Below are 72089 nucleotides of genomic sequence, written 5' to 3' on the forward strand. Positions count from 1 at the left end.
TTGCCCTAAACGGGACTTTAATTCAAATAACACGAATAACATGCCCGCGCAGGGGCTAAACAACTAACAACAACAACAAATAAAACAAACCCACGCAGGGGTTATCAGAACAACAAACCCACGCAGGGGTAGAATAAGGGAAGATATACCCACGCAGGGGTAGAGTACAGAACAGATGTCCACACAGGGACATGAGTAGAGAGATAACAATCAAAGGATTCAATGATCCTTCTTACTCTTACCCTTGAGTAAGTCAAACACCTTCTTGAACATGCCACTGTTGCGTCGGCGATCACCTCGCATCTCGTGTTGCAACTCACGTCGCATACTGTTAATCCCATGCAGGATTTCTTGAACCTGCGGCGGCGACATCATAGGCGCCGGTGGCGGTGGCTGGTACTGCTGCGGCTGCGGCGGCTGTGGCTGCTGGTAACCCGGAGTGTAACCAAAAGTAGACTGCCCAGCAGTCCAAGAGTCTCCAAATGGACCACTAGGTGGGAGTGAGCTGTAGTTCACAGCTTGCCAATAAGGGTCTCCTGTGTAATCATAACCCTGGGGGAAAATCTGCTCGAATGGGTTAAACTGAGCTGCACTAGCATAAGCCGGAATCGGCTCTCCATAGTTCTGCGGCGGCAGAGGCGGGATCGGTACTGAAGTGACCTCCGATACGGGATGCTGAGACTCCCCCGTCTCGGACTCCTCGGGAAGAGGCGTGTAGCGGCTGCTACCCACATGTGGAGGGGTGCCTATGCGAATCCCTCCACGCGTAGACATACGCGCATTCCTCCTTGGCCTCTGAGGCGGAGGAGGTAAAACTGGTGGCGGCGGTGGCGACGGAGTGATCACGTCGCGCCATAGGGCCTCAGATAGGTCCTGCTGTAGAGGCGGCTGCTGCTGAAGCTGCTGCTGCTGAGAGTGGTGCTGCGAGTGCACCGGCGATCCATGGTGAGACTGGAGCATCGGAGAGTTGTGGCGGCTGGGGGTGTAATACCAATCGTACTGCTTAAATCTCTCCTGAAAGCTGTCAACGCCATTGTAGGGTGATCCCCTAAATGGTGACCCATCCGATATCTCGATGGGATGGTTGGGCGTACCTGACGGTGGCAGTGAAGGGTCCGTATCCTCGTCCACTTCCATCTCGTGATCACCAGGAAAGTGGTCCTCTGGTCCTAGTGGGTTATGACCCACTGGCTCGTCCAAATATGCATCAGGGTTATACACACCCTGGTAAACTGGTGCTGGGTATTGGTGAGGCGACTGATGGAGCGGTATGTAAGATCCATGAGAACCATGGGGCCCATTCTCCGAGTGGGGCCCAAATGATTGGGGTAGTGATGGTGACGTGCTCATAGACACCGAGTGTCTAGCCGGCTCGGCGAATGATCCCCAGAGATCATTGGCTGCAGTGCGGTGCGAAGCTGACGGAGCTCGCCTGTGGGAAGGCCCTGCCTCATGGTCGTGAGATGTAGCGAATCCTCCTCGACCTCTCATCCGTGGCGGCATTATGATCCTGTCAAAATTCAAACAAGTTGCACAACAGAATATATAAGACAAAGATAATAATAAAAATAAAATAAAATAAACGAAATGTTGAACATTTCCTAAGTTCTTTGTCTAGACTCGAAAATCGAGGATTGTGCAATTGTGTAACTGAGATTAAACACAAAAGGCTAGTGTTTAATTCACTCAGCGTTGGCTCTGATACCAACCTGTCACACCCCGATTTCCACGTGTCACCGGTGGGCCCGGTGTGGGGTACAGTGACGTAGTTGGCATCGTCATAGACAACCAACACAATATAATAATGCACAGCGGAAGCAGAATAGATACATTTCAACTTTTAAATAAATTGCAATAATAAATATCACAGTAGTTGAAACGGATCCACAGGCGGATCAAATACAAATAAGATAAAATATTGTTCAACAGATATTTGTCGTCCGAGCTTGCGAGACTATAGTGGACGCTCTTAGGAAACAACCAGCCTATTTTCGTATAGTACCTGCACTTAACCTTTTGGGAAAAATACGTCAGTTTACACTGGTAAATACAAATCGACTGACTCATTTTGAAAATGATTGAAAATTGATTTAAATGCACAAGGCATAAATATTTTTATTAACTTGGGATAATTATATAATATAAACTTGTGAACGATTTACATGCACTCGTATCTTTGGTGGCCCGGGATCTGCTGTCCGGGCTAAGAATTAAATGACACACCACATTAAAGAGTTATACACGCCGAGTGTACGCCTACACCCCGTGCTCTGGTCGTGGCCATCTCGTAAGATAATGCCAAGGATATCCGCGACACGGTCAATAACCCCCCAAAGCCTAAAGTAAGACAAGACTGTTTAAACGAGTCGCACAAGCTATTCAAGACTGTACACCCATAAGGCGCAGGACTTGTGCGCCCGATCAAGCGGTATTTTAAATACCGTACCCCAAGCCCGTATAGGGAAAATAAGTCAAAATGTATTTACCTGAGCAAGTATGTAACACAAACGGTAAGTGTGGTAGCTTTTACTGGGCCTCCTAATCTGGAACAAAGGTTTATAATTAACCTATTAGATTCCTAACGGGTCTTTTATTTAAGCCTAAGCTTTGACCGGTTAGTTTTAAGAATGATACGGTTTACGCACGATTAAGCGAAAGACCGGATAGAATGTGATTTAGACCCGACAAGTTTGAATACTTGTATAACATGGGTATACTAAATACATTCTAGATTTTGAAATAAAAATGATATCGTTTGACCCGTTTCGGTCAATTTACGCAAACTAGTTACGTAAACCGAACCGAACGCGAAAAGGGCGATACGGGTAGACAAATGATTCAAATGCAAGTTCCCTGATATAATATGCTTTAATTATGATATAATATCAGTAAGTTATGTTCTATATTGCCCGGAATAATTTTAAACTCAATTTATGCCTTAGAAGGGCATTTTGGTCTTTTTAAAAGATTATAAAAGAGTCAAATTAGAAATCTGAGTTTCGGGTCTGGTTCATACAGTAAATATACCTCATTTAACATATTATAACAGTAGGGTATGACCCATATATCAAATTTATCATTTAAAATCAAACTATGCACCGTAGGGGTATTTTAGTAAATTCACAAGGGCTAAAAATGCCAAAACTGGAAATCTGAGATCATATACTTATACTTACTGTTATTATATGAAAATATGCTAATTACATCAGTAGGTATAAGTCTTACATGTTTAAAACAAGTATAACGCTTACTATGCGCTTAAAACGCTAAATATGCGATTTAGAGCCGTTTCCGGGTTTATATATGAAAGCTGAGATTTTTATATTTCCAGAAGGCTCAAAATAATTTATTTAGCATTTAAAATCAGTAGAAAAAGGTTTCGGGTCAAAAGGATGTGTAAAACTCATTTTATGGCTTAAACGGTCAAAACCGACATAACCCGAAATAACTAGGCGATCTAGGATCCGTTCAGCCAAAAATTAATTAAAAATCATCAAAATTCCCAGAATATTATAATACATCAGTTGGTAAAAAGTTTTATACCAAAACGTGGCCAGAAATAGGTCATATGCGAAAAGGGCCGTTTATGTAAATTAAGAACATAGTTTTACGCTAATGGCCATAACTCAAAATCTGGACCACCAACTGATCCGAAATTTTCGGTGCAAGTTTATATATTAGAAATAAAGATTTCTACTCTTTCACTTTTCCAAAAATCACGTTTTATATCAAAAACGGCAAAATAGTCAACTTTATGCATAAATCGGAAACATGCATTCGAATCGGCTAAGCATAGACTTAATCAACAAAAATTCCAGAAAGTTTTACCAAAATAAAAATGGTCAAAAATACTCTCCAATACAGATCTCAAACATGCATGTACGAATCCGAATCGATAGTCTACGAATTAGTCGTTTTATAGGACTTTCGGCTCCGATTCGTATTTATACTATAGATTGTCGAGTTGATCGTGGTAAAATACATTCTTATATTCATAATAAAGCTATCTATGAAGATCAAACAGATTGCATGTCATTTATTTTACCATTTAAGCTATCTTTCTCAAAAATCACTTCTGTTGACTTTTTAGAATCACGTTTGACTCGACAATTAGCATGCATGTAGTGGAATTCAGATAATACCCTTTAGAGGGTTTGTTTCCCACATAAATACCAACATATATCAGGTTTCAATTAGAGAAATGACTGATTGAAACTTGTTTAATCAGAAAGTCAAAGCTTATGAACAAACAGTTTGACTTTTAGCAATAATCAAAGCAAGAACGGATTGGAGATCGAATTAGAAGCTTACCAAGGTCCTATTGATGTTAAGCTAACACTAGAAATCGGCCTTGATGTCCAGAAATGCTTCAGAGATGCTTGAGAGCTTTTGCAAGTTTGGAAGTTCTTGTTCACAACACAAGTGTTTAGTAAAATGAGCTTTGGATCAGATTTAAAGCTGAATTGTTGATGTTTGCAAGGGGTTACTGTGGCCTAGGCATGCATGCAATGTTATTGGAGCTTTTGGGAGGTGAAAACAGCTGTTACCCACTTAATTTCGGACCCAAATCGCTGCTGTTCGCGGATTCTGCACCTGGGTTTATTGGCAGCTCCAAAGTTTGCCCATTTGTTGCAGTTTTGGTCCCTGTACTTTGGTTGCGATGATTTGGCCATGAATCTTGACTCGTAAATCCCCGAATCTGGTTTTTAAGAACCCTTGGACATTTACCAACATGGTAATGTCCTCGTTTAACTTTGCGCTCGCCCGAAAAGCCATAAAATTCAACGTTGACGCTTTTAACCCCTCAAGTACGGTTTTGGCCATAACTTTCTCATATGATAACGAAACTTCATGAAATTTTTACCACATATTCTAGTGAGTATATTTTAGCTTTACAAAGCTTCGGGTCTGCCAAAAGATCACTCAAAGGTATAAATTCAACATGTTGACACTTTTAGCCCCTATAGTTACGGTTTTGGCCATAACTTTCTCATACGTTGACGAAACTTCATGAAATTTTAACCACACATTCTAGTGAGTATATTTTAGCTTTACGAAGCTTCGGGTCTGCCAAAAGTTCACTCAGAGGTATAAATTAAACATGTTGACACTTTTGGCCCCTATAGTTTGCAATACTTCACTTTTGTGCAATTTCCGCGTCGTATGATCCATGAACCATCCGTTTAAGGTTATAAACATTATGTAGGGTTATCATAGAGCCTATTTATCCATTGTTGACACTTTGGACCCTTACGTTCCATAGTTTTCACTGTTTGTCACTTTTAGTCCCTCTAAGGTATGTTTTCACATACCGGAACCTTATGACACGTGTCAAGACATTATTGGACGAAATTTTTCGAGGTGTTACATTCGCACATCTCGATAAAAGATTTGAGTCCTTGCTCGTAGTGAGGTGATTGACGTGGAGAATCAATCCAACTTTTTCGCTAGCTAGGCATTATGCAACAGAAAAATAATTTAATTTAGGGTTTACAAGAAAAGGGTAAGCTGCTAAACCCACTTTGTGAACACTTTATCTCATATATATGAATGTGTATTACATGATTGTTTGTTTAAGAAAAATTCAGCAGCATTTTCCCTTAGCTCCCAAGTATATATGTTAGAATATATATATACCCGAGGAGCAAAGAGAAAATGATAACCGAATCCTTCTTAAACAAACAATCATGTAACACATATTCACATCCTAAATGAGATAAAGTTTTCAAAAAGTAGTCTCAAATTAAACAAGGACAACCCGAAATTTCCCGAAATTAATTTCTTAATCAATTCCGGGCATGTATTTCTAAGCTCATAATGTTTAAAATGATGAATTCAATATCGGGCGCATTTTTTTAAGATTGTTATGTTCGAAATTATTGTCTAAATTTCGGGTGTATATTTTATGAGCTTGTTATGTTTTATATGATCATTTAAATATCGGTCAGGTATTTTCTTAGCTCGTTATGTTTTAAATTATGATTTCAATTTCGAGCGATTATTTCCTATGTCCGCTATGTTTTAAATGATGATTTTAATTTTGGATGGGTATTATATAATCTAATATAATAACTTTTGAGCAATGGCATTTCAATTTCAAACCTTAACATAAATATATATATTTGTCAAACTTAAACATAAATTTTTTTCGAACCTAAATATAAACATACAAATTATCAAACTTAAAGATAATTTTTTTGAAACCTAAACAGAAACATAGAAATTATTAAACTTAAACATATTTTTTCAAATCTAAACATAAAGATACAAATTATCAAACTAACATATACACATTTACATACATACATACAGACTAACATACACACATACCAGCATAAATACATACACACATACTTTATATATACTTATATACACACATTTACATACTTTATACACATATACAAATTTACAAACGCACATTTACATACTTACATACATACATACATACACACATACATTCGGTTCCTAATGAAATCCGTAGCAGAATACATATCAAATTTGAGGAAATAAATAAAATAATAGCTGACTAGTAAAATCTGTAGCAAAATCCGTAGCAAAACCCTTAACAAAACCATAAAAATGAATATTTTAAAATTAACTTAAAATATTTGAATATAATTAAACTAAAATTCATAGCAAAAGTTGTAGCAAAAATTTGAAAAAGAAGTTCAAAAACATGTATTGGCAACGGATTTTTCTCCGGAAAAATAGGTCGAAACCTTTGTTACGAAGTAGCCACAGGTTAGCTACGAACAAGTTTTGCTACAAGTTAGCTACGATACTTAGTTGCAAACGAGATCCGTTGAAAATTTGAGGAAATTAAGAAGGCGTTAAAAAAAATACTTGGCATAAATCATAGCAAACAAAATAAGTATTTTAAAATAATTAAAGATTATATAATAAAATCGGTAAAAAAATCTTACCAAAAATAGAGAAGCAATCATTTTAAAAACTAATTTAATAAAAATTTTAACAAAACCAAGAAAATTAATATTAAAAATCACTTAATAAATTCCATATTAGATTGTGTAGCAAAAACAAAAAAAAATATATATATTTAAAAACTTCGTAGTTAAATTAGAAAGCGAATATTATAAAAATAACTAAACATAAAATTTAATAAATGCCATAACAAAATTATGAAAAAACACCCTCGCAAAATCGATAAAATTAAATTTTTAAAAAATTTAATAAACCCGTAATAATATTGAGAATAAATATGTAAAAAATAATTAATTTAGTAAACTCTGTTGATTATTCAAATACATCATAGTCAAGAAAGTCAATTTTGCTCTTTTAAGATCAATTATTGGTCAACTAAAGTCAAACTTGATTACTTATGATGATAGTTCGTAAATGTTGGTGAAGTAAAGTCGATATTGATCAAAGTTAAACTTCACTTATTATCAATCATGTACAAAGTTTATTAATTTAGCATATTAGAACTTTCTATGACGAGTTTATTAAAGTTAACATATTAGATCTTTAAATGACTTAAGAGTAAGCATGTCCTGTTAAGAGCTATTATGACTCTTAAGACCTGACAAAAACTACTAAGACATGTTGATACATCATAACTCATTTTCTTTGTCTTTATATCCCAAATGTCAAAATATATTATTATTAGTCATTCAAAGTCACAATATATTGACATTTTTGTTTAATCGAAGTCAAATTTTGCCATTCATCTTAATCATATACATATTACATTAAATATATCACAACAGAACTTAATATGGCTTAATAAGGCATATTATGTTCTATTTCGAAATGTGACAACTATCAAGATCCAATATGACTTGATAAGACATGTTAAACTCATTTAAACTAATTACAGTATATCATTTCAAAAAAAGGTCAATATTGAATTAATGATAGTCAAAAAAGATCCAATAAATCAATTTACATGATAGTTCAAGTATGAGGCCTAATGAGATTTTGATAAATAAACGGTTAATGGCCCAATGAAAATGAATTAAAATTTGCATAAGTTTGTTGAACACAATTAAATGAAGTAGTGTCAGTTTATGTGATCAATATTCAAGGCCCAATCACAGTTTGTATGTGTTAAGTGGTTATGGCCCAAGTACACAGTTTGATTTGTTGAAGTCTTATTGTGTGGCCCAGTCAATTAGATCACACGGTTTGATTCAAGTTGAAGAAGTCACTTGAAAGGGTCAAGGTAGTCTGAAAGAGAATTCTGTGTCACACGGTTTGAATTTGATCCTAGTTCACAAGAGGTGGTTCAGTCCCAGGTCGTGTGGTTTTGTCAGGTTGTTTGAATTTGATCTGGGTCATAGCACTTCGTACGGTTTGACAACTCAAATCTCAGTTCGCATCAAGTTCAGTCCGCACAGTGTGTCAACCTTCAGTCTGCATAGTCTGTCAACCTTCTGTCCACACAAGAATATTCACCAGTTCGAGTATTATTTTGATTCAGTTGTTTGATAAGTGTTTAAACTGATAAGTGTTTGTTTGATTGTTGATTCAAGGTAGTTCGAGATATTCAAGGTAAGTCAAGAAGTTCACATCATGGCTGAAGAATTCTACAACACGTTTTTCAACGCGTTCACATCCGAATCGTCTGAGGTTGCAAATGTTACACCAAAAACTATCACGAAGGCGATCAACGAGAACATCAAGCATGATAACTTTTATGGAACGCAATCAAAACCACCAACTCTTGAAAGCATTGTGGATTATACTTGGTGGAAAGAAAGATTCATTAACTGGGCAAAAGCATATGCACATGAGAGCTGGTTCTGCTTAGAGTTCGGATACGAAAGGCCAAAAGATGACAAAAACGAAGATCTACCGTTCAAGAAATTTTCCAGAGAAGAAAAATCTGAGTTTGCAGCTGAACAGAGAATGGTTGCTTTGATCCAGACAGCAATCAGAAATGATATATTTGCTTTGCTTACTCATGATGGATCCTCAAAATCAGTTTGGGAAGCTTTATGAGTTAAAGCTGAGGGGGGAAAACAGATTAGAAAAAATAAAATTGCGTTACTTAAAAAAGAATTTGATCTGTTTGACAATATAAAAGGAGAGACAGTGAGACAAATGATAGAGAGATTCTGTCACCTCAAAATCGAACTTGAACGTTTTAAATTTGACAAAACAAGAGAGGAACTTATTGATAAAGTCATTGAAGCGTTACCACGAGCAGATCAGTGGCAAACGTTTGTTTTTATCTTAAAAAATGATGCTTCATATGATGAAATTTCTCTTGATTCTTTGTTTGAAAAGATTGAAAGTCATGATCTGGAGTTACAAAAGCAAAGCAAGATGACTGGTTCTTCACATCAACAGAATGTGGGCTTGTACTACAAAGGCAGTGTACCTTCTGATAAAGGCGTTGGGTCACCAAAAACAACATTTAGTGGTGAGAAGATGATAGAACCACAAACAACGCCGACAAGTCATCATTCTGGATATCATTCATCTGCAAAGTCAAGTTCTGATGAAACTGAAGAGATTCTGTGCAACATTGCTCTTAAATTGAAGAATTCTCCTGCAATGAGCATGAATGCAGCAAAGCAGCAAATGAGTTTCCTTGCATCTGTTCTGGATTCATATGAAGGTCTTGTAGCTAGCAAAATTGGAAACTCAGAGTTAACTAAAGAAGACTACGACCAGATTGATCCGGAAGAGATGGAGCTCATAGACATTCTTTGGTGTTTAGCTAGTTGCATTCGCAGAGCTCAGAGGTATATGGAGATTACCGGAAAACAATCGCTTGGAGGTGCGTCAACAAAGCTTGGATTCGACAAATCCAAAGTGACCTACTTCAGATACAAGCAAAAAGATCATTTCAAAAGAGAATGCAGAAACTCTGAAGTTGCTGAAGGAAATGAACGTCCTTTCAACGATGACTATTATCGAAAGGCGATTTACCATCAAAGCAGAGAAGAGCCAAAGTTAATTGAAGATAAACCGAAAGAAAAGTCAAGAGCTTATGCTGTAATTTACGATGATGAAGGCTATGATTGGTCTGATATTTGTCCAGAAGAAGATCGTTTAGAAATGTTCGTAAAACAGCTCATGGGAGAGCTATGACAGAGGAAAGAAAGTTTGTTTTTGTTGCTGAGATTCAAGATGAAAACAAAGACAAAGACACTGCTGAAATCAGTAAAGAAAAAGTTGAGATCAAAGAGAGAACTCGAGAAGAGATCTTGAGTGAAAAGACTTACAAAGAAAGAAATGTGGTCTACAACAGAATGGACGACATGCAGGAAGAGTATGAAAATGCTGTCAGCAGTCGAAGATGGGATAAGAAGAGAGAATGTTACTACAACAGAGAAGGAGAACCGGTTGTTCCAATGAAAGACATAATTTTTGATGATGTTCTTCTCGTAGTCCCAATGAGAGCCGAATATTATCGAAATGTGATGAAAGATGACACATATGCTAAAAGGCTTGAAAAGGAGATCAGATATGCTATGCTATCATGTCTGAGAAAAAGGGATGAAGAGAGAATGAAGAAGAATGTTGAAGAGATGGTGAACAATCCGAAGAAGGTTGCTGAAGAGGTTGAAACAGAAGCTGTTAAAGTTGAAGTTGTGAAAGAAGCTGTTACTGAAGAACGGCAGATTCAAAAAGAGGTAAAGAAAGAAGAAAAAGAAGAAAAGAATGAGAATTTGGATGCTGGTAATGATGGTGAGGAAGTCAGTATTGAAGAGAAGCAAGATGATGCTAATCAGATGCAGATAAAAGCTGCTGAAAACAGTGAAGTGCCAATCACTGAGGTACATTCTGATTTTGAAGTCTTAAAACCAATTGAACAGTGCAAGAAATGCATGGAACCATGCAGAGCTTGTACTGAAAAAGATGAGCAATTCAAAACAAGAGATCTTGAATTCACAAAAATTGAAAACATTTTCAAAGAAAAATGTAAAGAGATGTTAGAAAAAGAAAAGGTTTTTAACGAAAATGATGAAAAACTTTCAGGAAAATGCACAAAGTTAGAAAAAGAAAATGAAGTTTTGAAAGAAGATGTTTTGAAAATGAAAAATGAGTGGTCTCAAAAAGAAATTGCTTGTCAAGAAATGAAAAAGGAATATGACTCTATGAAATTAGCATATCATATTACAAAAGAGTCATATGAGAAAGTGAAAGATGAAATGAAATATGCTCAATCAAGAATGAATTATCTTTCTGAAACAACTAAAGAGCTTAAACGAATGTATTCTATAAAACAAGATGTTGTTAATTCCTATATTGAGGATGTTGCTAAGTTAAAGCAACAGATTGCTGATTTAGAACAGGATAACAACAAGTTAAAAAGTTACCACGTGTCGTCATATGTGCTTGAACGAATTTTCAATATAAAACCGGGTGATGGTGAGTCTGAGCAGAACAGAAAGGGCATTGGCTCAGAGTTTCATCAAGTTCCACCACCGGAAAAGTCTGCGTTTTATGATGAGGAAAAGGTCAAAAAAGCTTTCAACATGGTAGACCAATTGCCAGACAACATTGACATAACCTATTCCAAATCTGATGATTCTCATGATTCAGAGGTGGTAGGTAAAGTCGTTGAAAGTGTGTTGAAAGAAGAGTCGGTTGATACAGGTAAATCTGAATCACAGGATGAAGATGAAGGAAATCTTCATGATGGATATCTGAAAAACACAAAATCCGAGAAAAATTTGAATGATGATTCAAAGGGATTGGTTTATACCATGATTGGATCAGACAAATTGTTCTTAGATGTTGTATTCCCGATTCAGAATGTGATTTCAGAAAAGGTTGATAAAGTTTTCAAAATGGTTGAAATTGAGAAGTCTGAGATTTCAAAGTTTGTTGGTAAGAGTCATAAAGGTTCGTATAACAAACCTGGTTTCAAAAAGAAAAACATGAAGGCTGGGTTGGGTTATAAGAAGAAACAACATCGGAACAAAAATGGGACGCCAAATTATCAGGTTAAAATGAGTTTTGTTCAGGGAAACAGTTTAGCAGAAGAAAAGGAACTCAAAATGAGACAGTCCAATGATGAGTTCTTTGCTAAAAAGAAAAAGCAACAACCACAAGTCAAAGATGTGTCTATGAGAATATGTTTCAAATGTGATCTAAAAGGACATCTTGCACGAAAGTGTCCAAATCTAAAACCTGTGGATGTTGACAACAAGAAGACTGATTCTGAGAAACAAAAATCTGAGAATGTGAGACAAAGGTCAACCAGATTTGATTCAAAACAAACTTGGAAGTACAACACAAACAAGTTTGCTTCGAATCAAAATTGGAAATCAAACTCAAACAGGTTTGATTCAAGACAGACCTGGAATTCTTACACACCCAGATTCAGAACAACACAAAGTTGGAAAACTTCAGTTGATATGAAAAAACCCCAAGAGTTTTGGAAACCAAAAAATGTTGTTCAAAACCAAAGTGTTCAAAAAGATTCACATTTTTACAAACGTGGTACACCGAAAGGTAAAACATGGAGTATTAAAAAACATGTTGATTCGGTAAAAGATGAGAAAGCTGAAGTTAAAATTGAGAAAGCTTTTGTGAAAAATGACAATGAATTTCCAGCATTGAATGAAAATTATTGTGTTGAAATGCCTAAGGTCCAACAGACCTGGGCTAAATTGTTCAAGTAATTCAATTAGTTGAATGTGCAGGTGCTCAAGAATACTGAAGATTGTGAGATTGAAAGTTGGAGCACCTGGCACATGAAGAGGAAGCAGAGGCTGCTGGACCCTGTGTTGGTTGAAACAGGGAGTTTATATGTTTTTCTGTACATAAATAAACAATATTTTTAAAACCCTAAAAATTTGAAAAATTAAAAACCAAAAATATGTTTGTTTTTAATTTTTGTCAAAAATAGAAAATTTCAAAAATATGTGTTGATTGAATACGCCGAAACCCTCACGGCTGAACAAATATGATTACTTTCACCAGATTGAAAAACGGTTTTCAAACTGTAAAAATCAATGTGTTGTAAATCATGGGGGTACTTTATGATAGTTTTTCTGTAATTCGGTACACGAGAAGCAGAACATGGATGGCGAGACAAAGCTATCAGCATCGTGTTGTCAAATTTCCTTTAATGGTTTTGCATTTAGGGGGAGAAAAATTGTCAGAAAATACAAAAACATTAGAAAATTTGAAAAGCCAAAAACATGATAAAATTCAAAAATTTGAGTTTTGCGTAAAAAGAGGAAATGATAGTACATCAGTAGACAGTTACGGTATGCTAAAGAAATGTAATGATTAAATAGCGTTAAACAGTCTCACTGATGATATGTCGATAGGTTTTTATACACTTAGTAAACTTTTTCGAGATATAAACCTAAATTCAAACACTTGCTTATTTCGTGGGGAACACTACTTGGATATATAGGTAACCCCTGAAATCTTGTTTGAAAGGTCCCTTATTCTGAAATACTAGGTCTTTATACTCAGTGATATCTGGGGTATTATTCCGGGACTTCTGCTGAATGGAAGTTCTGACCTAGTCTCCGAATAATACTTTCCGCAAATGCTTGAAACATAGCATCGCCCTCAGCAAGCTGATAAAACAATAAAATTGATAGTCGCTGCTGTTGTAAAAAAGATCCTCTAAAGGGGACACACTGAAAAGTCGAAGCCGTCATCTCTCTGCGTATACGGAAGTATCGACCTGAGTTCTCACGGCCCTCGCATTTAACCCCTTACAGATATCATCTGTGGTATACTCACCTGTAAGACTGAATATTGGGATCTGGATACGAGAGTATATTCAAGAGGTGGGACACATGAATGAGTTTAAGTTCTTAAAACATCTAATTCGTATCCTGAATCAGTTGAAATTTGTATGAAAATTTAAGTGGATCAGTATATCGACAATCTAAGTGAATTGTTTAATTCTTAATGCGTAACTAAGCTCAACGGTACTTGTGACTTGTCAAAAACTAATATGATCCTCTGACGCATACTCAAACAAAAATATTGTCTGTAAATATGTTTGTATATATTTCTTTACTGCTTTATATTTTCAGAAAATACAAAAAGATTTTGATTTCTGCTTTATTTTCGATAAACCGATGTCTGAGTTGCTGAGTTTCAAAATCTAAATAAGCTGATTATGTTTCTGAAAATAAAACAAGTTCATTAATTTGATACTTGAATTAAAATCAAAAATTTCAAAAACAGTTTGTGATATCTCCAAGGTCATTAGTGTGACAACCCTCACTAAACCAGGTATCCGTACGACTTAATTAACTATTAATTGTTGCCTAATTACTGTGCTTAACTGAGATTTCTGATAAACTGCTACTTGATTTTTGATACATGTACATACCTGCATCATACTTTGATTTTTCCGTCACTACATTATTTATTTACTGAACATTAGTGACAAACATGATGCACAAAAGCACAGTAGCATTTGAACGGATAACCTATTTGACATGCTGATATAGCCAGCATCAGGCAGACACTGCCTCTAAAGGCCTGAATGAGCCAGAAATATTTTACTACACCCATAGTGTGTGTAGGAATACAAGGGTTGTATAATTGCGTCTCTAGGAATAAGATTTAGAGATTGGATGTGCCTAAAACGTACCTTAAGCACAAAACATAGCACTTTAATCAACACACTAGCTTCTAGCTAATTAATAAAGTGCCAAAATATGAGGAATTATTCCTGACACTTTGCAGAGTAAATTGTGTCGCTAAAAATATTATTTACGACGCTTAAAGGATTACTTAAGCACTTTAACGGATTACTATCCAACCGAACAACCGGACTATACCCGGAACATAAAAATATTGCCAAAAATATTATTAGTCTTTTTCTGAGCCAGTTAATGTCCCTGATTACCCTAACACCCGTTTTATAACGCATTAAACAACTAACGGGGTTAGTCCCTAAAAGTAACCGACTTAAAGTAACTAAACTCTAACTGTTCGATCAAGACCCAACCGGATACCCCCCCCCCTAATGGGATCGGCCAACTAGAAAGGACAAGGGGAGTACAACTTTTTATTATTTTATTTGAGTTCGTGGATATCTAGAGCTTGAAACCGTTGGACGATGGAGCTAAATTTCTCTATAAATACCACACACTCACACACACAAGACTCACACACAAACCAACATCACTCTCTCTCCCTCTTGCCCCCTCCCTCTCGGCCGAACATACCCACCACCATCCACCATACTTTCGGTTCTTGTCTTGTCATTCCGAGCATATACTAGTGTCGGGGATCACGTATAAGGAAGCCGGAAGCAAACGGAAGTTGGAGGACCACGTGCATTTGCTTTTATCCACGCCTTTTCCGACTAGATTCTTCCCTAGCCCCGAGCTAGAGGTATAACATTTAAAACTTGTTCTTGAACGTATCTAAAGTGGTTAAAAGGATTTTTAACGGTTAAAAGTCGGTAACCCACCTTTTGAATCTATAAAGACTACTAAAACTCGAATATTGTTGGTTAAAAGCTTATAACGCGTGTAAAAGTCGTAGTATTTGAATATGTTGGTTGTAGAGACCCGATCTACGATGTGGTGGCTCTTATCATCGTTTAACCCGACTTTGTTAAGATCCCGAATCTTGACATACACTTGTTTCTTTTGTACAAGGGTTAAAAGGTGAAACTCCACCACACGGGAAACATGAACTTGTGTAAAAGTGTTTTGACATGAAAAATAGTATTTAAAACGAGCCGATCTACGTATGTACAAGTGGTACATTCGTAGAACCGGGTGTCGAGAAAATCATGTTTTATATAAGTTGGATAACATGCTAACAAAGATGATTTTTATAACCTACAAGTGTATAAACACTTGTGAAACGAAAGATCCGACAAAATAACAATTTTTATAAAAGTTGTCGGGAAGTTGTAAAGGATGATTTGTTCTAAAAACGGGGTTTTTACAGGACTAAACTATTTTATACATAGATCCACTAAATATAACGAGATCTACACAATAGTTTTAGAAAAACTACAAGTTCATGTAATAATGCGATTTTACATACCAGTCTACAAGTTTGAAGTGTTGAAACTTGTTTAATGTGTTGGAAATTGATTGGTTGATTTAAAGAAATTGTTGAAGTGATTTTGTAAAAGAAAATGATACGCTTGAAAGCGTGGCCACCTCCAGTTACAGAGGAAACTCTGGCGAAATTTTCTAAAAATCTAACACTTAGAATTATTTACAAGTGTTAGAATTATTTTTGAAATGTTTTCAAAATATATTTCGCCATGACTTTATTTATTAAATAATCGGAGGTGGGATTTTCACAAAAAAACTAAACGTGACAAATATTTATTCGATAAATATATTTTTCACAACACTGTTTATGATTATTTTGTGAAAATGTATAAATATTATTTTTAGAGTAAAAATAATATTTACTAACTTTATCGAACCCAAAATAATACCAACGCCTTTACGACAAACATATAAGTTACAATGGTAATTACTATTACCACTTAATCACCAAAACGTAACTTACGCTTTATCCGGAAATATTCATAAACGCGTATGTTGTCAACGTATTATTTTGGAAAGTATTATACGAAGAGAAAATATATTATTTTTGAGAAAAATAATTATATTTTGGAATGAGAAATAAAATATATTAAGTGAGACTTAATGTTATAAACGCACATGTATTAAATCCCCCATCCTTGGGAAGGAGATTTTCTACCAAGTATATACACGGAACGGTTGTCTAACTGTTTCCCGAAAATTAAACTATAAAGCTAAGGCACGGCCATCCGTCTAATAGAATTAGCACATGTAGGTCGTTGCGCAGCAGTTGGATATTTGGATTACTTGGTATTGAGAAACACTCACTGTGAGTTCATGTCCCCCTTTTCTCTTAACTGTTGTCAGTTTTATAAACTGCGGGGGTGAAATACATGTTACTATGATTTTGAATACTTGATACATGGTATGGTTAGCGTAAGGAGGTTTACTACTTAGATCATGTGAGTGGGTAGGCACAACTTGAGGCCATTAATCCTCGTAGTAGGACCGAGGGACAGGAGCGGTAGATCTATCTGGGTGTAGCGAGCCCAGCCCCAGGTCCAGCATAACGGACCTCGGGGTGACTTAGTGCCCGACGCATAAATCCGCTAGGTTTGAGTCATCCCTACTTGCACTTCACACATATCAATGGCCTTGCAAACCATTGGTGATCTCTTTTTCCTTATTTGCTACATACCAGGTTTTTGATAAAGATAAAGGTTTGTTTACTCACTTTCGCATGAACTCGCTCAACATTATTGTTGATTTTTCAACTTACATGTATTTCAGGAAATTAACGATCTGGCGCGGTATGGCTTGTTTTCCGCTGCATTAGGCCCGAGGTCATCCAGGGTTCGAGGCTTGTGACTCTTTCCTGGACAAGTCACAGTCCTTGAATCATGTTTATGTTAAGTTTGCATTTGTAATGTTTAGACAAGTTGTGGTTGTTGGGTGTTTAACCCATTAAGACAATGTTTTACTATTTTATTTTTAATGGATGATCTTGCATATTTTTAATTCATATAGCTTGTTATGATTAAGCTATGGTATTAAGAAGTCACACCAAATTAACCACGCTTCCGCAAAGCCAGGGTGTGACAGCTTGGTATCAGAGCTCTGATCATAGCGAACTAGGATTCCTTCTCGAGTCTAGACTATGATCACTAGGGCTCTCACGAAAACATTTTTACTGCATACCACTTAAGTCCAGATCCAAAACCTTTTTATAAACAAATGTTGAGCATATTTTATTTATTATTTTTAGGCTCAGTCTGGGAGGCTGAGGCTCGGTCTGGGAGACTGAGGCTCGGTCTGGGAGGCCGAGGCTCGATCTAATGGATCGAGGTAGTTGTCTAGTGGGACTAGGGAGTCAGTCTGGGAGGCTGGGAGAATTTGCTAGTGGGACTAGGGAGTCAGTCTGGGAGGCTAGAAGAATTTGCTAGTGGGACTAGGGAGTCAGTCTGGGAGGCTGGGAGAATTTGCTAGTGGGACTAGGGAGTCAGTCTGGGAGGCTGGGAGAATTTGCTAGTGGGACTAGGGAGTCAGTCTGGGAGGCTGGGAGAATTTGCTAGTGGGACTAGGGAGTCAGTCTGGGAGGCTGGGAAAAGTTGGCTAGTGGGACTAGGAAGGACAGTCTGGGAGGCTGGGAGGCTAGTGGGACTAGGAGAATTATGTGACTATTATTTGGTAACTTATGTGATTACCTGATTTACTGATTATTTGTGCATACTTGTGATTGTGTTACAGACACATGGATACATCAGGCACCGGAGACTCAGATACCACTGGACCTCTACCCATAGTGTCGGATGACATTGTGTCATCGGAGCGTGAGGTGCATACCTCAGACTACACGAGCACGGATGATGATGACTTCCAGCCGTTCGCTCTACCCGACGATGCTGATGAGCATACTGATGACTCCTTGCCCTTCGCTTTACCCGAGGGTGCCTATGAGCCTATTGATGGCGATCCTGCTGAGTATCTTCCCCTTGTTGTGATTCCAGCTCCGATTCCTCTTGCTTCATACCCAGCACACGAGCTATTACCAGACGCCGAGGCTGACGGCGACATTGATCTTTACGAGGACGAGCCTTTTGAGGACGAGGTTCCTGATGCAGCCCCTTTACCCGCTGGCGGTCTCTTGATGATTGCTGATGCCCCAGCTGGAGACTCGCCCGTCCACTCACCAGTCCCAGACTCTTTTGAGTCTGTGGCTTCTGCTCCGTCTCACGAGGTGAGCATTCAGCATTTTGTTCATGACTCGGACCCTGATCAGGCATCTTCTGCCGCCCCCATTCCGAGCCTTGTATTTGAGCACGACGATATTGAGGATTTCGATCCCGTTTTTCCTCCAGGATTTGATCCTGACCGCGACATTGAGTATATTCCTATGGACCAGCATATGGAGGACCCTGTTGATCCCGTCGATCCTATCGATCCCTTTGATCCAGAGTTTGATTTTGACATGGCTTTTGACGACCCGGAGCCTGCCGTGGCCCCAGAGCAGGCAGCTGCTTTCGATCCTGTGCATGAGCATGACTTGGTACATGCTGACGTACCTGTTGAGCCCGTTTTGGCTGACCCGCCAGTTGGCGATCTTCCTATTGATGATGTCCCTTTGTTAGTTGCTGATCATGCTGTTGATCCTTTTGTTGACCCACCTTTGATTGCTGACGTCCCTGTTGACCATCATATTGATCATGTTGATCCTGTCATTGCTCCTTTTGATCCTGTACCCATTGAGCCTGAGCACGCTCTATTTGCAGAGCATATGGATCCACCTGATGAGGAGGCTCAGCACGGTTGGATACCGGCTGACGAGGATGTTCCACCACTTCCACCACACCACACTGAGGCACGTCATACTGATTTTTCGTTTCAGATCCCACCGTTTGTACCTCCAGCAGGGCCTGGAGAGGGCTCTTCAGCCCACCCCTTTGGGCACATCCCGATGCCTATGCCTTTCATGCCTCAGATGACACCTGTTCCATCTTCTGTTCATGTAGCACCATTCGATCCCACCAGCATGCCACTGCTTTGGTCATCTTCCTCACCGATGCCACCCACTGATCCATATCATCCATTCCATATGGGACATACCATTGAGGACGTCTTGATGTCCTTTGTCCACCAGCATGATTCCCATACACAGCGACTCCAGGAGCTCGAGAGAGCTCAGCTATCTTTTGGTCCATATCTTGGTCAGACATCTTCATCTTTTCAGCCTTTTCGATCATTACCTCCTGACTATGCTGCCTGACTTACGACCTTGGAGCAGCAGATTGCATCTGTTATTCGCACTCAGCAGGCGATGGAGGAGGATTGGCTTCATTTACGCCGCTTACTCTACGCTCACTTTCCCCCTCCTCCACCCCCATCCGCATAGAGCTCATTGGTGCCATAGTGGTAGACGATGGTGAGACGACCGCGATTGTGACTGCACAGCCTTTTGGAGACCATCTGACGATACTGATTTTTGTTGATATTTGTGACACTGATGTGATATTGTTTTTGACAGGGGTGATGTAGCCCCTATTTGATTTGTGATTGTATGATACAGTGACGTACTGATACCCTTACCACATTATGGTCTCGATATATATATAACAATCGCCGTATTCTCACCATATCTGATTCACTTGATTGCTTATTTATGTTTTGTGACATGGGATGTTGGGACATGGGATGTTGTATGTATGATATTTGCAACATGGGATGTTGGGACATGGGATGTTGTATGTATGATATTTGCAACATGGGATGTTGGGACATGGGATGTTGTATGTATGATATTTGCAACATGGGATGTTGGGACATGGAATGTTGGGACATGGGATGTTGTGTGTGATATATAGATAACATGAGGTGTTATATGCTTTTACTATTACTATATAGCTTTATTATGGCCTGACCAACGTACACATCTTTAGAAGATGGCGCCACGACGACAACCTCAGCCGATGCCTACTACTCAGGACGAATTACAGCAAGTTATTGCTGCCGCCATTGCTCAATATGCTGCCTCGCAAGGAGGACCAAGCGGAAGTAGCTCGAACATCAACGGCAACCAAAATCCTCCTCATGGTAACCCTAAGTCATTAAGACATACCATGGCCTAAATGGATTCCTTTAGCAGATGCTAATGCCGTTCCTATGATGTAATGTATGTGCAGGGTGCACCTACAAACAATTCTTGGACTGTAAGCCCATAAACTTCGACGGCACAGGTGGTGCTGTTGCTTTCGTCCGCTGGGCAGAGAAGACCGAGTCCGTACTTCGCATGAGCAAGTGCGCTGTGGATCAGCAAGTCACTTACATCTCAGGGCTATTTGTGGATGGAGCCCTATCCTGGTGGAATCTACAGGTCCAGACCCTTGGCGAAGCTGCAGCTTACGCACTGACCTGGACAGAGTTGAAAGAGCTTATGCGCAAGAAGTACTGTTCTCGTGCTGAAATCCAGAGGTTAGAAACAGAATTCTGGCACCTAAAGATGGAAGGTTCCAAGATAGCTGAGTATGTCCAGAGGTTCCACGATTTGTCGCACGTGGTACCCTACATGGTTACACCGGAGTTCAAGAGGATTGAACGCTTCATCTGGGGATTGGCTCCTCAGATAATCAGCATGGTGACTTCTTCCAAACCTGCAACCATCACAGAAGCCATTGATCTGAGTGTGGCTCTCACCGAAGAGGCGATTCGGTTGAACAAGTTTGATGGGGTTGAGCCCAAGAAGAAAGAGACTCATGTGGAGTCATCTGGTGGTAATAAGCGAAAGTTTTCGAGTTTCAAGCAGAGCACCGGGATGGTGGTTAAAAAGGGAGAATCGAGTGCGCCAGCTCAGGATTCAGCTGGTGGTAGAAAGAAAGGGAAGGGATACATGGGTGCACATCCCAAGTGCAACTCATGCCAAAAACATCACTCTGGTCGTTGCAGTCTGAGAGTTTGTGAATCATGTGGGAAGACTGGTCATACAAAAGATTTTTGTTGGGCAAATGCTGGCCGGGGAGGCCAAGGAGGATATGGGAATAGGAACAACCGTGGTGGTGCTGGGAACCGCCCACAAGGAAACCTGGGAAGTGATGGAAACCGTGCCAACAATGCTAACCAAGCAGGCGCCCTGAATCGGAACCAGGGAAACCATCAAGCTGGAAACAATGGTGGGAACGGGCAGAGGCCCGGATGTTTTAATTGTGGAGATCAAGGGCATTTCAAGAGGAATTGCCCAGAATTAAACCAGGCACGCGGAAGAGTGTTTAACATGGAAGCCAGGGAAGCGCGCCAGGATCCCAACGTTGTCACTGGTACGTTCCCTGTAAACCAACGCTATGCATCCGTTTTGTTTGATACTGGTGCCGATTATAGCTTCGTATCGCTAGAATTTAGAAACATGCTTGGTTTAGCCGCCAGTAAGCTAGATATTCCTTACTCGATCGAATTAGCGAATGGGAAGTTAGTAGAGACTAACGAGGTGATTCGAGGTTGCGTAATCGAGCTGGGAGAGCGTGAGTTTGCTCTCGATCTACTGCCAGTCCAGTTGGGAAGCTTCGACGTGGTAGTAGGGATGGATTGGTTATCGAGTAACAAAGCAGAGATAGTTTGTCACGAGAAGATTATTCGTATCCCGACCGATGATGGTGAGACCATTGTTGTTCACGGGGAGAAGCGTGAGACGCCGCTAAGGATGATTAGCTGCCTGAAAGCGAGAAAGTGTTTGCAGAAAGGATGTGTTGCTTTTCTGGCACACATTGTAGATAAGAAGGCTGCTGAGCCAAAGATCGAAGACATCCCTGTCGTGAGGGAATACCCAGAAGTCTTTCCAGAAGAATTGCCTGGCTTGCCACCTCAAAGGCAAGTGGAGTTTCGCATTGACTTAGTTCCAGGCGCCGCGCCTATGGCTAAGGCACCTTACAGACTTGCTCCGTCTGAGATGCAAGAACTGTCGACACAACTTCAAGAGTTGTTAGACAAGGGTTTTATCCGACCAAGCTTCTCGCCTTGGGGAGCTCCAGTTTTGTTTGTGAAGAAGAAGGACGGTAGTTTCCGTATGTGCATTGACTACAGAGAGTTGAACAAGCTGACAATCAAGAATAGGTATCCCCTACCAAGAATCGATGATCTGTTCGACCAGCTTCAAGGTTCGAGCTTCTATTCAAAGATCGATCTTCGATCTGGATACCATCAGCTACGGATACAGGAGGAGAGTATCCCGAAGACAGCCTTCAGAACTCGATATGGACACTACGAGTTTCTGGTTATGCCGTTTGGTTTGACAAACGCACCTGTAGTGTTCATGGATTTGATGAACCGAGTTTGTAAGCCGTACCTGGATAAGTTTGTGATTGTATTCATCGACGACATCTTGATTTATTCAAAGACGAAGGCCGAGCACGAGCAGCATCTTAGAGCCATTATGGAGCTACTAAAGAAGGAACAATTGTACGCCAAGTTCTCTAAGTGTGAGTTTTGGCTACGTGAGGTGCAATTCCTTGGGCACGTGGTGAATGGAAATGGAATCCATGTGGACCCAACCAAAATCGAGGCGATCAAAGACTGGGAAACGCCAAAAACGCCAACCGAGATTCGGCAATTCTTGGGTTTGGCTGGCTATTATCGAAGGTTCATCGAGAACTTTTCTAAGATCGCTCAACCGTTGACACTCCTCACGCAGAAGGATAAGAAGTTTGATTGGGGAATCAAACAGGATGAGGCGTTTCAGATATTGAAGGATAAGCTTTGTAACGCGCCGATCTTAGCTCTACCGGAAGGTACCGACGATTTTGTGGTATACTGCGACGCATCGCGTCAAGGATTGGGTTGCGTGTTGATGCAACGTCAAAAGGTTATCGCCTACGCATCACGCCAACTGAAGGTGCATGAAAAGAACTATACCACTCATGATTTGGAGCTAGGCGCAGTGGTTTTTGCTTTGAAGATCTGGAGACACTACCTTTACGGTACAAAGTGTACGATTTTCACAGATCACAAGAGCCTCCAACATATATTCAACCAGAAGGAGTTGAACATGAGACAAAGACGATGGGTCGAGTTGTTGAACGATTACGACTGCGAGATCAAGTATCATCCAGGGAAGGCGAATGTGGTCGCTGATGCCCTAAGTCGTAAAGAGAGAATCAAGCCCATAAGGGTTAGGGCTATGGAAATGATAATTCAAACCGACCTTTCCTCACGCATTCGTGCAGCACAGAAGGAAGCTCTCAAGGAGGGAAACCTTGAGGCAGAGTATCTCCGTGGGATGGAGAAGTTATTGGTGCCAAACAGGGAAGGAACATTGTGTTTTGGGAAAAGGATTTGGGTTCCTCTGTTTGGTGGTTTAAGAAAGGTTATCTTTGAAGAAGCTCACAAGTCACGGTACTCTATCCACCCTGGAGCGGATAAAATGTACCAGGATCTTAAGGATTATTACTGGTGGCCCAGGATGAAAGGCGATGTTGCTATTTACGTGAGCAAATGTTTAACTTGCGCCAAAGTTAAGGCGGAATACCAGAAGCCTTCGGGACTTCTGCAGCAACCAAAAATTCCCCAGTGGAAGTGGGAAGAAATCTCCATGGATTTTGTTACGAAGTTGCCGAGGACGCCAAGAGGCCATGACACTATCTGGGTGATAGTGGATCGCTTAACAAAGTCAGCACACTTCTTGCCTATCCGCGAGAAGGACAACCCAAGCAAATTGGCTGAAATCTACATGAGAGAGATTGTTACACGCCATGGAGTACCTCTCTCGATTATTTCTGATAGAGATGGGAGGTTCGTATCGAGGATATGGCAATCCTTCCAGGAAGCTTTTGGCTCAAAGCTGAATATGAGCACAGCTTTTCACCCGCAGGCCGACGGTCAAAGTGAGCGGACGATTCAGACGTTGGAGGACATGCTGAGAGCATGTGTGATGGATTTAGGCGGTAGCTGGGATAAGCATTTACCCCTGGTTGAATTTTCTTACAACAACAGCTACCACACCAGTATTGGTGCCGCGCCATTCGAAGCTTTATATGGGCGCAAGTGCAGGTCGCCGCTCTGTTGGTCTGACGTAGGTGATAGACAATTGGTAGGTCCCGATGTAGTTCAGGAAACTACAGATAAGATCGCGCAAATCCGAGATCGCATTAGCGCGGCTCGTGACCGTCAGAAGACCTACGCAGATCTGAAAAGGAAACCTCAGGAGTTTGAGGTTGGGGATATGGTTTTGTTGAAGGTATCACCCTGGAAGGGTGTGGCACGATTTGGGAAACGTGGGAAGTTGAATCCGCGCTACATTGGTCCTTTCAAGGTTTTGGAAAGAATTGGGATCGTAGCATACAAGTTGGATCTACCTGCCGAACTGAATAATGTTCACGATACATTTCATGTATCCAATCTGAAGAGAAGTCCAACTCAAGTTAACGTTGCCATTCCTATCGACGAAATTCATATTGATGACACGCTCCACTTCGTAGAAGAACCTGTCGAGGTCACGGATTGGAAAGTTAACAAGACCCGCCGGAGCAGTGTCAAGCTCGTCAAGGTTCGCTGGAATGCTAGACATGGTCCTGAGTTCACCTGGGAGCGTGAAGACCGAATGAAAGAGAAATACCCCCACTTATTTCCTGAGAACCCTGCTTCTACAAGCAGAATTTAAAATTTCGGGACGAAATTTATTTAACGGGGGGAGAATGTGACAACCCTCACTAAACCAGGTATCCGTACGACTTAATTAACTATTAATTGTTGCCTAATTACTGTGCTTAACTGAGATTTCTGATAAACTGCTACTTGATTTTTGATACATGTACATACCTGCATCATACTTTGATTTTTCCGTCACTACATTATTTATTTACTGAACATTAGTGACAAACATGATGCACAAAAGCACAGTAGCATTTGAACGAATAACCTATTTGACATGCTGATATAGCCAGCATCAGGCAGACACTGCCTCTAAAGGCCTGAATGAGCCAGAAATATTTTACTACACCCATAGTGTGTGTAGGAATACAAGGGTTGTATAATTGCGTCTCTAGGAATAAGATTTAGAGATTGGATGTGCCTAAAACGTACCTTAAGCACAAAACATAGCACTTTTATCAACACACTAGCTTCTAGCTAATTAATAAAGTGCCAAAATATGAGGAATTATTCCTGACACTTTGCAGAATAAATTGTGTCGCTAAAAATATTATTTACGACGCTTAAAGGATTACTTAAGCACTTTAACGGATTACTATCCAACCGAACAACCGGACTATACCCGGAACATAAAAATATTGCCAAAAATATTATTAGTCTTTTTCTGAGCCAGTTAGGGTCCCTGATTACCCTAACACCCGTTTTATAACGCATTAAACAACTAACGGGGTTAGTCCCTAAAAGTAACCGACTTAAAGTAACTAAACTCTAACTGTTCGATCAAGACCCAACCGGATACATCCCCCCCCCCTAATGGGATCGGCCAACTAGAAAGGACAAGGGGAGTACAACTTTTTATTATTTTATTTGAGTTCGTGGATATCTAGAGCTTGAAACCGTTGGACGATGGAGCTAAATTTCTCTATAAATACCACACACACACACACACACAAGACTCACACACAAACCAACATCACTCTCTCTCCCTCTTGCCCCCTCCCTCTCGGCCGAACATACCCACCACCATCCACCATACTTTCGGTTCGTGTCTTGTCATTCCGAGCATATACTAGTGTCGGGGATCACGTATAAGGAAGCCGGAAGCAAACGGAAGTTGGAGGACCACATGCATTTGCTTTTATCCACGCCTTTTCCGACTAGATTCTTCCCTAGCCCCGAGCTAGAGGTATAACATTTAAAACTTGTTCTTGAACGTATCTAAAGTGGTTAAAAGGATTTTTAACGGTTAAAAGTCGGTAACCCACCTTTTGAATCTATAAAGACTACTAAAACTCGAATATTGTTGGTTAAAAGCTTATAACGCGTGTAAAAGTCGTAGTATTTGAATATGTTGGTTGTAGAGACCCGATCTACGATGTGGTGGCTCTTATCATCGTTTAACCCGACTTTGTTAAGATCCCGAATCTTGACATACACTTGTTTCTTGTGTACAAGGGTTAAAAGGTGAAACTCCACCACACGGGAAACATGAACTTGTGTAAAAGTGTTTTGACATGAAAAATAGTATTTAAAACGAGCCGATCTACGTATGTACAAGTGGTACATTCGTAGAACCGGGTGTCGAGAAAATCATGTTTTATATAAGTTGGATAACATGCTAACAAAGATGATTTTTATAACCTACAAGTGTATAAACACTTGTGAAACGAAAGATCCGACAAAATAACAATTTTTATAAAAGTTGTCGGGAAGTTGTAAAGGATGATTTGTTCTAAAAACGGGGTTTTTACAGGACTAAACTATTTTATACATAGATCCACTAAATATAACGAGATCTACACAATAGTTTTAGAAAAACTACAAGTTCATATAATAATGCGATTTTACATACCAGTCTACAAGTTTGAAGTGTTGAAACTTGTTTAATGTGTTGGAAATTGATTGGTTGATTTAAAGAAATTGTTGAAGTGATTTTGTAAAAGAAAATGATACGCTTGAAAGCGTGGCCACCTCCAGTTACAGAGGAAACTCTGGCGAAATTTTCTAAAAATCTAACACTTAGAATTATTTACAAGTGTTAGAATTATTTTTGAAATGTTTTCAAAATATATTTCGCCATGACTTTATTTATTAAATAATCGGAGGTGGGATTTTCACAAAAAAAAAACTAAACGTGACAAATATTTATTCGATAAATATATTTTTCACAACACTGTTTATGATTATTTTGTGAAAATGTATAAATATTATTTTTAGAGTAAAAATAATATTTACTAACTTTATCGAACCCAAAATAATACCAACGCCTTTACGACAAACATATAAGTTACAATGGTACAATTACCACTTAATCACCAAAACGTAACTTACGCTTTATCCGGAAATATTCATAAACGCGTATGTTGTCAACGTATTATTTTGGAAAGTATTATACGAAGAGAAAATATATTATTTTTGAGAAAAATAATTATATTTTGGAATGAGAAATAAAATATATTAAGTGAGACTTAATGTTATAAACGCACATGTATTAAATCCCCCATCCTTGGGAAGGAGATTTTCTACCAAGTATATACACGGAACGGTTGTCTAACTGTTTCCCGAAAATTAAACTATAAAGCTAAGGCACGGCCATCCGTCTAATAGAATTAGCACATGTAGGTCGTTGCGCAGCAGTTGGATATTTGGATTACTTGGTATTGAGACGCACTCACTGTGAGTTCATGTCCCCCTTTTCTCTTAACTGTTTTCAGTTTTATAAACTGCGGGGGTGAAATACATGTTACTATGATTTTGAATACTTGATACATGGTATGGTTAGCGTAAGGAGGTTTACTACTTAGATCATGTGAGTGGGTAGGCACAACTTGAGGCCATTAATCCTCGTAGTAGGACCGAGGGACAGGAGCGGTAGATCTATCTGGGTGTAGCGAGCCCAGCCCCAGGTCCAGCATAACGGACCTCGGGGTGACTTAGTGCCCGACGCATAAATCCGCTAGGTTTGAGTCATCCCTACTTGCACTTCACACATATCAATGGCCTTGCAAACCATTGGTGATCTCTTTTTCCTTATTTGCTACATACCAGGTTTTTGATAAAGATAAAGGTTTGTTTACTCACTTTCGCATGAACTCGCTCAACATTATTGTTGATTTTTCAACTTACATGTATTTCAGGAAATTAACGATCTGGCGCGGTATGGCTTGTTTTCCGCTGCATTAGGCCCGAGGTCATCCAGGGTTCGAGGCTTGTGACTCTTTCCTGGACAAGTCACAGTCCTTGAATCATGTTTATGTTAAGTTTGCATTTGTAATGTTTAGACAAGTTGTGGTTGTTGGGTGTTTAACCCATTAAGACAATGTTTTACTATTTTATTTTTAATGGATGATCTTGCATATTTTTAATTCATATAGCTTGTTATGATTAAGCTATGGTATTAAGAAGTCACACCAAATTAACCACGCTTCCGCAAAGCCAGGGTGTGACAGCTTGGTATCAGAGCTCTGATCATAGCGAACTAGGATTCCTTCTCGAGTCTAGACTATGATCACTAGGGCTCTCACGAAAACATTTTTACTGCATACCACTTAAGTCCAGATCCAAAACCTTTTTATAAACAAATGTTGAGCATATTTTATTTATTATTTTTAGGCTCAGTCTGGGAGGCTGAGGCTCGGTCTGGGAGACTGAGGCTCGCTACGAGCTTGACTATGGATTGACTACGGCAATATCTAAGGGGGAGTCTGTTAGTGCAGTAATGTCTATCGCCTCTGTCAATTCCGTTCGTAGCAGAAACAGAAGAACTTTAGTGATTATAGTGTAATATCTTGTTACTAAAAGGTAAGGTGGCATTATTGTAAATAAGGAAAGGTTCCTTATTGCCCCTTGGCCTATAAATAGAGAACTTAGGGTTTTCATTTAGAACTTTTGTAACTTTGGTCACTTTAGAGCTTTGGAGAAGATAGGAGTTAGAGAGAGAATCTAGAGAGAGAAAGTGTTGTCATTGTGATTCAAGGTGCTGTACGTTATCAAATCATATATAGAATCATGTTTATATTACATCACGTGTGTTAGGTCGCGTTCGTGTACGGATTCCGCACGTCATACGTTCGTTTCGCAATCGTTTCGGAGTCAAAACCGGTCCTACAATTGGCTAATCAAAATCAATTTTGGGCACAACAAGAAGGGAAGGATTTGGTGTAGTCCAGAAGACAACCCTCGACACCCGTGGATGACAAGTCTTACTTAGCACCAGATAACATGTAGTTTGCTACCATCGACAACTACTGGCCTACTCGTGACAACCACAAGGGGCGCGGATGAGACCAAAGATCTTGGACTCCTTTCAGCAAAACACCATCTCAAGTCCTAGCAACTTAGGCAGTAGTGTTCAAGGAGCCAAGAGTAATGGGCAATAGGAAGGGCCTCGACCCAACCAAGTATTGTAACTACCACAAAGACATTAGCCATCACACGGACAACTGTTTCAGGCTGAAATTGAAGATCGAGTCCACCCTTAAGTGGGGGAAGCTGAGCCACCTGGTAAAAAACGTTTAAAAGCGCTTCCGCAATCTGGACACCAACCATGAGGAAGGACCAGCACGAAAGTAGGTCCGCGATCTTAACACCCATATGATCTAGGGTAAAAAGGAAGGGAGTTACCACTCAATCAAAAAGTTGAATGTATGATCTGATCCCTCCCTCAAGCATCCACTTGTCATCACGATTGTGGTGTGCTATTACGAGAAACACTCTAGAGTGGAGATGGTATAAATCTAGGTTATACCAGCCACCTCCAAACATGATGTCATTCTGGGTAAGGAAGCTCGCGACAACTTCAACACAATGGCTTCCATTGCACATGGGGCAGTAAGTTTTTCTACCAAAACAGGGGTGCATGGGCAAACCACAAAATGCAAGTATGTGGGCAAACCGAGAATGCAAATTCTAGGCAACGACATGTAGCCAATCACTGTTCATGATCAATGTACCAGGTGATCTCCACTAGCGGTTATCGCAGAGGAGACAAGAGATACAGGTGACAACAACATCTGGCCAATCACACACCATAGATTCATATCCTCCTAAACCTCCACTATGGTTAACACAAAAGAGACAACAAGGCAATCCTAAAAGCGACGTGTGGCCAATTAGATTCCGTGGAAGTACTCTCACCTTGGCGGACACTAATTGTCAGCTCATATGGGACTAAATGGATATTTCTGATAGCGATGTCTTGCCAGTCCTTTTCCAGCCTTCTAGCTATATATTTTTAACATATTAAATAAAAACTATACAAATATTAGGGGTCACGAGCTTACTCGATCTTGATAAGTGAAGTTTAGACTCGGTCTCATTTTATTAAACGAAGTTATTTTTAGTTTTGGGCTCATTCATTTATAGTTAAATTAATAAATTCTTTTAAAAAATCATTTATCAAAATCACCTATAAAATATTACTTCTCTCCAAAACCAAAATTTATGTTCAAAAATCCCCCCAAAGTGATTTTCAGTTCCCCTCAAAACCCAAATAGCGGTTCACCCACGTTCTCCTTTCTCCCCTTTTCACCAACATTTATTCATATTCCCAAATCCTCATGATTTCAGTTGAAAGTCTATCGGCACCTTGCAGAGAAGACAAATTAAGCAAAGCGCTAGAAGAAGGTGATAATGGACGTAGAATCGAGCAGTATCACATTTAATGATATGCAACCTCAAAACCTCTACTTGATCTCGTTGTTTTTCTATCTGCGCCAACTAATATAGTATTTGCTAAACCTATTTTCTAAATTGTTATTCATATTTGATTTTGCAGTAATTTAGATTTCTAATTATTTTTATTCTTTATATATAGTTTGAAGGTGATAAAGTGTTTTGTCTCCAAGGACACAGAAAACGTTGTTGCTATCATTTGGAACAAGCTAAAGCTTGATTGTCGAACAGAAGGATTTATATTGGGTTTAAATCTTGAAATATTCTAACCTTTTTTTAGTTTATTGTAGATTTGGAAAACTTTGAAACTTTTACTTATAAACTATCGATTATCGTAGTGTTCATCGAAAACGGCTGGGTTTAGCCAAAAAAAGAGGAACCGGTTTCAAATAGGTTGATGTAACGTGATTTTTGATTTATACAACATTTAGTTCCTAAACTTATTAATGCGTTATATAGTTTTTAATATTTGACCACATATGCAGGTTGAACTTGGATTTGTGCTCAAAGGTCCATTACATATACAGGTTGAACTTGAATTTTTTTTTTCTTTCATTCGGTTCAAAAAGGTGGTAAACAAGATTAATTTTTCCAAGGAATTAAGCAAGGCATCTTTTGGCAATGGCTTTGTAACTGTTAATGAGGCGAAATTCGGGAAGGAAGATCACATGGGGTTCATACCACAATTCCAACGTGAAGGAAAGAACCGCGGTGGATAGCATCCCAGAAGCTAAATGTCAACCATCAAACAATAGTCGGCCATCGGTATGGAGAGTTAAAGACTCAAATAATGCTACAGCTGATTTTACATAGACTCCCTCTCAGCCGATCACTCATAATTGGTTCGTACAAAAGGAATGAAGTAATGTCGAATCTCAAACAAATGAGATTTATTTATATAGAGTACAGAACCTCGGTTCGTGATCTGCTGATGTCACCCTGATAGTGACATCTAACCATCCTAACAGAAAAGATCAGATGTTTGCAAACAAATGAGCAAAAATATCCTCTGGTCTAGGCTATACTAAACACTGATAAGATAATTACTGTTACATTGAGAAACCTCTGTCTAAGCTATCCACTGTTGCAGTTGTCCAAACATCTGTTTGGCCTTACAGATGTTTATTCTTCTTCATCAGACCTTTGGCTTGATCAGGGCTTTGGTCTTCAACAATCTTTAGCTTCAACAGATGTTGGTACTCCTGAACAACGGTTCCAAGTCTTCATCAGATGTTAGCCATGCTCTTGAACAGATGTTCTGAATAGGTGTTCAAGATTCACTATCTTTGGGAGGAGTCTTTGTACCAGGTTGTTATTTATTGAACTTTGATCAGTTGTTTGGAATGTTTTGGGTTTCCAATATCATCTGTCCTTTTATAGGTCCAACAATACCCCCTAGAACAGATAATGCCAAAACTCATCCTTATTAGATCAACCTTTATTCTCTTCAACTTTTCTTTTTGATTTGGCTTTTGAATAGTTTTGCTAAAATTTTCTAAAGAGTCATCTGGATCCTCTTCGAGTGGAAGACTCAGCAAATCTACAGATTAGCAATTTTTAGGCTAAAAAGTCTATTTATTGTGATCTTTTACACTTATCCAACTGCTCTTTTGATTCATGGATAGTTCTATTTGCCTTCCGTTGTTGAATCTTTTGGGCTAGATGGCTTTTTTAGGTCAAATGTTATTTGAAGAGTTATGGGTCAGAAGTCTATTTCTTCAAATATTGGCCTTTTTGGGACTGAGGGGTGGTTCTTAGTATTTCCAATTTCTTGTAATTTTCCAAGATTGTTGATTCACCCCGTCTTGCTATAGACTTTAATGCTCCAAAGTCTGCATCAGTGATTTGTGGTAGTGATAGTGGAAGTGTGGTGGTTGTTGTGGTAGGTGGTTTTTGTGGTGGTAATGGATGAGTAGAGATATAGTAGATGATTCTGTGGTGGTGGTTGTAATGAATTTTATGGGTGATTTTTTTAACTCCTTTTATACGGTGTAGGAGTTTTTTATGGTGGTGAAAAGAATGGATAAGTGATAGATTTCTTTTAAATACACCTTTAAGGGTACTTTTGGAAACTTGTAAAGTCTGTTGAGATGAGGGTGTAAGTGTTGTTAAGGTGGTGATGAATGTAACCTCTGTTGTCACTATTGAGTGGCAACAGATGTTTGATATTGGATGGGGGCAGTGGTTTGAATAGGAGCAGTGGTTTGGATAGTAGTGGCAGATGTTTGACTTCTAGCAGATGATTGTGGCTTTGCCTGTCTTGCAGGTTGCCTTTTTGTGGAAGCTGTAGCAGATGATGGAGTTGATGAAAGGCCAATGTTCTGTTCATAGTTTTTCCTTTCTATGTCTTTTTGAACAGCAACAAGGGTTTTGTTTTCCCTTCTTTCTTTTCTTTGTTCTTTCTTCAAAATAGCTTTTCTAGCATTTTTAGCCTCAGAAGTGTCAGGCCTCTTTTGGGTTTTCCTAACCTGTTGGAGGAAGCTTTCTCATGCCTTCTTTCTCCCCCTTTTTGGCATCATCTTGATATTTGGGTAGAGTAAGAGTTGTACCAGTGTTTTCAATGATAGAGTCTTTAATGGCTTTAACCTCTGCCTAAGTATCTTTGTACTTGGCATCCACTATTTGGCATATCAACTCTACTTACATGGAATATTTTTCTTCTTCTGCAACTTGCTTTTGAAGGTGTAGGTATGGTTGAACATGTTCCTACATTTCTTTTTGCAAGTTTTGCATTTGATGGTGGAGTTCAAGAGTTTTGAACCAAAATTTTCATCAAGTTTACAAATGTTTCCAATTTGGTGACTCTTTTCGTCAATTCAGAATACTTTAATCCATTACCTAAGTTAATAGGATCATCCATATTCCCACCTGAGGTGGTTAAACTTGGTTTTTGACCAAGTGCCCCTTGTTCTTAGTACTAAGGACTTCCAACTGGTGAAGAGACTATTGTCTCAACAGTTGTTGCTTTAAAGGGGGTCTTAATAATGTAACCACCGTCCAACTGTGAGACTATTGTCTTTACAGTTATAGTAGTTGCCCCATTTGAAATACCAGCTTGTGTCTCTATGGACACAGGATGTGTTGCCTCCTCTGCTTGTGGGATAACAATGATCTCTGAGCTTGCTATAGTCACTTGTTGGACTGAACTCTCTTTGATTCGTTGTTTAGAGGAACTAGGTATATGCAAGTCAGATGTATCAATTGCATCAAACAATATTTGTAAGGGTAAATGGACTGTTGAAGTAGGTAGTGGTAAAGAAAGAGAGGCAACCCTAGGAGTGGGGCGTGAGTAGAGATAATCAAGTGATATATCTACCCATTGATTTGTGTCCCCTGTGCTTACAACACCTTCCTTTGGTGAGGAAGATGGAGGAGTTGGCTAGGTGGAGATGTTTGCATATGTTGCGAGGAACTAACCCACCACCATCACCACTACTAATCCACCACCATTTCAGATCTAGTGATGATGAAAACGTTGAATAAAGGTCGACAGGGGCTGTTGGAGGTCAGATGTTATGAAGAATAATGGGTTGGCAATTGTTACAGGTGGCTCCGGCAAGGTTTGCACGGAATCCGAAACATGGGGTGTGGAAACTGGGTTCGATAGAGAAGACAGGAGTTAGGGTTTCGTAGATGGATTGTGGAAGGTGAACGATGTTGAGTTTTGATTTGGGGACAGTGACGGTGGTGAACAACAGTGGGTTTTAGTTAGGGTTTTGATTTGGGGATGGCGGTGATGGTCTGAGATGGCGACTGTGGTTGAGGTGGTGTTGGTGTCGGTGGTTTATGGTGATTGAAGAAACACTGGTTCAACAGATCGGAATCAGTTGGACCAGGGGGTTTGAATCCGCATAAAAGGTTAGTTCTCTCTCAATTGGTTCAGTGGTGATCGAACTTCTTCTCCGGCTATTCTGCAAAACAGAGCACCGTTAGCCTCGCCAAGGGGAGAAGAGGGTTCTCTCCTTGACCCGACTCCGGTGTGAGAATAAGTATTTGTATGGAGGAGATAAAGGTAATTGAGTAGTGAGGTTGGATCTGAGTTTATACCTGAAGAGTTCTCCTATTTATAACCGAGAGTTTTGGAGGGAAAATCTGTTATTGAAAAGATAACGGAAGATGCTAACACCGTAGCGGTTATCTTTCCTTCCGTTAAGTCTTTTTACTTTTTGTTAAGTTGCTTTGATCCGACGTGAGTGCACACGGATCACGACTTGATCTACGGTTGGGGAATTGCCACGTGGAAAGTGGTTTGAGTGGAGATCATTCTCCAATTACATGCTATCGTGGTGATTTCAGGAATGTTTGTGATGATGACACGTGTCCAGACGGTTACAACCGTCTGGGTGGTGCACGATCGTATTTCTTCTAGAAGGTTACTGCTGTAATCTGGTGTGGCACTTTATAGTGTGCACACGGTTGGATAGATCCCAAGTCTGGGTAAAATAATATCCAAGTCTGGATATTTGGGTGGACGTTTTGGTTTCAGGGTTTTGACCCTTGCTAAATGGAAGATGGCGCAAGGGTTCAGGTTTCCCTTTGGGCGCGCGACTATCGCTCGTTAGTTTCATCCTTCCCTCTGTAAGACCAATGCGCGGCCGCGCAAGGTTTAGAAGGGTTGAAAGACCGGTTGGTGGTATGGTCCCTATCTCTTTGTGGGTTTTTTGGGACCTTACCCCTTCAAGTCCCCCCAGTCTAGTGTTGTACTTATGCAAATAAGTGGAGCACTGGACTTAGGAGAGAGATGGTTTTTGAGCGCGAAAAAATGAGAAATCTTCTATGAGAAGACTCTATTTTATTCTGGGAATTTTGGAAATCTTTTGTCTTTATAGGACGGTACAGCTAGGACTGTAGGTCAAGCTGACACTGTCAGGTATATGCTGCTTTTCGTGCCTTTCACGCGCGTGTGCAGACGCGTGTGTACTTTTTCTGCTCTGTTGAGGGACTGTGATACCGAAAAATTTGCTGTGACGGTTCCCGATGCTTATTTATTGCGATGAGTATATAACGTTTGGGTAACCTCCTAAGGCCATCATTGTTCTGTTGAAACTTTTCCCTTTCCTTTCTTTTCTTGAGAAATCCATCATTCTTCTTTTTATGTCGACCGGAGAAAATCAAGAAAGTCTTGCTGAAGAGATGTCTTCTGAACTTCCACCTTTGAAGTGGCCGAGGGGGTCTTTTGACGGTTTGATGCGAAATCTTAAGTTTCCGGAAAGTTGGGGTGCTTTGTATCCTGAAGAAGGGCAGACGGCGGCAGATGCTCCGTCTGGGTATATCACCCTTTTCTGGGATTTCTTCTGTGATGGCAACTTCCGTTTGCCTGCAACGACGTTTCTTCTTGACATCCTTTCATTTTATAACATTCATCTTTCCCAACTGCATCCTATTGGTATGGTTAGGGTTCGACATTTTGAGTTCGTGTGTCGGACTATGAATATTGAGCCGACCGTTCCTCGATTTAGGGTTTTTTCACCAAATGCACTGTACCCAGGGGTTTTACTCTTTCGTTCAGAGAGCTACTGCAAAGAAGATTTTGCTCAATCCTCCGAAATCCTTCCACGATTGGAAACAGAAATTTTTCTTTATCAAGGCCGGAGTGATTCCGATGAGGATGGTGTTGAGGGGAAAAGAGGATGTTCCTATTGAAACACTCCAGACCCCTTCTGAGGAAACTTGGTATCAGGATCTGAAGGAGATACCTAATAATGCTTTACCGGAGAAAGCCCTTGTCGGAGCTGGAATGAGTTTAAACTGAAGGATGGATCGGGACGACAAGCCTGTATACACCGAGGGGGGCCATGGTATGGTTTAAGTTTTTTTTTTTTTTTTTTTTTTTGAGCCTGTCTGTTTTTTTCTGCAGTTGTTTCACTGTATGTTGTTGCTTATAAGAGAGAAGGGGGAAGGATGGGTACCATCAAGAAAAATCCTGATGAAGAATTTTGGTACGATCGCATTGCAAAGAATTTTTCTTTTCCGCGGGACGCGGATCTGTCTGATCCTCCTGCTGCTGGCGCAGGTAAGATTGTGTTCGTTGTTTGTCTTAACTTTTTACTTCATGCCTTAATTGTTCTTTGCGCTTTGTAGGTGAGTTGTCAAACTTGGGCGTAGGCCATGAGAGGAAAAGGCGCGCTACGGCTAGTAATGTTGCGCCTAAGAAAGGTGATGCCGGAAAGACTCAATCTTTCAAAGTTAGAAATGTTGAGAAGAAAGGTATGCGCCATTCTTCTGACAAGTGTGATTATGTGGTGGTTTCTGATACTTTGGAGGGTCTTACGCCTGCAGTTACTATTCGGCGACCGAAATCAGAGCCGAAAGATTCTGCTGATATTCCTCCATCCAACCCAGATGATCCAATTGACTTAGAATCTAGTCCTGAGCATTTGGTGCAGAGAGGAGCAAGCAAGAGAAAACAAACTGATGCCACCGCGGAGGGTCAGCCTCCCAAGAAGATTCAGAGAAAGAAGATTACCCGAAGGGGTAACCTTGATGCTTTTGTTACGGGATCTGTTCCTGGTAAGCAGTGTCTTCTCTTGTTTCCTCTTTATGGGTTAGATTTTCATGGATTTTTATTTTTGCAGCGGCTCCTGTTGTTCCAACTCCCACAAACGTGCAACCTGTGGTGAATGAAGAATTTCCTCCTACCCCTCCGCATGCTCCTGCAGCTGCTACGGAGGGTGTAGATGACGCGGAAAAGTCTGTTGAAACCGAGAGGTCTGCTGATGCTGGCCTGAATAATACGGATAATCCTTCGATTCCCGAGGTGGTTACTCAAGACCAAAGGGAAGGGGCAACTGAAAAAGTTCCTACTCCTTCGCCTTCAGGTACTATGCCGGAGCATGTTGAGAGGATGACTGTTGAAGAACAAGACTCATCAGCTGGTGCTAGTAAGCAATCTCCTATCCGTCCAGAAGAAACTTTGGGAGATTATTACTATCGGAGTTATTCGGAGAAAGATGCTGGTGACCTTCACGCTCCTGTCTGGAACTTGAAGAAAGGGGATAATTTTGCGGACTGGCATGTGTGCCAAGATTGGCTGCAGGGGATACTTCCGCCTGGGGAGGTCAAGTTTCAAGAAAGCCAATCTTGCGATCAGGCCTATCAGTCTTACGTTGCTGAGACCGCCGCTCATGTTTCTACCACCCATCGTATTGTTCGAGAGTGGTATAATATGCATAAGGAGCAAAAATCTTTTGCGGCAGCTCAGAAGAAATTCTCCAGTGATGAGAGACACTTGGCGCAATTGATGGCGAAACTAAAAGATGATCAAGCCAAGTTTGAAGCTGAGCGGAAGACTGAGGAGTGGTCTGTTGCTGGTTGGAAAAGAAAGGCTGAAGCTGAAGCTGCTCTTCTTTTTGAAGAACGAAAAAACTGGCAGAAGATTTGTGAAAAGGATAATGCAGAGAAGGCAAATCTCCGTATTATTATAAATAACCTCAAAGCTGATGTTGAAAAGCTGAAGAATCAAGATGCGGAGGTTGAGAGATTGAAGAAGGAGAAAGCTGATTTGGAAGCTTTGTTGGCAGAAGCTCGTGCTCATAGGGAACGTAGCGAGCAACGGGAGGTACAAGCTTTAAGTACTCTTGCCATTAGGAATAAGGAACTAGAGGAACTTACTGCTTTGGTTTCTGACCAGGAACAACTGAAAAAAGACCTGGATCTTGCGCGTTCTGAACATGCTGAGTCTTCCCGCCGCTTGACTGTGACCGAAGAGAAATTGGAAAATTCCGAGACGGCGCGGGTTTCAGCAGAGAGCGAGCTTGAGCCTTTAAGGAATGACATGACCTGGTTGAAAGATTGTGGGATTGCCTGTGTAAGCTTCCTACCTTATATATGCACTTGCGCTGATTTTTTTTTTCATTTTGTGTTAACTGCTACTGATTGGTTTCATAGGTTGCTGAATCTGTGTTAAACTCTAAAGAGCTGGATAAGACTGTTGCGGATTTAGTGGTTGCTGCACAGCGGGATGGTTATGCGCAAGGTTATGCAGAATGCTCTCATCATGTAACGAGTGCGCTGAAGGTTACTTGGGATGACAGCAAGTCTGCTACTTTTGGTGTAGATACTGCGGCCGCGCTTGCTTCTATGAAGGCGGAGTTTAATAACTTACAACTCCCAGTTATGGAATTGATAGGTGTAGCGCTGCAGTCGGACGATCCGGTAACGCAGCTTAAAGAAATCTTTCCTGATGAGGAAGAAGTTTAGAGTAGGGTGAAATTTGTTTCTGAACAATTTGTGTTTTTCCCTTTTTCCTGTTTGTGGGATGTATATCCTTGCTTTGTTGCGCTGTTCGCGTAAAGACTCGAAACACTGCCGTGTTTGAATCTTGTCATGGCGTATTTGTACGCTGAAAGTAATATGTTTCTATTCGTTTGAATGCCTTTACAATTTTTTGCATGAATACAATTGCTTTTTACTTAAGTAAGGCGAATGAATGTTGGTATGAAGCTCATGCGTGGAGTTTATGGTCATTTGTGAAGTAATCACTGACCGCGAATGGAGCTTATTCTATACTACCATAATGTTTTCGAGCTTACTAAAAGGAAATTGCATGCATTTTGTAAATACAAATGATAGAAACTTTGTAATTTTTATTCATGGATAACGCGCAGAGGCATTACAAAGTCTTAATAATTAGATGGAACTTAACTTAGTTTTGCCATCTTTGACGTTTTTTCCTGTGAGGAATTGTGCAGAGTCTCTTAGGTCTTGGCCCGTTTGTTGGAGGTTTCTTCTCCTCGGGTGATTTGCTTTATCTCCTTGCGCATATTCTGGAGTAGATGCGTAAACTCCCCATTTTTAAGAGCTTTCTCTATCTCGGTGCGCAAGGAAATGCAATTGTTTGTGGTGTGTCCCGTATCCTTATGATATTCGCAATACTGCGCTAGGTCCTGACCACGTTTACTCTTCATCGGGATTGGCGGTTTAAACTGATAATCCTCGGTACTCAGAACTTCCGCCGGGGTCTTTGTCAGTGGGGTCCACTGCCTCTCCCTGTTTTCATGCTTGTTATCTCTCTGAGCAGAGAGTTTGTTAATTGTTGCCCGAGCGTCTTCAGAGGAGCGGCTTCCAGATGACTCGCGCCATGATTTCTTGAATCTTCGTTCGCCCGTTGCGCTTAAATCTGTGGGCCTGCTGTGTGGTGGTGGCAGTCTGTTTGTCGTAAGGTTTTTCTCTGTTTGTGCGTAAACCTTAGTCGCCGCCATTATCTTTTCCCAACTCTTGGGGAGGCCTTCTGTTCCGGACAGGACTTTGACCATATCATAACATCTGACCGCATACTTAAACTGAGCGCGGATTAGCTGTTCGTGGACACCACCGATCTCCAATACTTCCTTATTATACCTGGTTATAAAATCTTCCAAATTCTCATCATCTCGACGCCATATGTTCATGACATCAGATGTATCCCGCATGGAGCGCCTTTGCTGACTGAAGTGTGTTAAGAATTTTTGGCGCAGGTCTTTCCATGACACGATTTGCCCTGTTGGTAGATTATCAAACCAGATTCGCGCTGGCCCCGTTAATGTTTGAACAAACAAATGACACCAAAGCGGAAGAGTCCAACCGCCGACCAATCCTGCACTGGTGAAGACTCTCAAATGATCGTCGGGATCAGTTAACCCATTGAATTTGCCGACATTAGATGGTAATTTTGCCCTTTCTAACGGAGCCAGAGCTATTTCCAGTATAAACTTCGAGTTTTCCGCTGCTTCTGCAGGGCGGTAAACTAAGTCGTAATTATGTTCTGCCTCAGGGTTGTACACCGCTCGAGGCCTGGATTTGTTAGAGTTTGGGTGCAGCCTGTTGAATACGCTGGTGTTTGCGCTCACACGATACGTTTGGTCAGATTCAATAGTGTGGGCATCCCAAGGGGAGCCCAACCTATCATGAACTGATTGCCTTTGACGAGGCTGTGACTCATGGTGTTGTCTCTGATAGCTGTTCGTTCCATCATTCGTCGATTCTTCTCGTTGAGAAGCATGAGCTCTAGATCCCGGCCTTCGTGATTGTGTTACGGGAGCAGTTTGAGCACACAATTGTGTATACACTGCATTTAATGCTCCTTGTGACCGGACATACCATGATATCGGAGTTTCCCTCGGTGGTAGAATTGATTGGCCGGGATTTATGGGAAATATCCCTGGAGTAACAGGGTTATTTGCTCCATTAGATTGAACCTCATTATCGTCTGAGGCCTCTTCCACCATCCCTTCGACTGGTAGATTGTTTCCGACATTTGGTCGAGGACCGGATCGTCGGTGAGAAGATGAATTTTCTGCCATATGTAAGAACAGAAAAATGAGATGAACTGAACCGAAACGAGATAGGAACTAGAAAAACTGAGAAAACGGTGGGCGCCAATGAAGAAACACTGGTTCAACAGATCGGAATCAGTTGGACCAGGGGGTTTGAATCCGCATAAAAGGTTAGTTCTCTCTCAATTGGTTCAGTGGTGATCGAACTTCTTCTCCGGCTATTCTGCAAAACAGAGCACCGTTAGCCTCGCCAAGGGGAGAAGAGGGTTCTCTCCTTGACCCGACTCCGGTGTGAGAATAAGTATTTGTATGGAGAAGATAAAGGTAATTGAGTAGTGAGGTTGGATCTGAGTTCATACCTGAAGAGTTCTCCTATTTATAACCGAGAGTTTTGGAGGGAAAATCTGTTATTGAAAAGATAACGGAAGATGCTAACACCGTAGCGGTTATCTTTCCTTCCGTTAAGTCTTTTTACTTTTTGTTAAGTTGCTTTGATCCGACGTGAGTGCACACGGATCACGACTTGATCTACGGTTGGGGAATTGCCACGTGGAAAGTGGTTTGAGTGGAGATCATTCTCCAATTACATGCTATCGTGGTGATTTCAGGAATGTTTGTGAGGATGACACGTGTCCAGACGGTTACAACCGTCTGGGTGGTGCACGATCGTATTTCTTCTAGAAGGTTACTGCTGTAATCTGGTGTGGCACTTTATAGTGTGCACACGGTTGGATAGATCCCAAGTCTGGGTAAAATAATATCCAAGTCTGGATATTTGGGTGGACGTTTTGGTTTCAGGGTTTTGACCCTTGCTAAATGGAAGATGGCGCAAGGGTTCAGGTTTCCCTTTGGGCGCGCGACTATCGCTCGTTAGTTTCTTCTTTCCCTCTGTAAGACCAATGCGCGGCCGCGCAAGGTTTAGAAGGGTTGAAAGACCGGTTGGTGGTATGGTCCCTATCTCTTTGTGGGTTTTTTGGGACCTTACCCCTTCAGTGATGGAATGTGGTGATACCAGCAGTGGTGGAAGGTGGTGATGTCGGCGGTGATGCCGATGATGGTGGAAGGTGGTGATGAAGGTGTGAAATCATTTATCAGTTAATAATGTTTGTGTAAACCCCAATATATATAAATGATTTAGTATTAGATTTTTATCTTTTATATAATAATAATAATAATAATAATAATAATAATAATAATAATAATAATAATAATAATAATAATAATAATAATACAAAAGAATTGATCAAAATGGCAACTGAAAAGATTTAAATTGAAAATACCCCTGGTTAAAAATGAAGTTTTTGGATGGAGTTAGTGTATGTGATCAAAATGGCAATAAAAGGGAAAAGTCAGGGACTCAGAGGCGAAAAAAACTATTTGGACTAAAATAGAAAATTTGGACAAACCTCAGGGATTAAAATGGCAATTTACTCAAATTATATCAATTTTGATGGTGGGTCAGTGGAGTATAATTATGTGTCCACTACATAAGAATCTCGTGTATCGAGGTCACTTGATGGTATGTGAGTAAACATAATCAAGATTAGTTCTGATCGCTAAGGGTGGAGGGTATGGTTAATCATTCTAGGGTGTTTGAGTAGGTTCAAAAATAAAAAAAAAAAATTGTGATTGGTTGAAAGGGGTTGGGACCCACCATTAAACCTCCCTCCTTCCTATTCCCGCATCGGTGAATATACACCGAAAACATTCAAAATTTCGGTGACTCAAACAAGTGGGGGTGGTCACCGATCGGTGACTCCCACTCAATTACCCACTTACCGATTACTATACCCTCCACCCTACAGTAATGACAGCTATGGTTCGATCATGGGACGGGTCAAGTTTTAAATCGTGTATTATTTGTTGGAAACTTTTTCTCGTCAAGGGTGAAAAATCACAGCGATAAATTAGATATTTTTTTGTGGCAGAAAAAGAACAGGCGTGTCGCGGAAAAAACGGAAGAGCGAGGAAGCTTAGGGATTCGTTTGGAGACCGAAGGACGGAACAACAGATGGTGGTTGTCTTTGTTGGTGATTGATATTTGTGGGGAGGTATATTAAGTAGAAGTCTGACAGGGTGGTAAAACTACGATAAAAAGGTTCATTCTGTTTTATAACCTAAAGTGAACGGCGATTCGGGTCAATGGGTGTCACGGGGAGTACCGTTGGGATGACAGTAGTGACAGGTGATCAGTTTAGTTTGTTTTGGTTTAGTGGTGATGCGCTTCACGTATTAGCAACTTTCAATCAGAGTAATTTCAAGACCATGTCCTTCCAGTAAGAAAAATCGGTGTAGGTTGTTCTTATTGGAAGAAGTAGGGGTTTGCACAGTTCGGTTCGGTTTTTGGGCAAAACCAAAACCAGAATCGAAATGCCGGTTTACGGTTTTTTTAAAACCATTCGGATTCTGTTTTTTCGGTTTTTACGACGGTTCGGTTCGATTTTTACGGTTTTTGGAACAAAATTATATAAGATTAAAAATAAAAGATATAATTTCAAATATAAAAATATTTCTTATGTTTACATTTAAGTTATTATAGTTAACCTCTTTAATTAATATTGTTTACATAAACCTAAACTTCTAATCTATTTTTATGTTTCTCTAAAGCTTTTATTAAGACATTTTCTTTTATAATAATTTGAATATCATTTCATTTTTATATTAGATATTTTATTTTGTGCAGGTAATAAATAAATCATTTTAATTAAAAAGAAACATGTAATGTTATTATTATAAACACTTAACATTCAAGAATAATCAAGAATAAAATTCATAATTTCTACTAGCATTGGGTTAAACACTTAAACAACTTAAACTTAAACATAAAAATATATGGATTGTAACTTATCGGTTCGGTTCGTTTTTTCTGCTATTGAAAATGGTTATCCGAACAGAATCGAACCGCTGCTGGTGGTTAAGGCGAAATGTTCCTCATATCCTGTTTCATGGTATTTACATATATTTGGACAAACCCAAGTAATTACATACATCAAATTAGTTACAGTTTATTAGTAATTACATTAAACTGGTTACAGTTTATTAGTAGTTAGATATATCAAGAACCATGGCTCATTTACGACTCTGATTTGGAGGAAGCCGACTTGGAGCTTTCATGAGATTCGTCGGTTTCAGAACACTTTTCAGGTTCCAAGCCTTCCGGATCTTGAAAACTGCCCACTCTATCCCGATTTCATGCCCCGCAACATCCACCCTTGCCTATTACCAACCATTAAGAGTCCGATTAGCCTGAAAAGCTGATAACTCAAAATCCTTTTTTTTCAAATAAGATGGCAAGGTAGAATTGAACTCACTATTAGACAGTAACTAAGCCAAATTTGAAAGCAAATATATTCTTGCGTAGTTGCTATCTTTGCTAGCGACTACGTCTCGCTAATAGCAACTTCAGTGTACATTATCTACTTGATCGATATCTTAGACGACTTCTATGTACTAATAAATGTCAGGTTGACCCGAACATTATAGTCAAAGTTTTAGTTCTCTTTAACACACATGTATATATGGATCAAAAACACTTACTTATGAGTAAGATCGGCTGTAACAGTTAATGTTGTTGACATAACGATTAGCCCGGCCACTTCAACCACATCACACACCTTGTCTGTACAGGAAAACTATATTTGTTATCTGAATTCACAAATGGGTATATAAACAATAATTGTGACATTATTGACAACAACCTTCAAGACTCATGAAAGCAGCCCGCTCACTACACTCTCCGACATTTTGGTCAACTTCTTAATCAAAACTCTTCTTAGGGGCCATACTCACTGGCTAAAAACTTAGAGTTAAGGATGAGGCCAAGGCCTTGGAATTCTCAAAATAATTAAATGTTGTGTGCAATTTAACACAAAAGAAGCCATAGAATGGTCACCTCGCTCGCAAGTCGGTGCCTTCCCTTAAGTAACATAAGTCAAAACTGAGATAACACACTTATGCATATTAATTCAAACAATATTTCAAATGTAAGTTTCTACCAAAATAATACCTTTAATTTTATAAAATAAATCAAATAATCAATGTATATTAAAAAATAAAGTGACTATTGCCATGGCATACATCTTCATGTCCTTGATGCCTGCATTTCTTTTGCTTTATTAGTTGTCTTTCTTTTTCATGAGGATTCAAAATCATTGGCCATATATATGGTTCTCACCTCTGATCCAGTTTTTTTCTTCAAAAACAACTTATTCACTTTGGACCCATCATAAGGGCTTTAGATCTTTTGATAAGAAAAAACCAAAAATAAAGTAGAAAACCGTAAGTTTAAAAAATTCATATAAACTATTAATATCTACACGCACAAAGGGCAAGATCACAATTTGGGTAGCGGGCTAAAATAAACTCGGGTTGATATAGGTTGGATTGGGTTAGGTTGTAAACAAAAAACATAAACAAAACCGAGCATTCACATAACCAAGTTGGAACCATTAACACGTATATATGCATATAAAAGAAGTATCTTTTCTTGCCTTGTAAAGACCTTTGTAATCAAGTGTTCCAAGATCTGGTGAAATAATCCCTTCATCCAATCTGCCAACAAGCTGAAATACAACAACCATGGACCCAAATACTATACTACATGTTTATGTCTTTGCCACTTAGTGATAACTGAAATTCATTAGAAAAAAAAAGTCTCAGATAAAGGGGATAGGCTACCTGCTTCTAAAAAACGAATAAAAGCTTACCATTTTGGAGACTGAAGGTCGAGAAACCCTGATGCTTGGCAATGAAAAAGATGTAAATTGTTTCCCTCAGCGTCTCTGATGTCACTTGAACACCAGAACCCTAAAACCTTATGCCATCACCATCCGCTACCACCAATAACACAGTGCTAGCTTGTCGTCGTCGGAACCTTAGTTCCATGTGCCACCTCTATCTTCTCTCTCGTCTCTCCTCCCCCCCCCCCTCTCTCTCTCTCACACACACACTTTTTTTCTCTCAGTTCTTCCCTCTGCAAATGAAAAGAAAAGCAGATAGTAGGTGTTTGGGGATATGTGTAGGAATTCAAAAAAGAACAACGAAATGGTATTGAGCCAGATCTCTGGTAACATTTAGACATTTTAAGGTTTAAAGGTTACCTTCATGGTCGCTAAACATTGATGTGGAAGAAAGCTGGAACGGTGGTCCTTTTTAGGTCGGGTCTGAACAACCACGAAGCGGCTTTCTTCGCCGCTTGCCACGAAACCCTACCCGCCGTCACCACCAAATCCGCTAGATCCGGTACCTCTGCTAGTGGGTGTAGTCGCCATCGCCGCCGCTAGTAGCCGGAACACACAACTTCTCTACGACTCTAGCAAGATGTAAAAATTGTGAGAGAATTGAGAGTGGAATCTGAATTTCAAAGTTCAAAGCATGGAGCCAAATAGATTCAGTGAAATCTGTGACCACCAGCTTTGCAAAGAAGGAAAGGAGTTCTCTCTTCTCTCTCGTTTGAAAACGCTGTACAAAAGTAGGGACTGTATGACAGCTTTCAAAAGGGCATGTGGGGATCATGATACATGTGAAGTGATGGACGGTAGGATGATCTGAATTTTGTCTGAGTTAATAAGGGTATTATTGGAAAGTGAGGTTATAAATGTGTTTGTTGTGTTTAAAAGACCTGTACATTATGCTTTAGAGGTGTTTTAACGGAATTCATATGACCTTAAGAAGTCCTTTGAATATGCTTATTAATATAGTATAGATAACTAGAGAATTTTTAGTACACATAAAATCACAAACAGTAATAGTTTTATTTAAGCAAGATAAGAAAACAATTAACTCATGACACATATTTAGAAAAAAATCACACAAAACGTTTCAAATTAGGATTTGGTCGATACCTTCAAATGAGGGCATCTTTTTGCTCGTAGGACTATATGAGAAAACAATTTTTCGAATAATCGATGGAGGAGAGGACTATAACTAACTTGTTCATTGTTGTTCAAATCATCACTTGTCATATGAAGAAACAATGAAGTAGGAGATGATTATAGTTCGCAGTGGCGAAGCTTGACCAAAAGTTTCGAGGGGGCGTAAAGTGATGGGATCCAATTTTTTTTTCTCATCGTTATGTTTTGGGTCAGGTCGGGTTGGCTATTCGATTCAAGTCGGGTCAAATAATAATAGGTCCAAATAAAACAAAGTATATATTTACCAAACTACCCATCATTTATATACAAAGTTTATAAATATTTAGGATATACAATTTAGGAAAAATAACCCGATCCTATATAATTTTAAAATTTTCGGACGAAAAATCGAAACTTATACACTTCTAACCGAAACATTGGGGTGGGCGGGTGCACCCCCGGGCACCTACAATACTGGGGGTGCACCTACAATACTTCGCCACTGATAGTTCGAACAATCCACGTATGATGTGCTTGTTCGAAAAATCAACATCTCCATGACTTCATATGATGATTTCTAGTATTCTACAATCATAGTGATTTTTGGCTTTCTACAGTGTTTTATTGCTCAATCCTCCAAGAAACGTTACATTTTCTTTCTGCAAGCTTGCCCTTTATGTTGACTTTCTTTTATTGGTTTTAAGTCTTCTAACTTAATTTTGATTAGCAAGTCGGCCTAGACAAACCACAACCAGGGAATGAAGCTCACGCTCATTAATTTTTTGAACAACCAACTAAATCACCGGATAAGCATCTTGGAATGCCCTCAATCGAGCAAATGTATCCCCTCCTCCATAATGGTCTGAGTTGGATGCATACTCGAGCCACCAAGCCACCAGTTCCGGGGAAAACCTGCCTGCCTAAAGGCCCACTTCGGTATAACCCAATTCGACTCGGTTTTCGAACTGGTAACCTTAAGAGAAGTTTAGATCTAAACTTCATTGCCATAAAAAATATCCTTCAAAGTAATGGTAGTGAGAGTTGAATTTGGGACCTCAAAGAGAAAAACCAAATAACTAACTATTAGACCAACTTGTCAGGACTCAAACATTCTCGTTTCATTAATTCATCAAACCCAATGTTACAAGCCCGTGTTCTAAAAAATTTCAATTTTTGCAAAATGGAGCCCTAAATAACTCAAGGGAAAAACATTAGCAAGCCCATTGGGCCCAGCCGTATAGGTTGGTCCCAAAAAATATTACAACCATTTATTTGTTACACTCCAAAGGCATATATCTCTGATAACGTAAGTTATATGATTTAGTTATAGAAGATACACGTACACCACCACTGAAACACTAGCCGAAACACATTATTGTTGTAGATTGTAGGGTGTCAAGTAAGTTACGCACTTATGCGGTACCCAATTTGCACCCAAAGCATATATTCCATTTCATAAAGCATCAAACACTAGGGCCTAAACTGGGCCTTAACCGGGTAGCCCATCAATCTTTTTAAGAGAGCCCAAGTCCACCCTATGGTTGAAGAACTTATTCTATTCTATATATTCTTAAAGCTAAAATCGGTGGATGTTTCATAAATGGCCCCTCTTTTTCTCTAGATTTTACTTTGAGTATATTTTCCTCACCATTTACAATCTTTGTTATCCCTTACTACCTCCGTCCCACTAAAAGTGTCTTATTTTGAATTTTCAAAGTCTTTATTTATAAACTTTGACCTTAAATAATTTTGTTTGTGTTAGATAATACTTGATGAAAGTTATATGATTTGAGTGTGTTTTACAAGTGTTTTTATCGGGTTAATTTTCATCAAGTTTTATACAACACAAAAAATATATAATTAAAGTCAAAGTTTATAAATAAAGACTTTGAAAATTCAAAATATGACACTTTTAATGGGAATGGGACGGAGGGAGTATATTAAGAAATGAGAACATAGCATTTTAGACTTAAACCCCATTCACTTTGCAAATTGTCATTTATAGCCCCTACATCATTTTACAAGATATACAAACTTAACCCATTCAGTTTTTAGTGTTCGAACGTTAACCCTATATCATATATAATATATGTTTTAACCTATTATGTTTTTACTAACTTAATTTTTCTTCAATAACTTTCGTTCGATAATTTCTTTTTTCAAAAACTAGTTTGTCACGGTGTTTAAAAACCTTGCAAATATCATTTTGACCCTCTCAAGGTTCTAATGTTTCGAGTTTACCCCTTCCGTTCCTTTACTATAAAAATACTATTTTTACATACGTATTTCTATGTATGTGTGGGTATAAATTCATGTTTGTTTTATATTTCGATGTAAACTTTTTTTTTTGAAATAAGTCAGGTCAAATATAATAAAGTTTCATATTCGTTTATGTACGCTTTTAGTTGGTCCACATTTCGAATAAAATTTTGCTCTAAACCGATCGGGTCAAATGTAATACGCTTCGGTATAAATTAAAGTTACTTTACTTTTGTTGCGACAGAAAAAGTAATATTATATTATACACTTTGCAAAACACTCATTTTAACTAGTCTGTTTTCTTTTGTCATTTTGTGGTTTTCTTCTTCTTTTTATAAGCTCTAATTAGTTAATTTTGGTTACACATCTGAGTTTTTCCTTTATACATGTTTTATGTTTTTTGTACTTTTCATATGTATGAGTCATCTCACATATAATACGGTATGATTGTACAATATAAATTTGATTTGCTTTGCTTTACGTTATGATCCGACTGCAATGCTTATATAGGTTACATTTAATTAAATCAAATATGTTATAACACACGTTTTGATATGATTAACGCATCACATAATACTTGAACTAATCCATTCGATGTTTGCAACGGGCTCACGGCGCATCGCCCACGAATCATGTTACTAGTTAGGAAGGAAAAATATATCATAAAACAATCAACTTTTGAATATATTTATACGTTAATATATCTTTAGATTAACATGCAAGTTTTGTCATTTGTATATAATAAAAAAACGTAATTATTGCATAATCTAATTATATTATATATATTTTGTTGACAAGGATTGATCAACACTAACATTATTTTTATGATAATATATAGTTTTTTATTATTTTATTATTTAATATATTATAATATTTTATTATTATATTTACTTTAATAACATATTTTTCTTTTGTTTTTTAAACATATATTTTCGTTACCTTTTTTTAATAATTGTTTTTCTTTTTTTTGAACATATATTAATTTATCGATTAATTTGATACTTATTTAATAATTTATGTTTATAATTTTTTTTTCTAAAAATTTAAGTACGTAATTGTGTTTGATTTCTTTCCCTGATATTCCGTTATAAGTTTTGTTAAAACCGAAGTTATACTCAAAATAGAGTATTTATTTGGTATCATAAAACAAAACAGTATGATAATAAACTAAATCTTTCTAATGATTTGACTTTCTAACCAACATACTTTATTTTCAATTCACGTTTGTTTTACATTATCATTTGCTCAGTTTCGCCGCAACGCGCGATATAAAAAACTAGTCTATGTTTGCTTATCATTAGAAATGTCTTTAACGTACATTGGCGGACCCAGGAATTTTTTCATAGGGGTGCAGAACATTTTTAAAAATTTCATGCCCCTAGGTATATAAGTAAAAAAAATCGGTTCGTATCGGGTCGGGTCGGGTCAGATCATGTAAAACAAAAGTGTCACACCCCTTTCTGTGGCGGAAGCACGAGGTGTGATCATGAAAGGTTCTCATTGCATACGAAAGGTAAACATACTACATGCTCGTAAAAATAACTTCAAACACCAAACATTTCATAATTTGAAAACATAAGTTTAGCGTTTACATCACGAGATAGCATAAAACATTGTCTTGAAAGTTTACAACTTTATTTAAAGATAAACATAGACGACATCCACAAGCATGAGTAAGACCGCACGCACATCCACTTTTAGTTACCTGAAATACATGTGAGTTTTGGAAAACGTCAACATAATGTTGGTGTGAATTCATGCAGTTCTTGTATTGAACGTTTGTATACTTTGTATGAAAAACATGGTATGTATTTTGTATAAATCAAGTATTTATCTATAAATCAAGTATTCATGTATGTATCAAGTTGTTAATGGGTTGCAAGGCCATTAACATGTGACACGACATAGGAAGTCACCAAACCATAGGCATTTTTCTAGTTTTCGATTTACGACGGAGACACAAAAACACTACTCGGTACTAGTTGTCACCAAGAGTGGGGCTGTCCTAGTACCCATTAGATCTAACCTTTTGTTCTGCGGTCTAAGTATGTACACGATTAATGGTGCTTATGGTACCCTATTCGTGACATGATTTCTCGTATCATTTCTCAAAACGCGTCATACTTGGTACTAGTTATCACCAAGAGTGCTTCTTGTTTTTGTATCATACCATTTATAAACATTGTAGTGTTTGTAACATGTATTTCACCCCCGAAGTTATAAAACTGAAAACAGTTAAGAGAAAAGGGGGAGCATGAACTCACAACTTTGCGTTCCTTGCGTCGTAAATTTCACCGGGTTTTTCTTATAATGCGTCGCGACCTAAACGTGTTTTATTATCGTTAGTCACTAGACTTGTATCGTACAAGCACAAGTCACTATCTTTTGTATATGTGTTCTTGTGTTAAAAATATTTTATATATTTTTAACTATGCATCTTACTTATATTATTTTCTCAAAAATTAATATAAGTATCTTGTATTTTGCACTTTGCGCCCGAATTATGTATCTTTGTTCAAAACTTTATTTCATGTTCATAACTTGTCCAAGTTATTCATTCTATCAAATAATATATTTTCAAGTCCTAATATACTATCACGTATAATACATACTACATACACTTAGCACAGAATTTGGTGATCAAATAATATATATATTTTTCTCAAAAATATACATACTTAATGTCAATTTTAACCTCGAAGAAATCATCGTTTTCTTAACACAAAAGTTAGGGAAACCTTGGTAAACATTTTTAGATACATTTTTAGGGAATAAGTTTCTCAAAAACTTATATTTTTCCAAGTGTCAAAATTTATAAAAATTTTGGCATAGTTTCCCCTAAAAATGGAGGTTTCCCATGTTTTCAAAACATATGTTTATTTTCTTTTAAAATCACCACAACAATCAACAACTTAATCAACACTTAACAAGTGCCAAAATCATGTAAATCGCACTATTTCATGAACTTGAAGTTTTTGTAAAAACTTGTAGTAACTTACCATGTTATTTAGTAGGTTTAGTTACCCTTAAAAACATGGTTATTTGTTCGTAAATCACTTTACTAAAAGATCTAGTCATTTACAACTTATGACCATATTTTCTAAAAATGTTTCTTCATGGATTTTTCTTGTTACTTCATACTTCTACCCATTATTAACCACCAAAAATAAGGTTTATTTGTTTAAGAACCAAGATTAAGTAAAACTTGTATTTTTAACTTGGTTTCTAGAATAATCATAATTGAAATTTTTAGATCTATATGATTCCCAACATACTTTGATCATTATTTTTCAAGAAACATAGTATTTATTAAAGTTCATGACTTTAGTAGGGATGATCCATAACCTTTAACATGTTCATCCCCTCATCTTGCTAGATTATGTTTTTAATCATGATCTAGCAAGATTATATGAGGATCTACATCATTTCTACACACAAACAATAACCAACAAGTATATCAACACTAAGACAACATGATTTCTTTATATTTAGAGCTTATGTCCATGTTTCTTTCTTGTGGTTCTTAGTGTTCTTTAAGATTATCATCATGTATCCTACTTTAACCTCTAAGATATGATGAAATATGAAGGGATTCATGTTCTTACCACTAGCTCAAGGCTAGGGATGTTCAAGAGAAGAAATGAGGTGGTTAATAGCAAACGAAGAAGGTCTTTCAAGTTCCGTTGCTTACACACTCCCTAACTTAGCTTCTTGCACCTTGGAGTCACCTTAGAATGCTTGATATGGAGCTTGAAATGGATGTGTGTGGGTGTATGGTTGGAGCCGTAGCCAAGGAAGGGGAGGAGAGGGTGTTTTGTTGAATGATGAAGGTGATGAGTATGGTGTGAAGATCTAGTGGTTTATAAAGAAAATTTCCAACAAGTCTTGAACCTTTGGTCCATATGTCTTCTAAGTACATGGCAATATCTAATAAATTAATCAACACAATCCACTAAATAGGCCATGAGGCCGATTTCAAGCTGGGGGGGGGGGGGGTCTTAATGTAAATATTCCAAATAGTTAGTTTATCATCCAAAGCTAAGTATTTAGTTAGGTTATTTAGTTGGTAGATATTTTAGTAGGTGCTTGGGCTTTGGGGATCGTAACTAGCTCAGAAATAAATAAACAATGCTTCTGGTAATATTTTTTTGTGTTCCGGGTAATGTCCGGTTGTTCGGCTAGATATCGGTTCGTTAAAGTGCTAAATTGCACCTTTTAGTGTCTTTTAAGTATTCCTTTGTGACACTTTCAATTCCCGACACTTAGGGAAATATTCTGGATGATAAATCATAATTTCTGCATAATATTTCAGTGTCATAATGCTGATTATAACTGAATTTAATAAAATTCTGCACTTAAAGTGCGTTTCGGGTGCTTTTTAGTGCTTATTTTAGCTTCCGGAATGTCTATATGTTAACCCTTGTATGTACTCTTGGGTTTTAATGTATACTTGTCGTTGGACCTACACCTAGGCCCTAATTCTAATATCTGACTGCTTTCTGCAGTTCTGTTGACACATTGTGTCTTAACGGTGAGTTTACTAGTATTTCTGACGCAACGCTTGCTCATTAATGCATAAAGTAATTTTTCTAGTATACAACGTGCATGAATTCACAAGTATAGTATGAAATCAGACAATGTTGACATTTAAGCACATAATTGCAGTCATTAAATAATAATTAAAGTATACGGAAATTACCGGTTTGGTGCCAGTTGTCACAAAAAGAACATCAAACTAAATTTATATAATCATCAAAAACACGTCAAACCTTGTTACAAACATAAATAAAACATCGCCCTATGGGTTTTCATTTTTTGAAATCTATCCAAAACATAATGTTTCAAAACATAAGTTCATCGTTCCATAACATAATGTTTCAATTTTAATTTTTCGACTATTCAAGCCCTAAAATCGTGTGTAATCACACTAAAAATCATCTAAACACCATATTTTCCCTAATCATCAAAACAACCATAAACAACTTCAAAACACACGAAATTTATAACCTATTTATGAATTTTATTACCCTTTTTCTCCTATAATATCAACTAAAATCATCAAAACTACATCAAAACACATAAAAGTTTTGAATTTCAACTTTTCAAACCCTATACTAGAATCATAAAATCAATAAGAAAATAAGAGACAACAAACCCATCCTATAAAAGACTAGAACAACCCCAAATTACCTAAGACACACAAAAGTTTAAACTTTTTAACCCATCCTATTATCTCATGAGTCTTGAACAAAATCACTAAACATCAAAATAACAAAAAACAAAACATGTACCTGTTCGTGCCCGGAATTACGTTGTTCGTGGACGGAATTTTCTAGTCGCCGTCGGGGGTGGGTGTGTCGCAGGTCGCTGGCAGTGAGGTGAGACAAAGGGAGGGCGGGAGTCACACAAAGCTGGCAGTCGATTGGGTTTTTTTTGTAAACTAGAATGATTTTATCTATACTACTTTAATAAGCATATAGGAAGGGCAAGAATGATCATTTGCCATTGTACAACCATTTGAAGCCCATTGTACAAGCATTTAAGCATGGATGTGTTGAAAATTTCTTCAACACGCGGTGTAGCTCTTGTGGATCCTAACCGGATCTCTTTGACCCGTTTTACTTTTATGGATCCAATATAAACTTTCTTTACTCCTTTCTAAACCCTAAATTCATTTCATTCACATACGCCCCCATTCTTCTTCTCTCTCTGGCGATTTTCAATTTAGGGTTTCACGAGATCTATGGTATGAGCAAGATCTCACCAGATCCAACAATGGTGTGGTTTGTAAAAGTGGTCGAGACAAGATCTACGCTTTAAGATCAGTCGATTCAACCCGAGGTAAACCCGAGGTTTCTCCAGGCGAATCTAGGGTTTCTTTATCAGTCGCTTCAAGATCTATACTTCCTCAGTGATGAATCTCTCTAGATCCGACACCAGATTGACTGGTTTGACTGCTCGGTACCTTTCTTTTTACCATATCTTTTTTTGGTTATTTGAATCGGATCTGTGTAATATCTCAGATTACCTGGTAGTTGTGGGTGGAAGATGGTGGCGATGACACAAAGATCTACCGTTTGGTGGCCAGTTCTACCGTTTGAAGTTGAAGGTACTGGCCAGATCTTAACTCAGTTTCACGGCAAAATTTATCTGAATTTTCAGCTGGTGTGTTCACGTTCACGTTTACGGTAAATCTGGTATAACTATTTGTTTGTTATTGATTAAAATTTGTTTTTAAAGTTGTGATTGACTAATTTCCTGTTGTGTTATAATCGGATTTGTTTTTGTAGCTGATTGAAGATGAATTTAATGATTAATAACTGTTTTGTTAGGCTTTTTTTGTTTAATTTTGATTGTTATTGATTGAAATCTGTTTATAAACTGTGATTGAATGATTTCATTTTTTTAATCGGATGTGTTTGTTATAGTTGATGAAAGAAGGATTAGATGAATATAACTGTTTTGTTTGTTTAATATGATTGTTATTGAGTGAAATCTGTTTATGAAGCACACGAAAATCAAAATCAAAATTGAATTCACTTTCCAATAATACCCTTTTTGGAATCCTGCTCATCCTCATTTGGGCGACCAAAATCTTTCATTCAACTTTTGAAATCCCGCCCATCCTCATTTGGGTGGCCAAAGCATCATTCTTTAGTGCCTTTTCATTTTGCAGAGAGAGAAACTGAGAACCAGAACGAGAGAGAAAATGCAAGAGAAAGAAATAAAGATGTTTCTTGGCTACCTCTGGTGGTGGCATCAGCAACGACCATCCTCTTTTCATTCTAACATACGTTTAAGCCTTTAACCCAGTAAGTAAATCTGAATCTAATCATGTTTAGTTCATCCTTGATTTATTTCCATTACTAATCATTTGTTTCTTTTGACATCAGAGTTATTATGTTAAGATTTTTTACTATTTAAATTTGTTTCTTCCAATCTCAATCTAGCGACGATCAATTTCAGTTCTCGCAGAATAATTTGAAATTAAGATTTAGAATCGTTCAAAATGGTTCTCTGTTAGATCTAGGGTTTGTGTTGTAGCTTTGGCAGTTATTTTATTTGATTTCTATTCAGATAAGTGTTGATTTATGGAAAAACATAATGAAGATGAATCACTATGGGATCCGATAGAACAATAACTTTTCGTCTTTTGTTAATGGAGATAATGTGTTTGTTTGAAGCCTAGGAGGCTAAACCTCTTCAGTTTTACCTTGAACAAGCCTACTATTAGTTTGAGATGACAGGTGTGGTATGTGTTCTTTAGTTTAGTTTTTTTTTTCTTTAAAGAAGGTTGTACCTTTAATTTGAAGTTGATTATTGTGTTTATCTTGCAGCTATAATATGGAATGAGCTAGCTGGATAACCGGTAGAAATAGGTACTTTTTCTATACGGGTCTAGCTTGGCTAGACCTGGTTGACCCATATTTGGAAACATTCAAGAATGTTTTAATATTGTTGTTGCACTATAATGTAAAGAGATCTATCAGTTAGCCTCCTTTGTTATAATGGTCATGTGGTTTTCTATTATTGTTTCCTTCTTTAACCAGGTTTTCTGTTAATGACGGTTCAAGCCAAGAACACGGCGGAGCTATTGATGGTCCCAATGATGAAGTCAAAGGAGGCTGTGGTGGCACAATGCTTGATGTTTTGTCCGTTTTTTGTTTCAGAAGTGGAAGCTTTAGTTGAAGGTGCTGAGAAGCTTGGAACATGAAGGTATAATATTGTTATTATTTTATTAAAAAAAAACTTTATTTGGAAGTTAAATTTGAAGTGTTGTGGTTTTGAACATTCCAGATGGTGTGATGTTAAGTTACACACTTTTAATGATTCAAACCACGGAATTTATGTCAATTTGAAGGTACGTATTATTCAATTTAAATAGTGCTTGCATACATAAAATCAGACTAACTACATAGGGTGTGCGAAGACCTCCGTTGTCAATCCCGGACACACGCCTGTGGGCAGCGCCAAGTAAATGCCTAGAGGTGTAAGATCTGGTACTGGGACAGGTGTCAAGCTTGGAGTTTTTGTTTTGAAAGACAATCTTGCAAGATCTGGTACTGGGATAGGTGTAATCTCCCTATTTTATTTTAATTATATTGTATTTTTGTTAGATTATGCAGTAAAGTTCAATGTTTCATCGTAAAATTCAAGCATGTGTATATAAAAAGGCGGTTATCTTTGGTTTCAGTTTCAACTGCTGTGATGTATGACAAGTCCATCAAGGCGATCAAGGTGAAAATGTCGGATTCAAACGAAGAGTTTCTCCTACATCCTGCAACTCTTAGATGAAATGACCGTTCTGCCCAAAGTGTGGTATATGCTAATCTTTAGCTTTATATCTTAATTATGTTGAATGTTATAGCTGTCAATAAAAGTTCCATAACCATGAGATCATTAACCAGATAGTATACGCGAACGCGGCCATTTTCAGACTTTCCTTTTAATTGGTTAATGATATGAGACAGGATGAATGGACCGGGGAGCAAAAATTGCAATACGGTGATATCCCAGAAGACAGTTGAAGGGTAACGCAGGTACATCATAGTATACCGTCTTAGTTTTTAGCTACTTTGAGATCAATGGAATGCTTTAAGAAGTATAACTTAACCGACTTTATCAATTTTTATAGTTGATTAAAGTGAAAAGGCGGAGACTTGGCAAAGCATAGAAAACATTTGTAGATGGGTCAAAGCCTGGTCAACCGAGTCACACCGAGTCAGAGTAAAACATGTTCGTGTTTTAGAGGTACAACCTTCCCTGATAAATTAATTAGTTATCTATTTACTCTTTTAGAAGCATGCCGATCTGAAGCGACATGAATTTTTGGCGGCCATTCAACTTTTTGGAAGTCTTCTTTTTACATTTTAATTGAACTTTGCTTTTCCATTTTCCAAACAAAATATGAACACATGGTTGACTTTTTGGAATGTCAGCAAAATATAAAGACTTTTGAACAAGTTATGTTATTTTTAGCACTTTTCCCTTTTGTTTTCCTAAGATTTTAAGGTTCTTCTTAGTTGTGTTTACGGACAACGAGCCTAATTAGAGAGATGGGTTATATTGATCAAACCTGTTGCAAGTCGCCTAATTTTCTATTTTTTAAAGTCAAATGAGCCGAGAAGACCCTGCTTTCTGGAAACAGAGGCCCGCATTCTTTGCATTACAATCTTTATAGGTGCGAGAAGACCCTACTTTCTAGCGAGAGAGGCCCACAAGTTCTCTATTTCTTATATACCATATATTTCTAATATGCAGGTTCGTGAGGGTACCCAACCAGTTTCATAAGTAGACCTGAATGTTGGTGCAACACTGTTTCAAGTAAGCCACAAATGGCAGCAAGAAAAATAAACGTAAGAATTTGTCACACCCCCAAAAATAACCCAAGCGGAAACCCTCGCGAGGCGTGTGACGTACCAGGATCTAGCCACCAATCACCTTGAACTCATACAAGATTTTTAAATAAAACTTTCATTCATTAATATAAAGTGTTACAAATAGTAATTACAAATCATCGTATTCATCGGAAGCATGAATCATTAGTTAAGTGTTTCATAAACCATATGTATAATAACCATTAGACTCGTTTCGTGATTTCCTTGTAACTCGACCCATGACCACTCCAGCTTCCCAAACAGCAAGTTCCATATCCACACATACCTATAACCTGCGAGCATGCACACACATGTATCAGACAACGCTGGTGAGTTCATAGTTTTACGAAAACGTTAGTTACCAAGTGTTTAGTTAATCCATTGAATTTAAATCCGAAAGTAATGGTGATAATATCTCGATACTGAACAAGACGGCTCCTGATGTATGTTTTGCCCTTTCCCCAGTGCTCCTATCAAAGCACTAGGCCCGACTGGGTAATTAGTTCACAACCGTCCTCCCCGGTACGGCGTGAGGGTGCCAAACCTAAGTAGCGCTACCAACTAATACCCCGTTACCTCCCCGGTAACAAAAGATGGGACTTAAAAGATAGAGAGTGAGAATATTATCCAACATCCCAGTTTTACCCAAAAGATTTATCCCTCCCCGGGATACCCACTGACTGTCCCAACCACCGGGACGCATGCTCAAAGTAGTGAACTCACCTTTGGTTTGCTCGGTAGAATTATTTACTCGTTTAACAAAAGTGATCAATCGAGCCCTATGATAGTTACACATAACAATCAGTTTGCATATAAGCACAGCACGTAGCATTCCACATTTATTCATCTGATAATGCACATGAATACAAGTATTGGCATTGCTAAGCATGTTGTACAATAGTTCATCAACTATGTACGACCCAATAAAACCTAGGGCCCAACCAGTGTGCGGTTCGTTTATTAGACTGTAATCCAATTGGCTTGAGACCCGTCGAAAAGGGTACAACCCAGCAGGCCCCTCGGCCCAAGATATTAGATGTGAATATATGTGGCCCAATGGCATAAACGTCCCAAGTGAAGCGCACAGCCCAACGGTTTGTGTGATTCACCGTAACGTGTGAATCCACCATGAACTTAGGCCACCTTAACAGATTTGTGCCCTCCAAAAGTAACCGGCCCAATCAGGTTAAGATTCACGTAATTATAATTGGGCTCGGGATCCAAAGATCCTTCGGGTTCAGCCGGGTTCAAAGAAGCCCAGCTTATGCATCACTACCCAACCCGATCCACTAGCACTATACAATGGAACCCTTTATTGTTGTTTGAGTCCATAAATATATCCAGGTCCCGGCCCACTTATCCAACCCTTGTGGACGGCCCACTATTAGATATCAAGTTCCAACTCATGATTTCAATGCACATAACAGTTCCTGACGAACAATCAAGCACAATGACAAATTATCAGTTTAGCAAATTCATAGGCATCCGAATCGCGGATTAATCATAACATCCCAGCTTTAATGGCCCATTACTAACTTCTACCCACTAACGAGTCATTTACACAAGATCAGTAATCAAATCAAACTAATATAACCTACAAAAGAACAACACAGTTTCATTGATTCACATAATTCAATTTAGTAGAATTTAACATGTTATTCACCATTCATACAGATCACTACTCACTTGACTACTAGTAGTTATGCAAGTATAACATCATACAAATCTTATTATCTATCTACTGAATCCTATCGAGGATTAACCAATCATCCTAATTAGTTAGTAACACATCAACCATTGTCCAGATTCAATTATGTAACCAAACGATTCCTAGGATCATGTTTCGTCTGTACACACCAAAACACATCAACACTCAAACAAAATCAGAAGCACCAATCCATGCAAATCGAGTAGAGGCGACATATACTAACCGAATGTTGGTGTGAGGACAACTGCTAGAACGAGGAAGAGAGGGAGGAAAACGTTGCCACCAAGCTTGAGAGGATTAGGGTTAGCAACCGTGTGCGTGTGTTTTCGAAATGGTGAGATACTCATGTGCATGCGTTACAAGTTAAAGGTGTTTGGGCTTCGATCGGGCTTGGCAAGACTTGGGCCGAGGCCCACCTTTTGGAGACTAAACTATAATTCGTCGAGCACTAATATTATTAAAATGAGTGGTCACTCACACGGTGTGCCATCTATTCCAGAATTGTCTCGGCCCAATTAAATTGTAACAGTCAATTGTTGACAATCCATTAATTACATCATATATGCGGCCCAGTAGGATTTAAAAGAGGTGGTTTGTTGATATTTGCCCATGTGAGATTGTATTGGAGTCCAATGAAAATCAAATACAATCAATCAAAAGCTCTTTGTTTGATTCGAGTTGTTGTGGTTTGTGTCAGTAGACATCAAATGAAGTGTTCATATTCAATTCAGAATAGTGATTTCTTTGGTCCAATTAAGTTTGAAGTGTATTAATATTGTCGGCTCAATGGGATTGGAATTAGAAATTGCATGAGTTAATAATCAATTCAAAGATAACAATTTACCGAATTCATTTTTAAAATAATATACGCGATACAACATACAACGAAATGTAAAATAGGATTTTAAAACAGATGACGCGTAAAGGAAAGGTCTTGGAATCTCGGGTTGTCACATCATCCCCAACTTGAAAGAGATTTCGTCCCGAAATTTGATAAGCAGCCCAAAAGCGGCGAAGTGTCAGATCAGGATGACTATGGATTTTCCCCGGGTACCACATCATCCCCAACTTGAAAGGGAACTTTGTCCCGAAATTCCTCAATGATATCATGAGTTGATTCAACCGTTCGAATAACTGAAGATATTAGAGCTCCCTTTGATTATTATGTTCCCACAAGGACTTCGGTCCACGTACTGGGTTCCAACGAACTCTTACGACCGGACTTTGGCTATGTCGATAAATCTTAACTTCTTGCTCCATGTTTTCGATAGATTCCCTGACAATTATAACTGGCCAGTTAACCTTAGATTCTGGTAAGGTATCACAAGTGTTTCGTCGGACAAACATTGCCTCGGATTCGAGGCATAAATATCATCGCGAATGTTATCCAATTCGTCAGTTAACTCGAGTTTGTGAGCCATGTCACCGATTCGTTCTAGAAATATGAATGTCCCAATGCATTGTAAAGTGAGCTTGCCACGTTTCCTAACGCTCACCGCACCCTCCCAGGGTGAGACTTTCGATTATGACGTGTTCGCCTACAGCGAACTCCTAGTGTTTCCTAAGCTTACCAGCTTTCCTGACGGTCACTCGATGCCGCCAAACAGTTTCCGATCCAAGCAATATTCCCAAGAGTTTCGAGTGCAAGTCCTGGACCCGTGATCAGGTTGTCATCCCCCTCAGTCCAGCAAGGAGGTTAGCATTATCGTCCATGCAATGCCTCAAATGGAGCTGTATGCATAGTAGAATGGTGACGGCTGTATTAGAACTCACTCAAAGATAAAGTGTCCTTCCAAATGTTTACTAAAGTCAATCACGCACATGCTCGCAGCATGTCTTCGTGTGTCAGGATGGTTCGGTATCGGTCCGGTTGTCCTACAGTGATAAGCAATGCTCATTTCTAGACGTGAGTCGAGGGCGTTGTGTTTTGTCTGCCATAAATCAGGTGTTCATCAAGATCAAAGATATCGGAGTTGGTTCCTCGTGCCCAAAACCCGCCTCTCTCAGAGGAATATTCACAAACTGTGGGGGCTCATCAGTCTCCTTGATTGCGAGAAAGTGTACTGGTAGCGTGAGACAATCAACGATCACCCAGGTGATATTGTTTCCGTTTCGAGTTCTAGGTAGCCCAGTAACAAAATCCATGGCAGTCTGTTCTCGTTTCCATATGGGTGTCTCTGGTTGCTAATACTTCACCTTGACTTTCCCCCAAGTCAAACATCATTCCCATACCTAGCTAGGTGGGCCTTCATGCCCGATCACCAGTACAAGGTTTATAAATCCTAAAGTCTCTCATCAAACCCAGACGACTAGAATATCGAGGCCGGTGTGCTTTGCTCAGCACAAGTTTCCTACAGTTACTGCATAATGAGATCCACATTCGTTCCATGAGGTAGCGAATATCGTCCGACCTGCCAAGGTGGCTTCTTCATGCCCCGCATGGGTTCAACTTGAAAATTCTCTTCCTTCAGTTCCCCAGTTTGAACTGAGCGTGTCGGATCAGGTAAGTTAGAGTCGGTAGTGGGCTGCAAAGCTCGTGCACGTTCAAGTTCCACAGTCGCAATCATCCAAGAGTTCCATCCAGTGATGCCATTAACCGATTTAGCTCTTTCGAAGCTAGAGTACACGGGAGGCCCTTGTGATCGGTCTAAGTAGCGCATTCAGTACCGTCCAAGTAATGCCTCCAAGTAAATCCAAAGACCACGGTTTCCACCGCCAGTTGTGTGTCGTGCAGTTCCTCTTTGTAACTTCCTTACGTAAGTCATCACTTTCTCGTGTTGCGTCGGTGTGTAACTAGGACTCTGATTCGGACCATCATGGTACACCACTAAATCACCCGCACCCTCGGGTAAAGACGATGCTTAGTGCATTGTAGAGTTGGGATTCGAAAGCTGAAAATACGTCCTCCTGTTTTGTCTTTCACGAACACAGCACCATGCTGTGCTAAAGAGATTTAAGCTGCGCGACCTTCGAAAATCCTGCGATGAATCTGTGATAGTGTCTAGCATAACCAAGGAATTGCTGCATCCCAGAAGGAATCATTGGTGTCGATCAGTTTTTAACCAAATGGGTCTTAGCGAGATCCACGTGTATTCCTACTTCGTTGTTTATATGACCAAAAATGTGTACTTCTCGAATCCTGAAATCACACTTAGGTAGACTTCGCACGTAGATGCTCCTCCCCTAGAAGCTCTACGATGAAACACAAGTGCCGTTCATGGTGCTCCTTTCTCCTGGAAGTGATTCAAAACGTCATAGATAAACACGGTTGGCGAATCTGGCAAGATGGGGTTGGCACATACTAATAATGTGATCCCTAAGGCTGCTGGTGTGTTGGGAAACTTTAAACAACGAGAACAGAAAATCGTAGTGGCCATACTGTGCCTGTGACGTCGTGTTAGAAGTCATCCTCCCCTGGGTCTTTCATCAAGTGACAGTCTGATCTTAAGTTGGTTTCCGAATAAAAGCTTGATTATTGCAGCGGGTCAAGCAGGTTGTCGATGCGAGATAGAGGGTGACGGTCTATGATTGCCACCTTAGGGTAGTTTGTATACGTACGAAAGGACTCGTCTTTCATTTCCACAATAGAGCTCGGGCTCCCCAGGACAAGGAGCTAGATCGCTAATACTCCCACCCGGCAGTTCCTGAAGTTGGTTAGACAGTTCTTGCAACCCTCCTGGTGCAAGACGATATGAAGTACGAGTGATCAAGGCTGCTTCTAGCGTGAGATTAAACTGAGATTCTGCCTAACAGTTGTGGAAGTAAGCCCGAAAGTTCCTCGGGTAGCAAACCGAGAGAAATCACTACTCTGGCCTTCATAGCTGAAATGGCGCTAACTTTGCACTACTCTGATGCTTTAGAAGAAATAACGATTCTCCACACAAAGTTTTCTCCTCATAGGGTATATCTGCGTGATTCCTGGATAACCAATTCACACTAACTACTACGTTGTGACCATCGAGGATAGTAGAAGGAAGGTCGACGTCGAACACTTGTCCCACAAAGTCGTGTTTACATCCCAACGAACATATGAGATTTCATTTGACTTGCCATCAACCGATTCCACATCAGGTTTGGTTTCAAGAAGTATCAGGGTCAAGCAGAATAGAGATGAAGCGAACAGCTACCCATACAAGCTACCATGTTGCTGCTATGCCTGGCGTCGCTTATGCCAATCCTAAATGTCCTTCCACGAGCATCATTTCCAGTGTTGTTGCGGTTGCGAGGGTTCCCATTACTATCATTATTCCCTTAGTTGTTGACATCTTGACTTAGCAATAGTCAATCCCTGTCAATGCCACCTTCGTTTCCATGCTGAAGACTACGATTACGCGTACCTTGATGTTGCCGCGACTGTTGCCTCGAATGTCGTTGCTTGAAACGGAGCCCTACAATCTTCCACCATCAAAGTCCATCTTTTCACATTTTGTGCCACGCGCTACTCACTGTGCTGGTAGCCACATATTTCACACTATAATCTGTTGTCATCGCTTATGTCCCGATTGATTCGTAAGAGCTGACTCCCACGAGTCGCTGACTAGAGTTAAGAATTCAATTGAAGTCAATTTGCTGGTGTTTGTTGCCGGTAATCAAGGTTGTCCAAATACTGAGGTCGGTAAAATACTACACTTACCCTTTTGTCCATCGATCTAGCAAGTCAATTGAGTAATACGCAGTATGCTGCGAGAGTGTTGCAGAAGTGATCACACTTCGGAGTCTAAGACGTCAATACATAGAGTCCCAGCAAACGAAGAGAAGCGAGAAAGGTATAGACCAACTCAAGGACGTTCGTGCAAGCACCTAACATTCTACACGTTTCGCTAGGCATTCAGATGTGTGTTCAGGTAATACTCGAAAGCATCGAGGTTTGAAAGGATTCAGAGGGAAGTGAAAAGATCATGATCAAGTAGGAGACAATTACTGCTATGACTCCTATAGCCTGTTGTGCTTCACATTGATCAAAGAACGGCCCTTTTTCACTTGTTAAGCCTCACCGGGACTCGCACGCACCCCACATTATTAATGTGTGCACCCACAATAATATTGTGATTTGCATGCTTATCTCAGTTCCTCCTAACTCATGTCAAATGGTCCCTCAAACTCGGATATCAAGCGGAGGTTATCAAAATGATAAGGTCATAGAAATCCGAAGACTATGACATACTTTCAACCCGTCATAATGCAAGCAAACAATCTATGTAATCATGCCATAGTGTCGTGTGTGTGTTCGTATGCTACATCATCACCAAATGTGTACTAGTCATGTAATGTATGCAACAAGTGAGAAAGACGAACCTTGCAATCTGGAGCTGAGTGTCATGGTCGTATTCACGTTTTCAGAACTGTTCGGTTATAGTCTGGTTTTATAAAAATGTTTTAAAACCAAATTCACTATAACCAGTGGCTCTGATACCAAACTGTCACACCCCCAAAAATACCCCAAGCGGAAACCCCCGCGAGGCGTGTGACGTACCAGGATCTAGCCACCAATCACCTTGAACTCATACAAGATTTTTAAATAAAACTTTCATTCATTAATATAAAGTGTTACAAACAGTAATTACAAATCATCATATTCAGCGGAAGCATGAATCATTAGTTAAGTGTTTCATAAACCATATGTATAATAACCATTTGACTCGTTTCGTGATTTCCTTGTAACTCGACCCATAACCACTCCAGCTTCCCAGACAGCAAGTTCCATATCCACACATACCTATAACCCGCGAGCATGCACACACGTGTATCAGACAACCGTCCTCCCCGGTACGGTGTGAGGGTGCCAAACCTAAGTAGCGCTACCAACTAATACCCCGTTACCTCCCCGGTAACAAAAGATGGGACTTAAAAGATAGAGAGTGAGAATATTATCCAACATCCCAGTTTTACCCAAAAGATTTATCCCTCCCCGGGATACCCAGTGACTGTCCCAACCACCGGGACGCATGCTCAAAGTAGTGAACTCACCTTTGGTTTGCTCGGTAGAATTATTTACTCGTTTAACAAAAGTGATCAATCGAGCCCTATGATAGTTACACATAACAATCAGTTTGCATATAAGCACAACACGTAGCATTCCACATTTATTCATCTGATAATGCACACGAATACAAGTATTGGCATTGCTAAGCATGTTGTACAATAGTTCATCAACTATGTACGACCCAATAAAACCTAGGGCCCAGCCAGTGTGCGGTTCGTTTATTAGACTGTAATCCAATTGGCTTGAGACCCGTCGAAAAGGGTACAACCCAGCAGGCCCCTCGGCCCAAGATATTAGATGTGAATATATGTGGCCCAATGGCATAAACGGCCCAAGTGAAGCGCATAGCCCAACGGTTTGTGTGATTCACCCTAACGTGTGAATCCACCATGAACTTAGGCCACCTTAACAGATTTGTGCCCTCCAAAAGTAACCGGCCCAATCAGGTTAAGATTCACGTAATTATAATTGGGCTCGGGATCCAAAGATCCTTCGGGTTCAGCCGGGTTCAAAAAAGCCCAGCTTATGCATCACTACCCAACCCGATCCACTAGCACTATACCATAGAACCCTATATTGCTGTTTGAGTCCATAAATATATCCAGGTCCCGGCCCACTTATCCAACCCTTGTGGACGGCCCACTATTACATATCAAGTTCCAACTCATGATTTCAATGCACATAACAGTTCCTGACGAACAATCAAGCACAATGACAAATTATCAGTTTAGCAAATTCATAGGCATCCGAATCGCGGATTAATCATAACCTCCCAGCTTTCATGGCCCATTACTAACTTCTACCCACTAACGAGTCATTTACACAAGATCAGTAATCAAATCAAACTAATATAACCTACAAAAGAAGAACACAGTTTCATTGATTCACATAATTCAATTTAGTAGAATTTAACATGTTATTCACCATTCATACAGATCACTACTCACTTGACTACTAGTAATTATGCAAGTATAACATCATACAAATCTTATTATCTATCTACTAAATCCTATTGAGGATTAACCAATCATCCTAATTAGTTAGTAACACATCAACCATTGTCCAGATTCAATTACGTAACCAAACGATTCCTAGGATCATGTTTCGTCTGTACACACCAAAACACATCAACACTCACACAAAATCAAAAGCACCAATCCATGCAAATCGAGTAGAGGGGACATATACTAACCGAATGTTGGTGTGAGGACAACTGCTAGAACGAGGAAGAGAGGGAGGAAAATGTTGCCACTAAGCTTGAGAGGATTAGGGTTAGCAACCGTGTGCGTGTGTTTTCGAAATGGTGAGATACTCATGTGCATGCGTTACAAGTTAAAGGTGTTTGGGCTTCGATCGGGCTTGTCAAGACTTGGGCCGAGGCCCCCCTTTTGGCGACTAAACTATAATTCGTCGAGCACTAATATTATTAAAACGAGTGGTCACTCACACGGTGTGCCATCCATTCCAGAATTGTCTCGGCCCAATTAAATTGTAACAGTTAATTGTTGACAGTCCATTAATTACATCATATATGCGGCCCAATAGGATTTAAAAGAGGTGGTTTGTTGATATCAGCCCATGTGAGATTGTATTGGAGGTCCAATGAAAATCAAATACAATCAATCAAAAGCTGGTTGTTTGATTCGAGTTGTTGTGGTTTGTGTCAGTAGACATCAAATGAAGTGTTCATATTCAATTCAGAATAGTGATTTCTTTGGTCCAATTGAGTTTGAAGTGTATTAATATTGTCAGCTCAATGGGATTGGAATTAGAAATTGCATGAGTTAATATTCAATTCAAAGATAACAATTTACCGAATTCATTTTTAAAATAATATACGCGATACAACATATAACGAAATGTAAAATAGGATTTTAAAACAGATGACGTGTAAAGGAAAGGTCTTGGAATCTCGGGTTGTCCCAGAATTGAAAAAGAGGAACATGGAGTGTCTTTTTGGTGCTACATGGAGTGTCTTTTTAGTGCTATTACCCATGTGTTTCTATATGAATTGGACACTTTGCGAATGTTTGTGTAGCACTAAATGTGCATTAGTTAAATTTTGATGAATGATAGATCTTGCTATATGTTTTTAAGTTACACTCTTTAAGTAATATACCATGGTCACCACTTCTTTGTGCTGATTCATATTAACAAAGTTGTGAGTCTGACACTAAAAGTCAAAGTGCATATTTTTCTTGAAGTTATTCTTTTTCTTAAATCTAAGGTTGCTTATGTGTACTCATATGGGTTTTTATGGTGTTTATTATATTTTGGTCTTAATGCGTTAAAACTTATCAGTGAGCTTAATATGCTGAGTTTATTGTTCAAGCAACACAAGGGATTGTTACTGAAAATATTATATTCTTCTCATATTGTGAATGTGTCTAATAGGGGGACATGGAGCAATTAGAAATGAAAACATTAAGATATTCGACGTTATTATTAGTAAAAATAGTGGGACTGATTGTAGTAATTCGAAGTACAAGGGCCATGTTTTATGCAGCTTAGAATGACTACAACAGAATTAAAGATGGAATTATAATAAAAACTAGATCATCGTATAATTAGAGCTCATCGAGACTATACTAATTCTATTTCTGATTCTATTCATCTTTCAAGTTCTATTGGTATTTGAGCTTCTGTTTTGGTTTGTTCTTGGCCTCTTTGTTCTATCTTTAGTATTTATAAACTTTTCAAAAACACTATATGAATAAGGAAACTAAAACCATGTGTAATGGGACTTTATCATAATGCTCCTCCTTTGGCATAAAGCAACATGTGGCATATAAGGCATTATGGGAGGTAAAGTTCAAAAGTGGTGTAGTGGTATAATGCCCCAACAATGATTGCTTAAATATTATTTTTTTTTAAAATAAAACGAATATTATTATGATGGATGATTTGGAACTTTCTTATTGGTCATTTCAAAGTGGAGAAGGCGTTTCCAAAAACACGCCTGAGCTTTTCTTGATCGAATCACGCCCCAGGGGCGGTGTACAGGGCGCTATGGGGCAACTTCACGTCCACTTCACATTCTCTCTGCACATGGTCTAACATAAGTAATATACAATATACCATGAGAGAATTAGGGTGTGTTCCCGAGTTAAAAATCCCTCCCCATCCCTCCCCTCCCTTCCATGTCTTTCCAAATTGGAAAGACTATTATCAGGCAAAAAAAACCCCATTTTCCCTCCCCTCCCCTCCCCTCCCCTCCCCCTGTTAAGTGGATCTCTGGAACACAGCATTAATGAACTAGCAGAAAAAAGTATTACTTTGTAAATCGTCGGCACCGCCGCATCGCGCGGGTTCCGGCTAGTCATCTAAACAACCATAAACAACTTCAAAACACACGAAATTTATAACCTATTTATGAATTTTTTTACCCTTTTTCACCTATAATATCAACTAAAATCATCAAAACACATAAAAGTTTTGAATTTCAACTTTTCAAACCCTATACTAGAATCATAAAATCAATAAGAAAATAAGAGACAACAAACTCATCCTATAAAGACTAGAACAACCCCAAATTACCTAAGACACACAAAAGTTTAAACTTTTTTAACCCATCCTATTATCTCACGAGTCTTGAACAAAATCACTAAACATCAAAATAACAAAAAACAAAACATGTACCTGTTCGTGCCCGGAATTACGTTGTTCGTGGACAGAATTCTGTAGTCGCCGTCGGGGGTGGGTGTGTCGCAGGTTGCTGGCAGTGAGGTGAGGCAAAGGGAGGGCGGGAGTCACACAAAGCTGGCAGTCGATTGGGTTTTTTTTTAAACTAGACTGATTTTATTTAATTAAAGATGTATGAGTGGGTTAACTTGTTTACATAATTGGTCAGGTTTCAATCCGTGTTCACAATTTTTTTTAATATAAATTCCTAACATTTTTTTTTCTAAGGGGTGCGGATGAAAATTTCCAAGGGGTGCGGTCGGAATTATCCAAGGGGTGCGGTCGGGATTTTTCACGGAAAATAGCACTACTTTTTTTAAGGGATACGACCTCCCGCCCACCCACACTATAGGGTAGGTCCGCTCATGTTAACGTATAAACATGCCTCCCATCTTATCTTTTTTTATACGTTAAACTTTTATTTAGTGTGTTTTTAACGTACATAAAGTAAGGTTATTGTAGTAATAGGCTTAACATATTAAACGTGTGAAGTGAAAGAAAGATTTTTTTTTTTAATTTTATTTATTTATTATTTTTTTTGAAAAAATTATTTTCTCATCTTTTCAAACATGTATTTAATTCTAAAATCTAAAAAAATTCATGTATTTACACTAGTAGAGTAATTATGTAATCAGTCTAAAGTAATTATAAGCGCTCTAGAGTAATTACACATAATTCATCTACAAGTGTAAATACATGATTATTTTTTTTTTACATTTTTAATGACATGGCATTTTGCGTGATCTGATGTGGCTTTTTTGTTGACATGGTAGTTGCTGTGTCACTTGTATACTGATGTGGCATCTGATATCATCTAACTGGGTTAGGATTCAGTTAGTTTGGAAGTGTTAGAGGTAAATAACTTGAAAGTTGAGAGTGACGTGGTATGATTCGTAAGTTAAGATGCTATCACTCAAATGATGAAAGTTAAGATTAATTAAATCCAATAATTCAAAAAAAATTAATCAAAAACTTCATTCACTTTTCATGTTTTGTATATTCAAACTCATTTTTATTTAATCTTTACACTATATAAGTTATCACTTTATCTTCTTACTTTTAGACTTTTAGGTATGATTTAAAGATACCATGAACCAAAAAATCAATGTGATTTACTACATAAATATTTGATGAAAGTTACGTTTATCTCAGATTTAGATTGTGTGATGTTGTCAGTTGAATCGTAATAAAAATAAGGGTCTGTTTGGTATGGGGTAATGGAATGGACGAAGGAATGGAATGGACGAGGTAATGGAATGGACGAGGGAATGCAATGGATCATTACCATTTCATGTCTTGTTTGGTTACCATGTGTGAATGGAATGAGTTATTATTGTGTATTGTTCGGTAGGCAAGAAAAACGGAGTAATAAAATCAACGGTGAGTGGTGGTGGTGGTGGTCGGTGGTAGTGATTGTGGGTGGTTATAGGTGGCGGTGGTGGGTGTCGGCGGCGGCGATGGGTGGTGGTGGTGGCGGCGAGTGGCGGTGCGGCGGCGATGACGAGTGGTGGGGGTGGCAAGGTGGTCGTTGGTGGTGGGTGGCAGCAGAGGTGGCAGTTGGTGGCGGCGGCGGCGGTTGGTGGTGGCGGTGGTGGTGGCGTCGACGATGGTGGTGGGCGGCGGCGGCGAGTGTCGTTAACGGTTGGTCGCAGCCGTGGGTGATAACGGTGGCGAGTGGGTGGCGGCGGCGGCGGTGGCTGTCGGGGTGAGGTGGTGGCGGGTGGCGGCGATGGCGTCGGTGGTGGTGATGGGTTGTGGCGAAGGTGGTGGGTTGTGGTGTTGTTGATGAATGGTGCAAGAGATGATGGAATGGAAAAAAAACATGGGGGGTGGAAGGAATGATTTTAAGGGAATGGAATGCATTTTGGAATGGGTGATTCCATTCCATTGACCAACCAAACACGCTTTTCTTCATTCCCTCGTAATCATCCATTCCATTCCACCTCTCATTCCTGCATACCAAACACTACCTAAAGGTGGTGGTGATGATGTAACAATTTTATTTAACAATATTTCCTATAATTTGAAATTGGTTATTATTATTTTAGTGAAAGCATTAGTGTATTACAGATGTATATATAATTTTTTATCCTAGAATAGACCGGTCTTTGCACATTGTATTTGACGATATATCGCTCATAAGAACGTTAATGACAAAAATCTAGCTTCACTAAGTCTATATATTCTGCTTGTTTTTAGTCAATGAAGTTTTCTTCGA

General features: G+C 39.1%; 2 long non-coding RNA genes across 3 annotated transcripts; one reads left to right on the forward strand and one right to left on the reverse strand.

Moving 5' to 3' along the window:
- Positions 1-43925: 43925 nt before the first annotated feature.
- On the reverse strand, positions 43926-46540 carry LOC110884538. 2 transcript variants are annotated; one of them, XR_002561273.2, is made up of 6 exons: positions 46111-46540; positions 45718-45983; positions 44904-45640; positions 44710-44803; positions 44549-44630; positions 43926-44227 (listed from the first exon to the last, which is right to left on the reverse strand). It is a non-coding gene; the product is annotated as an uncharacterized LOC110884538 (long non-coding RNA). The 2 variants fall into 2 exon arrangements; XR_002561272.2 differs by having other exon boundaries at positions 44710-45640.
- Positions 46541-57367: 10827 nt separating this feature from the next.
- Positions 57368-57645, forward strand: LOC118483302. The gene is made up of 2 exons (XR_004870274.1): positions 57368-57441; positions 57594-57645. It is a non-coding gene; the product is annotated as an uncharacterized LOC118483302 (long non-coding RNA).
- The last annotated feature ends 14444 nt before the right edge of the window (positions 57646-72089 follow it).

Source organism: Helianthus annuus, chromosome 10, assembly GCF_002127325.2.
Source record: "Helianthus annuus cultivar XRQ/B chromosome 10, HanXRQr2.0-SUNRISE, whole genome shotgun sequence".
NCBI lineage: Eukaryota > Viridiplantae > Streptophyta > Magnoliopsida > Asterales > Asteraceae > Helianthus > Helianthus annuus.